Genomic DNA, 60,948 nt, shown 5'->3' with positions numbered 1-60,948 from the left:
AAAATTGTTTTTTTGGAATATCTTCGTAGCCACTCCAGAATTTTATGCAATTTGGTATGTCTTTTCACCTATGCTTTTCACCATTAAGGACATTTTTCGGTAAAAAATGTTTTTTAAGTGCAAATATTTTCAGGGCTGGTAGATCTCGATAAAAGAAACATATTTTTTTCTTTACGGTTTTTCAAACAAGTCTAAAATAGCCAAGTTATTTTACTTTGAAAATAATTAATGATTTTTGTTTAAATTTTGAGAACCACTGAATGATTTTTTCTGCAATGATTTATGTTGCAATATTACTAAATTTTACGTTTTTAACTAGAAATTTATAAAAGATCGAAAAATAACATATTTTCGAAAAAAATTGCCAAGAAAAACTCACTGGCGTGTATCTGGGGTCAAAATATACCACCCCCAAATTTTGTTTAAATAAAACATTGAATTTGTAGCAAAAAATATTTAAAGCATTTAAAAATATTTTAAGCTATGTCTTTTAACCATTTTTTATTTTAAAATACTTACATATAATATTTTGTTTTCTAATTAAGTTTTATAATGCATTCATTAATAAATATATAGAGAAATATAAAACTTACTTTGTGTGGCAGACCATTGAAACTCATTGCATTTTATTTATATTTAAGGCTGTAAAGAGAAAAATCTTAAATCGTTTGATTAATTTTTTAAGATAACAGTGTTTAAAAGTAAACACCTCTTTTGAAAACTGGTAATTTTGACCTCCCTTAAACATAAAATGTCATAAAAGTCCTAAATCACACAGAGGATACCAAATAAGATATTTTTGCCTCTCACCTTTACGAAGTGGATCAATTAAAACAGAGGATACTGATCAAGCCTATTCTCAATAGTAATCAAGAAATTTTGTAAAAATAATGTAATTCGTTGTTTCTTGTTATTTTTTATTTGAAGACTTAAACTACACTTTCTTCATTTGATAATAATTATCTACAATATAAACAGCTACAGGCTTTGAATCTTCTGTTTTTCGTTTCTTTTTAAACCGGAATATGAAATATTGTTAGTACGTGCCTGTGCATGTTGTTCTATCGCATAAAAGACAGGTAGTCTATTAAAGGACAGGACTGATCAAAGAGGAATTGTACAAATCTGGCGTGATGGGCGTGGTAAGTCCTATTGTTAAGGGTTTAAGGGCCTTTAATACACGTCACTTGACAGCTACTGGTTTCAAACAAACAGCGGCGCGTTTATTATTTTTTCTACATTTTTAACACCTTGAAGTAAAATATTTCTGAAATATTCTTTAAATGTCAATTTTTCAATTAGACTACGGTGTATTAGTTCTTCAATTTTTATTGCAATAAATAATAATCAAAGCAGTTCATCCTTTTTTTAATGATGAAGGTGTAAAAATGTACTAAAATACTATACGATAAAAAAACGGTGTCAGAGTTGGTTTAGAAATAAAGGCTGCTGTTATTTTATATCTAAATTATACATGTTGTCAAGAAATAGTATGTCTGTTACGCTCAATAGTCGAATTCGGGCAATGCCCGAAAAAAATACGCAAGTCTAGTTTTGAGCAAGGAATATTTCCCAAACCCGAAAAACCAACTAACCAGCAGGGTTGGAAAAAATCATGATTTTTTTAAGAAAATCATGATTTTTGGTCTCGGTCTAATGGATTCACAAGAAATTACTTCAAAAATCGGTCCAACATTTAAATTGATGAATATATATTTTTATATAGTTTTATAACATTTACAATTACTTTTCGATTTATTATCTGTTATATCTTTTATAGAAATATTTTTTATAGTTTTCTAGGACACATTTTTATTACTTTTAAAGCTATTTTTTGATTTATAATAAAGTTTTAATAAAATAATTTTTTTTATTTAAATCAATGATTAAAATTAAAAAAATCATTTGATTTAAATCACGATTTAAATCATGATTTAAATCATTTGATTTAAATCATGCCAACCCTGCTAACCAGTGAATTATCACCCTTCAAATAACCATGCTAACCAACTCGCCAAATAACTAAACCAATCCAACCAAAAAGAGTGAAACCAATGCAATCAAATCGCACTATAAGCAAAAATAAATAATCGAATAAAATTAATTTTTCGGGTTTGGGAAATATTCCTTGCTCAAAACTAGATTTGCGTATTTTTCTCGGGCATTGCCCGAATTTGACTATTGAGCGTAATATATCTAACTTAAATAAAACAAAAGTCCCTATAAGCGTATGTCCTAAAATGCTTCCCGAAGAAATCACAACCCTCGAAAGATTAAATAAAAATTTTACATTTGGTTTATTTTTAAGAATATTGATAAACCGTTAATGCCAAAGCGAATGGCGATAATGTAAAATTCCGTAAGAACCCTGAAAGGGTGCTTTTCATTAGGGTTGAGAGTACTATTGGTGGTACTTCTTTTATCCTTATAGATATCGTAATCCTAACCTAACCAATGTTTTTAAAAATAAACAAAATGTATTATTTTTAATTAACCTTTGAAGGGCTGTAACTTCTTCGGGAAGCATTTTAGGGCATATGTTCATAGGAACTTTTTGTTATACTTTTATCGGTAGAATCACCCACCAAAGTTAGATACACTATTTTTTTGACACCCTGTATATCATCGATAGTTATTCAAGCCAAGTTGATTCCGTTTGTTATCATATTATATCAAAAGTAGTTTTTAATCCAGGGCTCTCTAAGAAAATTATATGAATCAAAATATAAGTAAACCAAGTCAGGGAAAATTTCGACAGAATACGAGTACATCCAAAAACTACAGAAAACACAATTTGCCTGTGAATTAAAATGACAGACACAACTACTGTTCAGAATCCTGTCGTTTGACAGACTATATTATGCTACTAGAGCAGAAAAAATTAAACAATCGACATTTTTTTTATTTTCTATTATGATACTAGGTTAACCTATTTATGGATAGATACAAACAACTTAATGACTCCGTCAAGCTGTTATTTGCCTTTCCAAAAAGATGTTTTAAAGGATAAAAAAGGGTACATTTCACACCTTTTTGTTATGGGAAATATAAAAAGAAAATAAACAATTTAAAATCTTGAAATATGACAATTATGGGAAATGTTTTATTTTAATTTTCTTTAAAAAGTTTCTGTTAGATAAAATCGAGGGTAAAATATTTAATTAAAGCCAAAAATTGTTTTATGATTTTCTACTAATTATTTTTTTTTTGGTTTATTCTACTAATTTTCAGTAGATAGATATATAATAGACGTATTCAGAATATTTGAATATATTCTGTATTTGCTCCACGCCACTGCTTTCACTTTATTCCAAAGAGGTGTTGCTCAATACATCGACCAAAAAATTGCCAAATATGCGGTAAAATTGAGCTAATGGTGTCTTCGATAAGATCCGAGATTTGCTTTCTGTAAATTCCGGTATCGCACAATAGGGACTCGAGAAGCTTGACAGCAAAAGAAGATAAGATAAAAAGGACTTAAAATATGTACCTACACCTAGACTGTGCCTTTGACTGTACCCATGATACAAAATATTGTATCATGTACTGTGCCTATAGTAAGTATTCTTTATTTTATTTAGTTCCTAAAGCTGATTTGCTATAGGACTTAAATAAATCGTAATAAATATAAAGTCAAAAGTAATTACCATTACATATTTCTGTATGGACTGGTTATGTCTATCTAATCTGTATCTAATAATGAAATTTAGGATCTGGAAAGCCGACAATTTCGAATACATGCTTTTGTTTGTCAAATCACGCGAGCTAAATTAGAACCACTTTCTGACTTGGGATTGGGCTGAAATTTGGTATATTTGTGTATCTTCAGTGGCAATGGTTGGTACCACGATACCACGAAGCATAACATGAAGTAGTGTCTGGCAGTCTTGTTCAATAAACATTGTTAAAATATGTAGTAGGAGTATTTATGTTTTTCCTACATCTATTTTTTAACTTTAACGGTTTTAATAAGGATGCCTCTGTTCACAGTTTAAAGCAATGTTGCTGTGAGAAAAGTCCACAATTTGAAAGATTTTAACATTTAACAAGAAATTAATAGATACATGTTTATCTTTCAACGCGCGTCTTATTACACACATACCATAACTAAACCAAAGTGCTTGATGTTGAAAAGAAATAAATAGATAAACGGAAAACATATCTAATAAGTGATTTGATCATGGTGTCTTGCACGATTAATTATTCTTGATTGAAGCAGTCATTTTAAGCAATGAACATTTTTTTAAACAGACTTTATAATACTGCTGTCGAGTATCTATTACAGCACTTTTGATCGTGTTATTTTTTTAACAAAAAGTTTATCATCGGTGTCCAAAAATTACCAGAAATAAGTTTTTAAAAATGTTCTCCTAATTATAAAATAGGCAAAATACACAAAATTTGGTGATTCTTCACAAGATCTGGAATTTTTGGTGAAGTTGAAAGAATATGAAGGTTTTTTAAGGCTCCGTTGGAGAAATTAGCTCAAAAATTTCTGGTAACACTCTTCAAAGTGCTCAACAAACATAATAGGATTCAGTCCTTTCCTTCTTTTATATTAGAGTGGGTATGTTTAGAGCTCTTTCCTACTTCTGAAAGAACAATTCTTTGACAATTCTTTAACATATACTTTTTCATAGGCTTTTTGCACAAATATTTAATATAATTTAGGATGGATAAAATTATGATTATTACTCAAAAAATTAATTCAGCCATTTTCTATTTTACAAATTCGAAAATATTTATGAAGAAGTACACATTTCAAAATAACAAATGCATTTTGAAAAAGTATTTCAAATGCACAATAAAAATAGCATGTTGTATTTGCATTTCAAATAAAATCACATGTCTTCTAATAATCTAATATGCATGTGTATTAATTCTTATTTTGTATAACTTAATCATTTGTAATGGTGATGATAAAGCAAAGCAAGAATTTCCATTAACATACAAACTGGATAAAATGTTCTCACATTTATGTCAGCATGGGAAAAAATAATATGGCAATATTGTTATATAACTTGGTAATATTTGAGGGGTAGTTTCATCTCGTTGGAATTTGACTTTCGAAAAATCCGTTTGCCAAAAATAAGCTTTTTACGTCAAGCAGTTTAAGCAGAATCGTGGTTAATCAATTACCCAACTTTTTGGAACACCTTGTATGATTTTTTAAAAAATTTCAAAATATGTAAAACACCAAAATAAATTATGCGTATCCAAGCGTTTTCCCGAAAGACTAACCGCGCGTTTTTTAAATAAGAAATATTGTAATATTTGAGGGGCGTTTTCACCCTCTTGGAATTTGATATTCGAGAAACCCCTCCTTATCAAACCTCTACACCCCACAGTCAATCCGTTTGCCAAAAATCAGCTTTAAACGTCAAGCAGTTTAAGCAGAATCGTGATTAATCAATGACCAGATTTTTCGAAACACCCTGTATACATTTTTAAAAAATCTTAAAATATGTAAAAAACAAAATAAAATATACGTGTTTAAGCGTTTTTTCGGAAACTTGTCCGTTTTTTAAATAAAAAATATTGTAATATTTGAGGGGCGGTTTCACCCTCTTGGAACTGGAATTTCGAAAAATTCCTTCTTATCGAACCTCTACACCCTAGAATCAACCTATATGCCAAAATTGAGCTTCTTACGTTGATTGGTTTGAGCAGGATCGTGATGAATCAGTTAGTCAGTCACTTAAGGATTTTATATACAAGAGCTGGCATAGGTTAGTCTTGGGTCGAGATTTCCGTATGTAAGAAGAGTACAATACGTTTATAATGTACTGAACAAAGAGAGAACAGTAAACACGTTGCCAAACGCACGAAATAAACCGAGAAACTGCGCACATTGACGTGGAAGGGGATATAGCAGATTTGTCGCAGTCCACCGGTCGACCCAATCAGTAATCAGTACCTCTGTCAATACCTAAAGTTCTAGGGAAAGGTGTACATCGTGCGTTCAGCTTCACGATTTAATTACGTCTCGCGATACTTTGTTTACTTATTAACGAGTCGTAATTTTCCCTAGAGCTTGAAACTTTTTAAGTGCAAATTAGAAACACTTGTATTTTTGGTAAAAATAAGTGGAATTGAGTTGGTGTTCGACAGTGGTCGCGTTATTAGAACTCTGAATTCAAAATGAATCGATATCTCAAAATCTATTTAAAATTAAACGATTTATTTAAAAACTTGCTCAACATTTCTGCTATATTTTCTTTGCAGACAGTATGTGAAAATATTTATAAATAAAAAAGTTACATGATTGCTGAAAATTGCTATGTACTAAAAATAAATGAATGGATTGTTAAAAATTTTTGATTGGAAAAAACAACCTTATCGAATTTTTCTTATTTAAACATATTGTAAAAGATCCGATCTTCAAAATAAAAAAGATTCAATATCTAAAGTGGTTCTTAAGTTATGGCGTGTTATGTGTTAAAAAGTTGAGTTTTTAAATTATCGCGATTACTGACGTTTTATCGTTATAAAAAAAATAGACACCTTAACGATATCCTTATAATTCCATTTCAGATGCTCAGAAACATATCTAATGATTTTATTTAGTTCTCTTTTAGAAAAAAATGTCGTTTAAAAATAAGTGGTTTGCGATCGTGATACTTTACCTGATAGAGAAAGGCGTACCGGCAACGCCGCAACAGCACACCATCGCATTTCTCTCACTCCGACTTAATAAGATCCCTATGCGACTTACTTTCACACATGTAAGTTCCGACCCAAAAGTAACAGTTGCCAGCACGGTATTAGTATAGATTTCTTCAAAATAAATTAAATACTTAACGTTAAAAATGTGTGTTTGAACATAAAATAAAATTATCCTTTTCAAGATCATCTCTTTATCCAGAGTTATCGGGTGACACTATCCTTCGGCAGCCGAAGGATACTTCGGCTAGATTCCCGTCTTCCTCGAACTTGTCTGCACCTGCATAACCATGACGACGGTCCGGGGACTCTGCGCTATTGGGGCGTATCCTCCACCAGGACCAGACCGAGCTGGAAGAGCGGACTAGACAGAGATGGGCGAGGGTGGGTGTTCTGCGTAATTGAAATGATTGCCGTTCCCCGTGGAATTAATTACAGGACAGATGTAACGGGATATTCTGGACGGTATATAAATCAGGGACATTAATAGCTGATTTTTCACGTGTAATTACGGTTTATTAAATCTAACGATGTGATTATGAAAGTTGTTACATTGGGGGTAATAATGGGGTTGTGTGTTAGAGATAAGATTAACCATCAGGGATAGAGGGGTAGTAGCTAATTATTTTGTTTTCGTCATACTATATTGTTATATTATTATAACATAAGCAAAATCAGAATGGAAAAGATGCATATAACGTCCGCCGGACGTTATCATAACGGCCGGCGGCCGTTAAGTTTCTAAGGTAATCGTAACGTCTGTCACCTGCAACAATGACTATTTATTGTCAGTTGGACTTTTCAAAAAAATTGGGAAAATAGACCATAGCGAGATGTCGCGAGAAATTCCGTTGGAAATACAGGAGGAAGCGGCTGCGGCTACTCAAAATTTACTTCCGACTATAACCAGAGAGAGATATCAGCAGGAATATGACAATTTTTGAAGTGGCGGCAGGATAGAAGTATAAACAGCGTAAAATGAAGCGGTATTGCTGGCTTATGCTAAAAGAATGTCTGAAATGTATTCTCCTACATCACTGTGGACAAAGATATCCATGCTGAAGCTTGCGTTGAGAGTATATGAAAACATCGACATATCAAGGTAAAAAGCCATTATATTCTTCGATATTTAATCATACTCATCTAAATTATATTTGTTCATAGATTTGGTAAACTGTTCATGTTTCTGAGGCGCAAAAACGAAGGTTATTCACCAAAAAAAGCCAAAGTTCTGTCGGAGAATGACATAAATAATTTTCTACTGGATGCCGATGATTACACCTGGTTACTCGAAAAAATTGTATTGGTGCTTGGTATTCTTGGAGCTTGTAGGCGCAGCGAGCTTTGGTTACTCACAGTTGATGATTTCGAAGATTCGGAGAAAAATATTCTTGTCTCATTAAGAAATACTAAAAATAAGAAAGATAGGAAATTTCTTATTCCAAAAACGGGCCTTCCGTTTGATGCCTATGGTTTATACAAAAATACATCAACCTGCGTCCTCGTAACTTTGACAATCCAAAATTTTTCATTGGTTACAAGAAAGGCAAGTGTGTTAAGCAAATCGTCGGTATACATACCATCGGGAGCGTACCGCAGAAAATTGCAAAAATTTTTGAACTTGGAGAATCCAGAACGTTATACAGGGCATTCATTTCGTAGATCATCAGCAACCATGCTCGCCGAAAATGGTGGTGATTTACTATCGCTAAAGGAGCTGGGAGGATGGGAGTCTTCAACAGTGGCAGAAACTTACATAGAAAAATCAGTTTCCAAAGAATGAAAAATAACAAATCAACTTTTTCATGATAGCTCCAAAAATAATGTGTCTTTAGTGGATACAAATATTTGCCATTCTTCAGTAGCATCATCTTCTTCTATAAAATCTGTAAATCCTGGGAAGGATTACAGATTTCTAAGAACAACAAGTGCACTTTTAATTTCCATGTTCATTATCATGAAAAATGAATTTTAGTATAAGACATTATGTATTTTTATCCTTACTTGTGTTATTGTTCAATAAAATTTGTTATTAAATAGTAGTGTTTATTGCTCTAAAAAATCTGCAGTATGACGAAAAATCTAGAACGCAACACGGCCGATAACAAATAACGGCCTTGGCTGCTTATGATCCTCGGCTATCGCCTCGGATCACAAACTTCAGCCCGGCCGTTATTTGTTGTTTATCGGCCTTATTACGTTAATAACTATAAAGTAAACTCTCTGTTACGAAAAATAATTGAAATACTTATACTACAATAAGTGCGGCATTATGATGAAAAATACAACTTGTTGCAGCATGAGTTGAATATGATGATAATAAGTTTTTGTGAAAGCGTTTCGAAATTGACAGTTTTTGATATTTATTTGAGATTCAAAATGACATTATTTTAGGCACTAGTATCTAAAAGTGATACTTGTTTAGGCACTAGTGCCTAAAAGTAAAAAAAAATGAAACGTTAGAAACAATGAAACTATTATTTATTTATTAAGTGATTAAAGTGAATACAAGAGGCATCCAACTTTTCGTCTCTAAGAGAAATGCAAGTTGTAGGAGTCGGAATAAGTAAATTTTTTGTACTGGCAATGCTGGTAGCTTCTGCTTCTACGTGAACTGTTTTTAATTTCTTATTTGGCGTATCTTTCTGTCCCACGATTTTTTTTGGTATTTCGGTTTTCTGTTCAATTGAATTTTCAATGTAACCTTCAGCAACCGAGCTTGATCGCCAACCTCCATGTCGCTTTAAAACTGTTATGTCTGCTCCTGAATCTGCCAGCATTGCTGCAGAGCTGCGCCGGAAACAATGACCAGTGTATTTAATGGCGTTGGAGAGTCCAAGAAATTCCGCTATCTTTTTTGGCATACCCCAATGCTGTACCCTTGTACCCAGTAGAATCATTACAATTCCAACTGGCAGGGTACAGCATTGATTTTTTCGATACGTCAAGAAAAATCGCTGATGTGTCACATTGAGTGGTCGAAGTTTTGCGCAGGGGGGTGACAGTAAACCGGAAAATTGGAAACAGTTCTGGCGCGGTTCTACCCAGGCAGAAAGCATGGCCTTCTAGACTGTCCTAGACAAAAATCTGAATATTTCTATATGATTTCTGTCAATTTCTGCTACGGAACATTTTTATGCACGTCGGCCTCCTCTTCTTTGTCTTTGTGTCTGTGTGTCAGCGTCAGCTCCCGAGGCCTCTGGCAAGGTCGGGCGCCATTTAATTTTTTGCCGTTTAGATTTGATTGGAAGTTGGTTTCTGAATTTCGGCTGAAATTTATAAGTACAAAGATGTTTTTGATATATAAAGTTTCTTGTTAACACCTTAATAAAGCATATATGATATTGATTACATGAAGAAAATGATGAAATCGACCTTAATAAAAGCATATATGATATTAATTGCTATGAAGACCAAATGAAATGACGACGTTTCTGCATGTAGTAGGTATGGGCCATATTATATGTAAAACGAGGTAATATATTAACTGTTTTTATAATTTTTTAGCTTTAAACCCAAGGATCTTGGGATATTCTTTGCCAAGGATTTTTCCGTATCTCTACTTTAAAGACTGATCGGTGATTTTTTAGCAATTGAAAGCAAGTTATACAAGGTAAATTATGATTATTGAAGTATTATTAGCCTACATTAATTTTCTACAAGATGAACAGAAATGCGTAATTACATATCACATAGGTACCTATTATGTATTTTCATAGCAATAATGCTATAAATCTATGTATGTAGATTATTTTTAAAATACAAATGAGGTATTAGATATATATGTATCATATTTTTTATTCATTTTATTTTCATTCAAGTCATGTTTGATTTAATTCACAAAAGTCTTATGTACCTATATTTATGTTTTTTACATGTTTTTTTTTTGATTCCAGGTTTTGTGTGGGTTCCGGTTTCCTTTTTCCTGCTTCCAGTTATTTAGTTTTACGCCCGTGAAGTTGTGAAAACATTTATTTATCTTCAAGTTTCTGTAAGTCAATACACTGTTCTTTCTTCTTCTTCTCCTTTCTCAGCCTGGTTCCATCCAGTGTTGGATATAGGCCTCTTCTAGGTTTTTCCATGCTTCGCGATCTCTAGCCAATCTAATCCATTGTCTTCCCGCCACTGCCCTGACGTCATCGACCCATCTCTTTTTTGGTCGGCCCACACTTCTTGTTGTTCCCCTAGGTGTCCATAGGATTATTTTTTGGGGCCATCGGTCCGGATCCTGTCTTGCCACATGTCATATCCATTGCCACTTCAGACTTGCCACTCTGCCACTCTCCCCTTCCCAGGACTTTCACCTTGTCGTGGTGGGAGGGCTCAGTAACCTTCAATATCCAGGGAGCAATGCCGGCGGTAGCGTAGCTACTGGTAGGGCCACCCATGCCGGTAAGGTCTCGAAGTGATGAAGGTGAAGCTAAGGAAGTCCATAGCATGCAGCGTCTGACTCAAAGTGAGCGGCTGCAAACAGCGTCTGTATCCATCTGTATCCATACTGCCATTTACCTTCTTAGAACCATGCTAGAGTCGAAATCTAAAACAAGATTACCCCAGATGGGTAGAGCTCAAGTCTCAGAATCCCATCCCGCTACAAATTCGGGCAGCCTCACGGATTCTGGGGGAGGCAAAAAATCGACAAACTACAACAAACAAAAACGAAATACACTGTTACTTTACTAATTCACTTTAACACAGCATATCTGATATTATTTAAATATTTGATATTGATACAGTAGTTTGTGTGTTTATAGCTCTTTAATTGTGTTGATTTTATATTTACATTGTTCTAAATTCCAAATAAATATTTTTGAGTAATTTTGTTGCATTATTTACTACTAGAAAGAGTAAAAAGTATATTAACCCTCATTTAAACCTTCTGAACAGCCCGCCATTATAAACCGGAAACGGAAATAGATTTCATAAAATTGAAATTGTCATGTCTATGTCATGTCAAATGTCCCAGCCGCCATATCTGAAAATTAGTTACCCAGGCAGCCACGCTGTTTCCATAATTTAACATTGACTTGACACTTCTTCTTGTATTTATTATTTTATGGTTTTGCGTACTTACGAAATACATGTAAGAAATTGATACCATCTATTGGCCCCTCAGTTAAAAGTAAAACCTCTTGGTAAATGAGTTTTTGTATTCGGAATCTGCACACTAATAAATGACTGACAATCTTTAATGGCGTCTACCTACGGTCAAAAACGTGATTTCTTCTCTTCTACATGCTCCAAATACTCCAACGATTAAGACAACTTTAGCTAACAGGAATTCTTTGTCATCGGCTTCTTTCATAAAGCGTTAGATTTCCAATTTTGTAAATACTTTTTATTTCTTTGCCTGATATCAGGAAGCTTTTCTTTTTAGAAATGCAATAAGGTTTGTGAATTTGCTAATATCTACGTTTCTGTTCAGGTAAATCATAATGCGAAGCATCGAATATTTTCTCCATAGAGTTGATGGCTTTAAGGTAGTGGATAACTTCAGGAAATAGGCTAGCAATACCTTTTCTGTTAATACCTTTGCTGTTGACAGGTCTTATATTTGACATCTCCAATAACGCTAAACCCACAGATAAAGGAAACAAGTATAGATTGGAATGCTCGGCTTGCCGCCAAAACTTGTAATTGTTTTGGGGTGCATACGTTGTACGGGATCTGCCGCTGCTATAGCGGTTGCTAAAAACAATCGTAAACAAGAACAGAAATTATTTTTAGTATTTTTTTTTTCAAAAAGTCTCGTTAAAGAATCTTTAAAAATTATAAAATCTTTCAAAATTTAAACTGCCCTCATGGAAAAATACCGGAAAGTACTTAAAGCGTCCATTTTCAAAGTAAGTATTGCTATCTTGTGAGTTTAATTTAAATTTTGTTAACTTAAACCCGTGATAATTGTGAAAAAGTGGTATTAAGAACTTAAAAAGCTGTGTGAACTGTGAACTGCAAGAACCATCGTGGATCGTGGCATAACGTCGGTTTCCAATGTTTCATAGATATTTCATACATGTTCTTATATAAAATAAAGTTCCTTATATGCAACACACTGTATTTTATTTAAAAAATTAAAAGAAAATAATCAAGTCGAATAAATAATATTTGGCGACATAATTCCGGAAAAAGTCGAACTGCTCGGAAAGTATCAGTTTGTAGATGATCATTCGATATTGAGAAAAAAATAACCATCCTTTCCAAACCACACAAATTCTTGTAAATAAAATGTGACATCAAATTTGACAACGACAAAATCATAATTTTGCTGGTACTTTAATCTGGCTTTCCCTGGACCGTATTATAAATTTTTCAAATTTGAAGGTATATTTTTGTAAATAACATTTAAATTCCCAGGTCCATTCCGAATAAAACAAACTTCTAGGCGAATGTAACTTTAACGCCTTTTCAAAAAAGTCTAAAAAAACTTTTGCATAAAATGATCTGGATATGATGCAGTGGCGGACTAAGCCTGTCGGGGGCCCGGGGCGGCGAGCTGAATGTGGCCCCCGGTCTGTTTAGATAATGATATACTTCTAATGCACATTTTGTAAAAATTGAATGATGTATGTATAATGGTTGACAAAATTCAAGTATTTATACAGGGTGTCCCAGGCTGAGCCTGCATTAGAAGTTTCTAGAGAACTACAATATCTAGATACGAGATTTTGTGCATATCATTATCATTATTTTTTTTCAAATGGAAATCCACTTTTTTATTTCACTCGTGAAAAGGCTTTCGTTACTTTCGTTTTTACTTTGTGACTATACATGTTCCTGTATCTAAAATAAATTGTTTTTAAGTTATTTAAGATTTAGCTTTAAAGCGTATATGACAGTATATTATCGATCATCATTTCCAAGCTAACTTTGCGCTGTTTTTTTTTCGATCGCACGGTATATTATTAAAATATCAATTATTAGATATCACTAAAGAACAAAAATACGAGATATATTTATATAAATACACTTTTTAAACTTTTAAGCAGGCAGTAGTTATAATATAGGAAATTCAAATAATTAATTTTCTGACAGATATTAAATAAATTGTCTGACTGTTTGACGCTTAATGTCAAAGGAAGCTAGATAAAATCAAGAAAAATATACGTTTTCAAACTAAATCTTAAATAACTTAAAAAAGATTTATTTTAGGTATAGGAATATGCCGAATATGTCTAGTTAACGAATTGAAAAAGCTTTTTACTAGTGAAATAAAAAAAAGTGGGTTTCCATTTGAAAAAATATTTATGATAATATTTAATCGCTCATTTCCATGACAGCTACCGCCATTATTATATGACATTTCAACAATTTAATTTTTGAAATAGATAGCCACATGTCTTTTCTTTATGTCACAGGGGCTGTGATAATCAATAAATTTGACATTTAGGCTGTACAAATTTTTTTGACAGGTAGTTTTTTTCGTCCAAATATTTTAAATATTTTTTTCTTAAAAATGCTTCCAGGGAAATACCGCGACAAAATATCGCAATTTTGTAAGTCCTCCAGGATCCGAGGCGCCCCTTCGCTGTCTCAGGCCCGTGGCCCCCGTTATACTAAGGACTTCACTGCTCATCATCAGTAATGAAGCTAGAATACAAGTTATGCTGTGCATTGGTTGTAATTTAAAATGTTTATTCAGTTAAAATAAATAATGAAACCATTGAAAAATAACTTAAAAGCTAAAATAAATAAATTCAGTCTCAAAATATATAAAAAATAATAATTATTCGATATTTTAAACAAAGAAAATTACCCCTTGATTTAATTTCCTAAATAGAAAATGCCATTGGTCCCACAATTACTGGGACCTGATAATAATTGATAATTAAATAAATATCTGCTTCCATTTATACTGTTTATAGTTGGCGTATACGTATGGTTTGCATACTCCACCTACAAACTGATTTATAACAACCGAACACATATTGCATTAGCATAACATACATTAGCCTTGTTTGCCAGTTGAATAAAAAATTACTTATTAAGGTGCGTATTCATTATCCGCACGAACGAACGAACGAACGAATGTACGCTAGTGGAATGGACGGGGACCGCACGAGAAGACCGGAGGCATTTGTTGACAAACGCCTTTGATGTACCGACTCGAAACGGATGGTCGAGCGAACGAACGAACGAACGGCCGCATGCGTTCGGTCCCCGTCTAAATATACCGCACTTTCATTCGTTCGTTCGTTCGTTCGTTCGTTCGGATAATGAATACGCACCTTTAAGATTCGGAGGCCCCCTGAAAGAGGGGGCACGGGGCGGACCCCCCCTTCCGCCCCCCCCCCTCTCTTAGTCCACCACTGATATGATGGAGAGAAGAACGTGTGGAGATAATATTTGATCTTTTTAAAAATTACATGAGATTTCCTATATCCCGTGTTCCGATGCACTATACGGTATAGTAGAGATGGAATGAGTTCCATGAGTCGATTTAAAGGGTAATGAGGACACTATTAGAATTTTAGACGCAAGATGGTAAAAAATTAGCCAAATAATTTCGCAGTAAAAAATAATAGCATTCATAAATTCGCCAGATCAGTTAAGAACGAAATTTTAAAATAACATCGAAGATCTAATAGATTTTTTAAAGTATTGCTAATTTATTTAAAACCATATAAAGTATTTTTCAGAGACGTAGAAGAGAACCTTGATGGTATTTACTTTAATTGAGCTTACTTACACGAGATACGATTCCCATTTTTTAATGAACTTAAGAATTTGGGAAACATTAAAAAGTAAAAAAAAAATATTCATAATAAAATAATTACTTTTTTTCCATAGCAACTGTTAAATTTGCCTTATATCTATCAAAAATAGTAGATAAAATAAACTTTGACCGCAAGGGTAGATTAAATGATATTTTAACAGCGAGGATAGGTTAAAAACTTTATTTCTTCTCGCACGTTTTTTAATTGCTTCCATTTCTGAACGTTTTTGTATTCCTTTTCATAATTTATTCGGGATTTAAATGGAAGTAGTTTGAATATGGCGTTTGTCGCCTTAGCCTGAATATCTGTTGGTAATTTACTTATTTCGTTTTGAGCCATTTCTGGCTCCAATTCAATCAGCAATCGACACGAAAGAGAATTAAAAAATATTGACTCAAAACTGACAACTAAACAGACAGGTTTATTTATTTGTCAAATTACATAGAAACCAACGCCAACCCAGCACAATATTTTTTCGTAATAAATTCCTTCAAATAATAATTTCTGAATATTTTTTAAAACGTAACTCGCTATGGAAAAAAATATTGTTTTATACACGACGATAAAATTGCATTATCGTCTCCCGAAATCTTTTCATAGCTAATTTTTAATTTTTTATTAAAAATTTTAATGTAGGAAAAGAATGATTAAACTTTCAGGTATATGGTTGAAAATCCTCTGGATAATATTTTAAACCTCAAAACATAATTGATGGATATGGAAAATTATTTATAAACATATAATTTTACAAGAAAAGGATGTTTATAAGTGCACTTATATAACTAATTTAACCGAAAACGATACCTAAATATAATAGAAATAAATAATAACACTACTGGGGGGCCTGAGCCACTTGAAGCTCTACGAAATATTTTTTTAAAAGTTTTACATGGTTATTTAAAAAAAATACTTTTAACGAAATTTAATTTGGACAATTCTAATAACGCTGCGAAAAAAAAACAGCTAAGCATTTTAAATTGCTTTCATTCCCTTTTAAAAAAGATGTATTAAAACACCCTAAAAACCATCAAACGGTTCATCTTTTATCTCTAACCCCCCTATTTTAAACCCTCTTTTGCCGAAAGCTTCGAAAAACCACCCCTATTGGCGTGAAATTTTCTCTGTAGTCATGACGATTAACCCAGCAAGCTCGCGTATTGGTTGGAGCTTTCAAGCTCCACCCATTAGAGGGAAAACGCTCTGATTTTATGTAGATATCCGAATGCATAAGCTGGTGCAAAGCTTAAAAGATTAGTTTGACCGGTATGGGGACTAGTTGTAATTCTAATATACGAAGTGCATATTATTTTGAGTGAAAATGTGTTTATTCAGTGAATGTTTTCTTAAATGCAATCTTGCTTGGTGAAATAAAAAATTTTAATTTAAAATATGGAAATTGACGCTTCCTCAAGTACTTCAAACGATTCCCAAAATGACAATTTTTCCCAAAACAATTTAAGTTATTATTCAAACAATTTATTCTTTTCCAATAACAAACTGGACAATTACTTTTGCAGTGACAAATTTCGGAAATCTTGTGATACAAAAAAATTTCAATATTGTAGTGTAAACAACAATAATAGTGTTCTAAACAATAACAAAGTGGTAGTGTCTAGTGTACAAAAGTGTGTAGATGAAAAAAAATTGACCCTGTATAGTGAGAGTTTTAAAAAAGTGACGGAAGAAGGAAATGCGAAAAATGTTGGATTCTACACTGGAAATAATAAGGCCAAAAGTACCGAAAGTGTTGTTTTGAAAGTGGACACTTTCGGAAAAAAATCAGTTACATTTTCTCCCGATCAAGTAAGACATCTCATTTTTTATTACCTCTTTTGGTAAATTTGCTTATTATGAATCTAGATTAAGAGATAAAATGAAGAAATATACTTAATCTCCACACGTTCTTGTAATGTAATATCTAAAGATCTGAAGTTTTCTAAGAATATCTTAAAATTGATACTAGACAAAATGTTGAAACATGCAAGGGCACATACAGATGTGTAAAATTGCGTTAAAAACTGAATTCTTGTAATATTTTACAGCGAAACAAACGTTACAACAATATTTAATATCTTCGCATTTTCTTTCTTTATACCTACAACATACACTAAAACGATTTTTTTCTTAAAAAGTGTCGGGCATCTCTAGCTCCTAGAATCAAAAACTCGGGAATTGTTTAAGTGCAGACATAAAGTATGTACTGGAATGTATTTCAGGGAAATATTTTTAATTCTACAGGGTGGCTTAAAAAAGTGTGAGTGGATCGAGACTATTTTTTTTTAAATTGAACACCCTGTATATTATTGCATTTTTGGCTTCCTTTCAGATCACTTTACACAATCCTATGAGTAAATATATTCGATCGTTTCAGAAATACTAATAAATAAATAAAAAATATAGTTTTTCAGCATTTCTTAGAGACTATTAAAAATAAAAATACTAGAATTGTCCCGAAATCAAAACTATGTTAGGTATTTACTTTAGATGGTCTGTACTTACTTTGCTATAAATATCGTAATCTTAAACCATACAGGATGTTCAAGATTCTACGTCAAACTTTCTAAAATATATTATTTTCGTTTTTTTCAAATGAAGAATTAAAAAATAAAAATTTTTTGTATTTAGATAATTTCAATTTTTTTTACGGTTTAGCAGATACTCGCGGTATTATTTCATAAGGCCCTTTCAACTAGTAGTGGGAACTATCGAATGAATACTATCGAAAAATTCGATAGTTGCAATTCATTCGAATAATTCGATAGCTAGTAAAAAACATTCGTTGAAAACTATTCGAATAAAAATTATCGAATAGATGCCTCATCTGCCTTGAAATATTGTATTCTAGTAATTCGGCAGCAAAAACCATTCATTTAGAAAATTCATTCATTTATGAAATTCATTTATTCGTCAGGATCGATTATAATAAAATATTAACTGGATTTTTTAGTTGTCGCCCGGCGACGTAGGTTTCTTTCCGAGAAACCCGACAGGCGGTCGGTGGCAATGCTATGAAAGAAGCCGGCATCTTTGTTTTTTTGCGTCATAAAGATAAGGACACATTTTTTTTATTGAGGTGCTAGTATTTACACAGAAAATACATTATGAAGGGCGCTGTTGCTATATATTGGTATTAGTTGATATTAGCAAAGAATATTATTGTTTGTCTTTAGTTAGTTAGGGATAGTATGTCTATATATTTTGCATTTTTTTTATTAATATTCTGTTGTTACACTGCAATAATACTTGTTATTTTGGATGTAGGAAAATTATTTTTAATGTTTTTAAGCAAAGACTGGTTTAATAAAAATAATAATAACAGTAATAATTTGTTATACCTATTAACAACAAAATTTAAAATAATTTAATATAAAATTTTTTTTTAAGTAGTAGCAAAATATAACAATAACAAATTAGATGTCAAAATTATTTATATTAGATCCTATTTAAAAATAATATAGTCTTTAAATTTTTTGGCAACGTTGGTTTATTAAATAATAATAATTACAGAACTAATTTGTTATATTAACAACAAACTTTAAAATCATGAAATATAAACATTTATTAATTTTCTAAGCATGCCGTGTAATGGAAGGAAAATATAAATAAAGAATTAGAAATTAGAAATCAAAATTAGAAATCAAAATTATTTATATTAGGTACTTTATATTACTATATAAAAATAATATTTACTTTTACTGGCATTTACTTTAAAAAATAAATGAAATATTTCTTCGCAAAAAACTACATGTAAGAGAATTAGCATAAACAAAATACAAACATCGTTAACTTTTTTTTTTAAATTGGCACGTATAAAACTTTCAATTTAATTTTCTCACCCCATAGTTTGAGTTCGATAATAAATGGTTATCGAAACCTTAACCACATTACTTAAATATGATTATTAAGTTCAACTAATTCATATTATTAAAACATCTAAAATACAAATATGTATTTTTAAAATTAATTTTAAGTTCATCTCATCTCTCTTAAAAATTGCTACTTCTCAAAATTTCCCATTAAAAATTAGACCATATATACCATATAAAATAAAATAATTGAAAGATCGGGCTACGGAAAATTACACTACGCTACGGACACCTGCACACGCACACAATCGTCAATTAAAAAAAAACTACTATTTTAGTATTTTAAATATTTTAATAAACGCAAAAATAGCACAGTATTTATAAGGTGAAGTTATAAAAATTTGGAAGAACTAATAATGCACTGACGCACACAAAAATCAAACGAATACTAAATTTCATTTATCAAAAGCATTCGATAGTCGTGGCTCAACGATAACCATTTAGTTGCACGGCGAGGTTGTCACATATGTTTTAGTATACAAATGAATGAATGATTTTATTCGAATAAAACCATTCGATAGTTGAAATCATTCATTCAGTAACCATTCGATAGTCTAATTAATTCGATAGTTCCCATCGCTACTTTCAACGGTAAAATACGAGAGAAAAATCATTGGTGGCGTTGATAAAAATTTACTATGAAAAATGCCATGTGAAATATAAAACCGCGGACATCTGTGAAACAGTTAAAAATTTTGAAATACTCTAAATACAAAAAATGTTCATTTTTTAATTCTCCATCTAATAAAAAATAATATACAGGGTATTACATTAAAAAAAAAACAGAAAAATTATTTTAGATTTTATAAAGTTTGGCGTAGAATTTTGAACATCCTGTATGATTTAAGATTACGATATTTATAGCAAAGTAAGTATATGCCAATCATGCCATCCAAAGTAAATACCTAATATAGTTTTGATTTCAGAACAGTTTTGGTATTTTTAATATTTTTTTCTTAAGAAAGATTGAAAAAAAATGTATTTTTTGTTATTTATAGAGATCTCTGAAAATATCGAAATATATTCTATATTATATTCTATATTCTTAAGATTATGTAAAGTTATCTGAAAAGAAGCCAAAAATGCAATAATATACAGGATGTTCTATTTAAAAAAAATCATCCCGATCCACTCACACTTTTTTGAGCTTGATATCAATTTATAATCTAGGTAACAAAATATGTATAACTTACATTTCTGATAAAGGTAGAAGACATAAGTATACAGGGTGAGTTTCCTACGATGTTCTCTATGGGTATCTCGGAAACAACTGGAGATAGAGAGTCAGTTAAATGGGAAAATAATTGCAGTTTTGTGGGGTCATAAATATGCGCCTTTCAGATTTTTGAAAGAGTTCATGGCTTACTAGATATTTAAAAAAAAAAACAAATTTCGGCTATTTTAAAAATTGTCCCTAACTCCATTATAAGCTATTTTAGACAAAATGTTTTCAGATAAAAGTTGTAGATAATCATATCCCTTATGACAATGTGCCCTCCGTTTTCTTCTAAAGCCTGTCATTTTTGACATATGACACAAACATATGTTTTTTTAAATGGAAACCATAGTTGGCCATGACTTCATAAAAAGCGCAATTTTTTAAGCTTTTCAGCGATATAGGCTATAATATGTTTTCTTCGAAAAATTACAAAGTTATAGCCAATTCTTATCATTTTTAAACAATTTCACTTAGTTAGCCATGGAAACAAGTTTAATCGTCTTTGCTCTCAGAAATGTGAAGCGGTCACATCCAAATTTTGTAAATTAAAATAAGCAAAAATTGTAAATATGAATTTTTCAAATGAAGAAAAGCGTGTAGATACTCCCGCATCAATAGAGTGGTTCCAACATGACTTTTATTACGACCCCTCCCCTCATAATGAAAGAAATGTTAAAAATTATTTACATCATAATTATGCAAACTCAGGAATAGAAAGAGGTGGACCAATTACATGGGCCTCCTCGATCACCTGACTTATCCATTTTAGATTTTTTTTTGAGGTATGGTTAACAATAAGGTTTACAAAAGAATTTGTGAATCAAGAGAGGCACTCAAAGTGGCGGTACGAGAGAAGTTTAATTAAGTCCACCGGTCCTTCTATGAGAATAGGTAGTAATTCAGTTTTAAAAAGATGCAACTCTCAAAACAATGGCGGATTTTCTACAATAACTTAAAGTGTATGCAGTGATATTATTTTATAAGTTTTAGTTTGTGTAATGTAAATTGTAAGGAACCGTTTAGTAATATATTCTAACTTTTTATAAGTTTTATAAATTATAATAGAATAAGAATACCATGCAATCCAATTGAAATTAATCAAGAAAGATCAAAATTGGCTATAACTAAATGTAACTTTTCTGACATGTCTTGAAACCCGTTCTCTAACAAACGTAACATTCACCGGTTAACGTATCCTCGAAAATGTATGGTCAAAAAAAGTTGAACCAATAAATCCTACACGCTTTTCTTCATTTGAAAAATTCATTTTTACAATTTTTGCTTATTTTAATTTACAAAGTTTGGATAAAGCTTCACATTTCCGAGAGCAAGGATGATTAAATTTGTTTCCATGACTAACTAAGTGAAATTGTTTAAAAATTATAAAAATTGGCTATAACTCAGTAATTTTTCGAAGAAAACATATTTTAGCTTATATCGCTGAAAAGCTTAAAAATGGCGCTTTTTATGAAATCATGGCCAACTATGGTTTCATGTTTGTGTCATATGTCAAAAATGACAGGCTTTAGAAGAAAACGGAGGGCACAGTCTTATTAAAGATATGATTATCTACAACTTTTATCTGAAAACGTTTTGTCTAAAACAGCTTATAATGGAGTTAGGGACAATTTTTAAAATAGCCGAAATTTGTTTTTTTCGAAATATCTAGTAAGCCATGCACTTTTTCAAAAATCTGAATGGCGCATATTTATGACCCAACAAAACTGCAATTCTTTCCCCATTTAACCGACTCTATCTCCAGTAGTTTCCGAGATACCCATAGAGAACATCGTAGGAAACTCACCCTGTATAAGTAGCACAAAATCATTAAACATGTTTATAAATTTATATTATAATTTATACTTTAGATACGATTTATTTGTTTCGATTTATTTAATTTATTTGGAAGTATGTATAACCCTTGTGTATAACTTTTACCTTTCTTAATACATTTTTACTCTTTTTTATTTCGCAAGAGGTATCATATCAAGACTTTTAGAAATATACAGAGAATTAAAAATTCAAAAAATGAAATCGGTGGTGTTTGCCTTTTAAAAATAATAATACTATATTTAAATTAAAATAAAAATAAATGGTTTCCATTCCACGTTTCCCTAGAAATTTATTTATTTATACCGGGTGCGTCTTAAAAGTGGCCCATCCCTATAACTTGTTTATTTTCTTTTCAGATAAATAAATGAGATTTGGTATGTTAGTAATATGACATAAATTAGGATTGATTGACGTATTCAATTGTTTTTGGTCACTTCCTATTTCACCGGAAATGACTACAACTTTTGATTTTTAAATGGCACCCTGGGTATATTTTTACTTTATTCGGTAGAACAGAATGACATCTCTGAATAGAATGACATATCATATGTCAACTTTCGACATTTTTGGAAATTTTCGAAACACAGTTTGAATGGGTTCCACTAGCTCTATCCGTAGAGACCTCACTGACCGTTTAGCTACTTATACCGTTTCCGAGACATTTTGCGTTTTCAATTTTGGCAAAATTCAACTTTCAACGCGTTTTCGATTTTCGACGAGTTCTATTAAAAAAAACGAAGAAAAGTTATTTGTCTTTTTAATTTTAGAAAATATGACGTAGAATTTATAGCAAAGTAAGTACAAACCATCTAAAGTAAATACCTAATACAGTTTTGATATCAGGACAGTTCTTGTATTTTTAATATTTTTTTTAAGAAAAGCTGAAAAATATATAATTTTTATTCATTTATTGATATGGTCTATAAAATGAATAACTTTGAATTTTGACCGTTATTTTTTACCAACATAGCAAATATAAAATCCCTCTATCAGAAAAGTTACTGATATTCTTTAAATTGAGTGCCTGAACGAATCAGATAGGTAACTCTTTTTACTTTCGTGAAATAGAAAAGGAAAATAATAAAACAAGTGACAGTTCTTCCTCTTCTTGCAAAAATCAACACGAATTGACATAAGTAAAATGTCATCAGCTTTTGACATTTCTAAATATCAGACTAATGCCGTCTCTAATAGAGCAGCCTCGGAGCGAGATTTATGACGTCACGCTAGTTAGATACTACGGATTAATAAATATGTTGTAGAATACATGGAAAACAAAATTATTCCTCGAATTTTTGGTTTGTATTTTAAAAACGATATAGTTTACATGAAATATACATAATATACAGTTAATATCATATTTACATATTTATACAAACCATACAAATGCAGCAAATGTTTTATAATTTACAAATAATGAATAGGTACATAAGATAATGGGTAAAATGTAAAATATATTTTAAATTTGGGGTTTTGAAAATCGATCTAATTAAAAAAAACATTCAATATCTACTAATAGTGATGTATTATTATTTACATTTACAAAATTTATATGCATATTTTGCAGGTATCAATGTTCGAAAAATTATATTTGCAAATAATACAATATCATAGAAAAAGGCGTCACCGATGGCTATGAAAGAAAGATCGCTGTCATTTTATATGTAAAATTATTCTAAAATTTTTGATTTTCTTGGGATTTAGGTTCGGGAAAAACGCTGATTAAGGTTTCATTTAGTTTTTCATTTTTTTTTCATTTGGTTTCGGCTAACATTATAGCCTTCATCAGTGTTGTGTCATATGAAAAAAATAGTGTCAAATATAATCCAAAAAATTACATATAAAATATACTAAATATATATGTTACTGTAAATGTCCGAAATGCGGTAAAACCTAGGATTTACCAAAAGCAAGTGGTAGTAAAAACCAACCAACCCCACCAAATAACCACCTATCCAATGCATTAACACCCCCCAAATAACCAGGCTAACCAATGCATTAAGACCCTCCAAATAACCAGGCTAACCAATGCACTAACGCCCTCCAAATAACCGGGCTAACCTAATTAGTTAATGCTTTTGTTAAATCCTAGGTTTAGCGCGCTTATAGTAACACATATATATATATATATATATATATATATATATATATATATATATATATATATATATATATATATATATATATATATATATATATATATATATATATATATATATATTTATTAATTAATACATATTTATTAATCCGTAGTATCTAACTAGCGTGACGTCATAAATCTCGCTCTGTGGCTGTGCCATTGGAGACGGCATTGCGTCATGATGGCCGCAAGTTGCTAACTTAATAAAATTAACACTAGAAAAGCCCGCGGGAACTGTCAAATTCAAACTTATTCGTTTCACAGACTATAACTGTGAAACTATCGAAATATATTTACTCATATTTTAGGATTAGGTAAAGAGATCTGAAAGGAAGCCAAAAATGCAGTAATATACTGGGCGTTCCATTTAAAAAAAAATCATCCCAATCCAGTCACACTTTTTTGAGCCACCCTAAAAAGTTAAAATTCTTTCCTGAAATACATCCTAGTAAATACTTTAGGTTTGCACTTAATCAAAATTCCCAAGTTTTTTATTCTAGACGCTACAGATTCCAGCACTAATGCCGGACCTTGTACAGGGTGTCCCATTTTGGTTGAAATCATATGGTATCTCCGTTATTAGTGAAGATAGAAGGGTGCGGTTTGCACAAACCTGTCTCACTTTTTTGTCAAACGGAAGATGCCGTAAACAAAATTTGCATAGCCCTCTTCGTTTCCGAGCTACAGGGTCTTTTTGAAAGTTTTGCAATTTGGGTCACCTCCTGTATCTCTATTATTGTTAAAGCTATCGAGAAGGTGAAAACTGTTTATTGTAGAACTTTTTACGTAGAATACAGTGGCGTAGTCTGTTTTTCTACAAAAAAAATATTTTTGAAAATATGAACTAAAGTTATGTTTTTTTAAATGGATCACCCTGTATATTTATAAATCATATGATCTGTCTTGGCATAAGCTTCTCAAAAATACATATCACTCTATATTTATTTTCACTATTTACTGCAATATTTAAAAGTTTTTATTAAAAGATCATATTTATTAGTAGGCCATGATTGATAATAAAAGAATCTAAAGAATTATTAAAAGTATACTGCTATCTGTCTTTTGTTTTATTTTGGGAGCCGCTAATAAATTCTTTATATATTAGGGAAACTTAAGTCTCTACCGCTATTTGTAAATCTTGGAATACGTGTATACGTAAGACTAATCTATCGTATCGGAAATTTTAGATATTCCTTTAGCTAATTTACGTCAAATATACTTTCAGCAAGATGGGGAACATTCCCCCACATAACTATGGAAATATTAGAATACTGTTAAATTATTATTTTTCAAATCAATGAATTGGAACCAATGAACACATATTGATAGCCTCCTCGATTCCCGGATTTCGTCGTTCTCGATTTCTGATTTTGAGGATTTTCGAAATACGAAATATATCGTGGGCACTACAACAATTTCGAACACCTGAAAAATGCTTTAATAATTCAAGATTTAGATATTTGCAAACCCATCCCGTTATAAAAAAAGAAAAATATATTCACAGTTTCAGTGGTAACAGTTATTTCGAAAGTAAAATATATCAATCCCAGATAAATTTTAATATGTGTATGACTATTTTAGTAAATACCATTTTGATTTTTTGTTATTTATCACGGCCTACTAATAAGAAAATGATATATTTTAAATATTGCAGTAAATAGTAAAAATAAATATAGAGTGATATATATTTTTGAGAAGCTCATAGCAAAACAGATCATATGATTTATAAATATATAGGGTGTTCCGTTTGAAAAAACATAACTTTAGTTCATATTTTCAAAAATATTTTTTTGGTAGAAAAACAGACTACGCCACTGTATTCTACGTAAAAAGTTCTACAATAAGCAGTTTTCGCCTTCTCGAAACCTTTAACAATAACAGAGATACAGGGGGTGTCCCAAATTGCAAAATTTTTGAAAAAGACCCTGTAGCTCAGAAATGAAGAGGGCTATGAAAATTTTGTTTGCAGCATCTTCCGTTTGACGAAAAAGTGGGACAGGTTTGTGCAAACCGCACCCTTCTATCTTCACTAATAACGGAGATACCCTATGATTTCAACCAAAATGGGACACACTGTATAGGGTGGGTTAAATTGGACGCTTTTAAAGGGAAACACCCTTTTCTATAGGAGATAGACGAAAACTAATATCTCTGTCTGGAGCTCAATTTTTAATAAAAACATGATGGTGAAAACCGCACATCGATATCTATTACCGTTTCGGAGTTACGGGGTGTTGTTTTTTTCAAAAATGTGCATTTTTAAAAAATCGCTATAACTTTTTTGGTATGGAAAATTTTGTATTTTTGTGAAAACATTTCCAAAGCACCTTTTTACGTAGAATGTAATAGTTTGAGTTTATTTTAAAATTAATAATTTAAGAATTATCAACAGAAAATTTGATTTTTTATATGGGACACCCTGTATATCTTTAATTAATTGAAAAGAATTTAAAATTCTTTGTAATTTAAAATTATAAATTTTTTAGAACCTTTGCAAAAATATAGCATAGTTCATATTTTGCTCGATTCCTCATTGAGATATAGAGTTTTTAAAAATTCGCCCACTTTGAATAAGTAGGCTTTGAACGACGCCGGCTGTAATGAAAAAAAATTCTAGCTGTGAGCAGCAATTAAAACGAAAATAATATTTGCAATGAGAGATGCAAAATTTTATAACAATTTAAGCTATAATTAACAACATCAACCCGTTTAAACTATATCTAATAACAATAAAAATTAATAGCAAACCAAGACATGAGATTTTGCTACAGGTGTTCGACATGTCGACCGTCTTCTCTCATGGACAGAAGGGACCGTTTTTGAAGATTTCTCGCGGAATTCATTAATTCAGTGAGGGTGAAAGATACCCTCGCATAACCGCTAAGTACTTCTAATTCTTGTTTAGATTATACAGGCAAAATAAGAACCTTTATTCTTCCGCAGAGATAAAAAATCAACTAAGGATAACAGGCACTAAGTCCGGCGGCCACGACGGCCAACGGCTGGGATCTTGGTTAGCTATTCAATTATTCTCGAAATGGGTGCAAAAATTTGCTGATAACTTCAGCCTTCTGATGCGGTGTCTTCGTTCTGCAGTGCAACGCGTTCTGCATTGCTGCCTCGTCTTGATGGAAAAATATGTTTTCGAGTTCCAAACCAAATCATCAATAAAAGATTCAAAGCCTACTAGTTAAAAGTGGCGAACTTAGAAAAATTCTGTATTTCGAAGGGCACTATAACAAAATATGAAGTGTGCTATATTTTTGGAAAGGTAATTTTAAGTTCATTTCACTTAATTAAAAATATACAGGGTATCCCAAATAAAGAATCAATTTTTTCTGTTGATAACTCTTAAATTAATAGCTTTAAAAAAATATACTTAAACCATTAAATTCTACGTAAAAAAGTGCTTTGGAAATGTTTTGACAAAAATACAGAATTTTCCATAACAAAAAAGTTACAGCGATTTGTTAAAAATACACGTTTTTGAAAAACACCCCGTAACTCATAAACGGTAACAGATATCGATATGCGATTTCACCATCATGTATTTGATAAAAATTGAGCTCCAGTGAAAAAAAGGGTGTTTCCCTTTGAAAGCGTCGAATTTGACCCAGCCTGTACATCATTGTAGCAAAAAATATGTTTTAAAGAAAATGGTGCATAGAGGCAAATGGAGTCAATCTAAACAACTTTCTTTAATTCTTTTTTTGTTATGGGGGATACTAAATTGTTCTCTAGCGCGATACTCACTTTTGGGATATTTTTTTGAGAGATACCTACATAATTGACTTCTAAAACCCATTTGTTGCGAACTCTTTTTTCGGTATAACCAAACAGAATAAACCAAACCAAATCAAAAATATGAAACGATCTATGTTTTAGGTTCAATGCATGTGCGAAGCACTGCAACAAAGAGGCGATTTAGAGCGATTAGCATCCTTCCTATGGTACTTACCTTCTTCGGAGTCGCTGGACAATAACGAGAGTATATTAAGGGCCAGGGCTGCAGTGGCGTTTCATAAAGGGTTCTACCGAGAACTGTACTCGATTTTGGAATCGCACGCGTTCCATCCCAGATGGCACGGCGAGTTGCAGATTTTGTGGTACAAGTCGCATTACAAAGAGGCGGAGAAAGTGAGAGGTAGACCTTTAGGTAAGTTTCAGTTGAAATTGATTCGTTTAAATTAATAGAAAATTGTTCAACTTTCATATTAGGCCAGGGCAGTTAAGTGAAATAATGGCCTTTAGGAGAAGTTTTTGCAATCAAGCTAATTTTTTCACAGATGATAGTACTCATCAATAGTACTCTGTAAAAAAAAGTTACACCTTCTAGGAGGCTTGCTTATTCCGCAATGTTGAATTAAAGATGGCCGACACAATATTTTTTTAAATACTGTAACTTTCTTATTTTTTAACCGATTTACCTCAAACAAACTCCATATTAAGGAGGAAGAGAAGCTATTTTTATTTTTGGATAGTTTTCATATTGACAGAAATTTCTTTTATATTTTTAAGCTCTTGATACATTTTTAAATATTTTCAAAATACAAAGCTTGATCTCGGAACAAATTCGCGAAAATCTTCTACGCATTCATGCATTTACAGGATGCGACACTACTTCGTACCCATATAAAATGGGTAAAAAATGAATATTTGACTTGTTAAAAAACAGTTCTGAAATATTTGATTTGATAAAAAGTTTCAATGCACCGAATATGAATAAAGCGGATTTAAGTGAAGTTGGGCAAAATCTTATATTAAATTTTTTTCCTGTCCAAAACTGTGAAAAACTGAACGATGCTAGACTTTATTGCTATCAAAAAATCACCTCCACACGAGGTTTGGGATCTAATTTTGCCTCCCACAGAAGACTCCAGTAATCAACACGTTTTTAGAGTATATTTACAGGTACATAGCTGGAGAGGAAACGAGTTAGATCCACTTGAGTGGGGATGGTTTGCCAGTGGTAAAGAGTTTTTGCCAGTGACTTAGACCAAACCTCCAGGGCCCGAACACCTAATGGCAACTTTTTTTTTTTGCAAATGCAAAGATCTTTGCACAGCAAACTGTGTTTTTGTGCTTCTTATAATCGAAAATGCACCATTTTGTGTAAAGAATGCAATCAAGCCTGTCTAAATGCACCCAGAGTCGATTATGAAGAAGTGCAAATAGATGATGGTGACGTGTAAATACAAATGTGAAAAAGTTATTATTATGTATTTGTAGTTATTAAAAGTTATTAAAAGTTGAATTTATACTTTTCTGTTGGAATAAAAAGAATTTCAGTGTTTATTATTATCTATTATTAAGAGTAATCATTTTTTCTGTTTTTTTTTTAAATTTATTTTTATTGTTTTTTTTAATTCATATGTTTAACCTATACTATACCTATATGTTTTACATATACTACTCAACCTATCACAAACTCAAGGACTGTTTCAAAATCAGAAAAAAGAGCGCATATTCTTTAACCTTTTTTGCTACGGAGTACGATTCAAAAAAATTGAAGAAAAGCAAGTCGATTTCTTTTATTATTTTCCCTTTTTTTATTTTTGACAGAAAAACAACCTGTCAAAATGGTTTTATATTTTTATTTCATTCTTTAGTCCAAAACAAAGGTAATGATTTTTACTTAACGAAAATCGGTTAATAAATAAGAAAGTTACGATTTTTTTAATGGATAGGATCAGACGCCATCTTTAATTCAACATGGAGGAGGAAGCAAGCGCTCTAGGAGGTGTAACTTTTTTTTACAGAGTACTGTTAATGAGTACTATCATCTGTGAAAAAATCAGCTTGATTGCAAAAACTTCCCCTATTTTTGCTAACTGCGCTGGCGTATATAGTAAATTACACAAACAACAGTGTAAAAATATTTTTATTAGAAGTAAGGTATCCGTTCTATGTAAATATAAAATATCCCTTCGATTGGAGTAGGATAAGCGTGTAAACGGAATACCCTGTATATTTTGTCATTTTTAAATTCTACGATAAATTTTAAATAAATGAAAAAAATGCTTTGTTTAGTGACAGATAACCGATTCTTATGAGTTACGTTCATTAGAAAATTTAACTCCAAAATAATAATTTCTATATTAGCAGTTAAGTGGCAAGAATCCTTATATAATTTTATTATATATCTCTACTGCAAGAAATTTGTTTTCTATTTTATAATTTGGCTTGCCTGAAAAAAAGCCTTTACCATCCTTTTACTATCGATAGTTGCTCTTCGGTGGTACGAAAGTACTACCATTGCACGCAGGCCGCTATCTCCCGTTCGGGACTTAATATCTAACCGATACTTTCCGACAAGTCGGAATTAACTATCTCTGCGCTGTGGTTGTCATTTTGTGGATTTCCCAAGCTCACCTGATGATGGAGTAGGGCTCCGAAACCGGTAGTGAGAGCAGGTTGATCCGCATTATGACAAACACAGCGTAGAATTAAATTTCTATATTAGCAGTTAAGTGGCAAGAATCCTTTTATAATTTTATTATTTACTAATAACGGAGATACCGTATGATTTCAACTAAAATGGGACACCCTGTACATACATTATTTTAAAAAAACTATAATATCTATTAACTTATATATATATATGATATAATATATTAACTGCAATATATTAATTATCTAAAGTACTTAATATTGATATTCTTACAAAAATTTGATTTTTTTATTAATGCATCAAATGAAAATAAGAAAAATGAATGTGTTTCTATTTAAAAAGCGACTTTTTATAGTTTTTGTTTAAATTTATTAGCGAAATTAAGTATTGCAAATAACCTGAATATATTTAGTTCTATTTCCTTCACCAATTTTAATACAGTATCAAATTTTCAAACTTTTATTTACCGGTCGAAAAAAAAAACGGCGTCCAGTTGGCCTGGAAAATGTTTTATGTAAATTTTTAGTAACTGACTTCTAGAGATTGACCTCCCTAAAATTATCATCAAATGTCATTCCCTAGCCATCTTTGATGCCGTTATTTTTTATCATACGGTATTAATGTTAATTCAAAGAAACTTTTCTTTTTAGGCGCAGTAGATAAATATCGCCTGCGTAAAAAATACCCTCTTCCTAAAACAATTTGGGATGGCGAAGAGACCGTGTATTGTTTCAAAGAACGAAGTAGAAACGCTCTGAAAGAATGTTATGCTCGTAATAGGTAGGTAATATATCAAAACTGAACATTTATTTGTGTAATTTAGATCATTTTTAAATTATTATTATAGATATCCAACTCCAGACGAGAAAAGGGAATTGGCAAAACGAACGGGTCTCACATTAACACAGGTCTCAAATTGGTTTAAGAATCGAAGGCAAAGGGATAGAACACCACAATCTAGGCCGTAAGTATATATTGTAGAGATGAGCAACAAATCGCAAACTGCGATTTAATCGCAGTGCTTTTATTTACAATCGCAACCTGCGATTGGGTCTCATAGGAAAGTGCGATTACGATTTCTTCTATTTGCGAGCTTCAATTTAGGCAACCAATATTACTATAGTCGCGATTTGAAATTTTGTTGCGAGTTGCGATTTTGCTGCGATTGTGATTCTGTAAACTAAGACCGTGATAACCTGCTATCTGCGAGTTTGAATTTTTAGGAGTTACAATTTGCAATTTTGTTGCGAATGTAATTTTGTGGTTCATTTGAAGCTGAAGCATTTTATATACAGGGTGGTCCGAACTGTATTCCGGAAACTTCGGCAGCATATTCTGCAGATAAATATGAGTAAAACAGTTCGTATAAATGTATGTCCCTTCTTAGTTTCGAAGATACAGGGTGGAGAAGTTTCATTTTTATAAAAATAAGTAAAAAAAAAATAAAAATAAGTAAAAAAGTTCGTATAAATGTATGTCCTAAAATGCTTAGTTTCGGAGATACAGGGTGTAGAAGTTTCATTTTTATTTCGATTTTTTCCAAATAATTTCTGAAGTAACGTCAATATTTGGATGAAAATTGGTGTCCGGGAGTTTTTTGACATGAAAAATTTGATTTTGATGTCAATATGACTCCTACTTGTAGAGGGCGCCACCGAGTTTAGTTGCAATAGTGTTGCTTTATTTTTGAGAGCACTCAATTTTAAAAGAAACTGATTAAACATGTCTTTTTTTCCTTTTACTACCCTGTATTTCTCGCCACAGCTTGTTTAAAGTAATTATAAACGTGATTTTATAACAGTGACCTCTTTATGCACGGTTAAAAAGGCCGCGTTGCCTTCTGGAATGGGCGGTTGTTCTTTTCCCTTTTATTGTCGACATAGTTAATCGACGTTAACTGGAACCATGTAAAACTACGGCACTAACAATGCGTCATTGTGATTTTTATGATTATGGGGTCCACATTCATTCGAATATTTGGTTAAAGATTTCTTTCCTATATTGTTAATTTAGTAGTCAATAGAAAAATAAAAAAAATGTACAATGTACATTAATCTTAGATGGTTAAAATAACTTGACCCCGTGGCGTAGCAAGGTGATTGCGGAGGGGGCGGTACCTGCGGTATCCAGGTACCTGCGGAGCGACAAAAATTTGTTATAAAAGCGGTAGACGGATTCTGTAGGGGCCCCTAACTCACCACTCCACTGACTTAACCATCTAAGTTTCGCTCTTGGCGTAGTCCTAATTGCCAATAGGCAATAATTAAAAAACTACAAGAACAAATTAAAACACTAAATACACCCAGCAATAAAGTGGGTCTCAAAATGAATTAATTTAGCAAAAAGTGAAGTAATGTACAGGGTGTCCCATTTTAGTTGAAATCATACGGTATCTCCGCTATTAGTGAAGATAGAAAGATGCGGTTTGCACAAACTTGTACCACTTTTTTGTCAAACGAAAGATGCTGTAAACAAAATTTTCACAGCCCTCTTCGTTTCTGAGCTACAGGGTCTTTTTGAAAATTTTGCAATTTGGGACACACCCCGTATCTCTGTTATTGCGAAAGGTATCGAGAAGGTAAAAACTGTTTATTGTAGAACTTTTTACGGAGAATACAGTGGCGTAGTCTGTTATTCTACGAAAATAATATTTTCGAAGATATGAACTAAAGTTATGTTTTCTTAAATGGAACACCCTGTATATTTATAAATTATATGATTTGGCTTGCCATAAGCTTCTCAAAAATATATATCATTCTATATTTATTTTCACTATTTACTGCAATATTTAGAAGTTTTTATTAAAAAATCATATTTATTAGTAGGCCATGACTTTGGCCATGATTGATAATAAATGAAAATGAAAAATTATTAACAACATACCGGCTGTCCATCTCTTGTTTTATTTTAGGGGCCACTAATAAATTTTTTCTATAAATATTAGGAAAACTTAACTCTCTACCGCTATTTGTAAATCTTAGAAGTTATCGTACCGAAACTTTTAGATATATTTTAGCTAATTTACGTGAAATATACTTTCAGCAAGATGGGGCTTTCCCTAACAACTTTGAAAATATTAGAATTTTGTTAAATTATTATTTCTCAAATCAATGAATTGGAACCAATGCAATGGACTCATATGATGGCTTCCCTGATTCCTGGACTTGTCCGTTCTCGATTTCTGATTTTGGAGATTTTTAAAATATGAAATATTTCGTGACAATACAACAATGTCGAACACCTGGAAAATGCTTTAATAATGCAAGCTTTTAGATATATGCAAACCCATCCCGTTATAAAGAAAGAAAGATATATTCAGAGATTCAGTGGTAACAGTTCAAAAGTAAAATATATCAAGCCAAATAAAATTTTAATGTGTGTATGACTATTTTAGTAAATACCATTTTGATTTTTATGTTATTTATCACGGCCTACTAATAAAAAAATGATATATTTTAAATATTGAAGTAAATAGTGAAAATAAATATAGAGTGATATATATTTTTGAGAAGCTCATAGAAAGACGGATCATATAATTTATAAATATACAGGGTGTTCTATTTGAAAAAACATAAATTTAGTTCATATTTTCAAAAACATTTTTTCCGTAAAAAAATAGTCTACGCCACTGTATTCTACGTAAAAAGTTCTATAAGAATCAATTTTCACCTTCTCGATATCATCCACACAAACGGATATACTGGGGCTGTCCCAAATTGCAAAATTTTCGAAAAGACCCTGTAGCTCAGAAACGAAGAGGGTTATGAAAATTTTGTTTACAGCATCTTTCGTTTGACAAAAAAGTGGGACAGGTTTGTGCAAACCGCATCCTCCTATCTTTACTAATAACCGAGATACCGTATGATTTCAACTAAAATGGGACACCCTGTACAACGAACTAGTAGACAAAAAAGACATTCTAATAAAACACATAACACTGGAAATAGTAGGAGAATATACACTTGAGACAACTAAGACACAGTTCAGGATCTCTATTACCAGAAATCAACAGAAGAATTAAATTAGCATGGAGCACATATAGAAGGAACTCAATCATATTCACTTTATCTAAAGAACATATTCGACCAATGTTGACTACCAGTCAAAACATATGCATCCAAAACATGGACACGCTATTATAAGGAACTACATTATAAGGAAATTGATAAGATATTATAAGGAAACTACATTATAAGGAAATTGACTAGGAATATCCAACAAAGACCGTCAAAAATAGAGTGGATAGACCAAGGTAATACACGTCATCCACAGATTTAAATCCCTCAAGTGGCAATAGGCAGGACGCCTGGCAAGAAAGACGTACAACAGATGGACCACAAAAATTACATCATAGTACACATCAATTAAAGACCAGAGAAAAAAGAATTAACGGAATTAAGAGACCTAGAAGAAGAGCAAACCTGAGATTGACCATGATATTAGGAAAAAGAAGCAGGGATAACTCTCTGCTAAAGTAACAACCAAACAATAATAATATACCTTCTCAACGAGGGGTGTCTCACTCGGGTAAAAAATGTACACGTACTGCCAAAATTAGTTTTCACTGTCAAGCGACTGCCAATGACTACGAAGAAGATACCTTTGACTGCCATGTAATTATTATAGGCGACTGCCATAAGACTGCCAATGACTGCCAGCGACTGCCCAGAAAATGTACATGTAATTCCAATAGTGAGACACCCCTCGCTTCTCAAGGACAGTGATATTACAAAACAATAACCACTGTTTCATAGATGTGTTGATGAGGACCATACGCATGTTTGTAATGCTATAATTATTGCTGTAAATCATTAATGTCTTCTTCAAAAGTGAATATCTCCAATAAAATTAAAGCTATATAGAGGTGAATCAAAAAATATTATCAAGAAAAAATAGATCTTGATAAAGTGGTAATCAAATTCCTTTCTTAACCTCTTACAGGGATGTTTCAAAATTTGACCTAAAATATACTTTGCTTTAAAAGGTTAGAGTTTAAGAGGTTAACAAATTTAATAATTTGGCTACATATTGCTTAAAGAGTCATCAAAGTCGGTTCACTAGACACAATGTATTGAACTTTAAAATACATGAAAATTTTAGGGTGCCCGTTTTATATGCTAGGGGGGCAGTGTATTGTTATAGTATATTGTAGTATACTAGTAGTATAGCATTTCAGTCTAATAAAGAAACAGTATCAGCAACCATTACTTGTTATGAGTTTTACCGAGAGACCCTTTTTACGTAAAATACGGCGGAAATGTATATTTTTTCACTCAGTAGTGTAATACAGGTACGGCCGAAAAAATATTACTCTTCCAAACCGTTAAAAAATGTTTAATTACTACTACTACCAATAAAAAAATACCCTGTGTCCCTACAAGTAGGAGGTATACTGAAATCAAAATCGAATTTCTCATATCAAAAAATACCCAGACACCAATTTTCAACTTTAATTAAAAATTAAACTTCTACACCCTGTATATCCAAAACAAAGTATTTTAGGCCATGAGTTTATAGCAACTTTTTTACGTATTTTGATCAACAAAATATGTTGTCGAAGTTTTCCGAATACAATTTGGACCACCCTGTATACCTAGTGTTTCTCAAAAGTTGCTGACTCCTATAACTTTTTTATTTTTTTAGATAAAAAAACGAGAAATGGTACTTTAGTATAAATAAAAATTAGGATTGATTTGACGGATTAAATTGTTTTCGGTCACTTCCTGTTCCACCGGAAATTATTACAACTTTTGATTTTTAAATGACACGTTCGGTATTTTTTTATTTTGTTCGATAGGAAATGACACTCTGAACACAATGACATATAATATGTCAAGTTTTGACATTTTCGCATGCGATTCATAACGACAATTTGACTCGAAATACCAAGCGTGTGGTACCAAATTATTTAAAAAAAATGCTCCACCCTCGTTCCATTTGAAAATATTGAGATATGATTAAAAATACTATTCAAGCATTTTTAATCGGCCAGGATAAGACAGGAAAACATTAGACGATTAAATATATTTTTCCAAGCCTCCTTGATTAAGAATTAGTGTTTTTAACAGGCACTCTAGATTGAAATTTAAAATACGATTTTTTAAAGCAAAAATGTCAAAAGTTTACATATGATATATACCTAATTATTTTCAGAGTGTTATTTCCTACCGAATAAAGTAAATAATACCGAGGGCGTCATTTAAAAATCAAAAGTAAAAATCAGTCAATCGTAGTTTATGTCATATACTACTAACATACCCAATCTCATTTTTATAAAGAAAGGGTGAGCCACTTTTGAGTAACATCCAGTATGTTGCATATTTTTTAAACTAATTATTAACTTTAAATTCTCAAACAGAAAATATGCCATGGAGACTAGATTACACCCTATTTGAATCAATATACTTAATTTTTGTATACCTATATCTAATTCACATATTTTATTGTTTCAGCGAGATTATTCTAGGAAATATGGCCCTGACTCAAGGAGCCCTGAGCAATCATCACCAGAACAATTTGGACATGGCCGCATTCCAAGCTGCATCAAAATTGTTTGATCCTACTTGTTCTGTTTCAGCGTGCTATACTGATTATCAAGTGTAATAAAATACAAAGCTGTGTACCAATAATTGTAGCAGTATGAAATTTTTGTATAGCTTGTTAGAAAAATAGTAATTACTTTATCTTATTAATTTTTTAAGGCATTGGACTAATGGTCGAAACATTTTTTTAATTTATTAAAACTTAACGAAACCGATATAAATAAAGGGTACCTACACTACTTACACTTTAGTTTAAAAGTCATAAAAAATGTATATAAATGATACTTAAATTAATTACATATTAGAAAGTAATCTAATAATAAATAATTATACAGTAGGCGACTTGCGTTTTATTTGTTAAGTGTAATAATATTGCTATAAAGAGAATCTTAAATAAGTGCACACAGTTACAAGGCTGGTAGATATTCAATAAAAGAGAGATTTTTTTTTATCTTTTTTTAAATATGTATGTCCAAAATAGCAGAGTTAAAAATTAAAAAAATGTATGATTTTTTGCCTAAATTTTTAGAATCACTGGGTTTTTCTGGATCTTTGTTTCTCTAATATTTATCTACTACCTATGTTGCCATGTTGTCAAGATATGTTTTTTAATTGAAAATTAAAAAAAAATTGTTTTATTTTTGAAAAATACAAAATTTTCAATATACAGCGTTGTTCACCACATACGACGCTGAGTATTGTAGCTAAACTCTTAGATTTTTGCAAATTGTAAGTTTTGGGTTCGTTGAAGGACTATTAGAGCTACAATTTAAAAATATTTTTACAGATACAAAGTGGCCCAAATAAATAAAAAATATCAAAGTTGTATTTTTTTAAATGGAACACCCTGTATATTATTACATTTTTAGTTTCTACGATTAAAATAAAGATAAATTTGATTAAGGTTTACCGCATTTTAATCTTACCGTTTTTGAAATATTTAGGTTTTTGTCAAAATACGGTAATAATTTTAAGGCTTTATTTCTCCAGGCGTATTTAAGTTTTTAAAACCAAATATTGTACTGAAGTATTTCTATTTACTTGTTTTTGTGTTGCAATAATAAAATTATACTACCTTATACAGAGTGTCTAAAATTTATTTTAAATAATAACTAGCAATAAACGGCAATTACTTCTATAATTTAAATAGAACACCCTGTATATTTTATGGGAATCAGATGCACAATTTAATTGTCTATCAAATTGTATTATATCATTTTTTACCTATGTCCTCAGGTTTTCGTAGAAAATGCATTTTCTTATAATTTAGACCACAATTATCAATATACCTATGGAATATTGACATTTTTGATTATTTTTAAAGATTTAACAAATTTTTAAAGGTTACAGATATTAATATTGTCGATATAGTTCGTTTATGTTATTAAAAAATTAAAAAATTGTCTAAATATTTGTAAAAGAGGACCAATTAATATGATTCCAGTATTCAAACTACATTAATTGACTGTTTGCGTTGATTAATAATAATTGTTTCAAATACTAAAAAACTTAATTTTCTATGTGTATTCGACAGTGTGGTAAAAAATAACACCTTAAAAATTTTATTTCATTTTTTGACGGATGCTTATTTAACAACAGAGACGTTCATTTTCATAACTTATTATTATATTGATTTCTGATTCCAAATCCACATTTATTTAGAATAATTTATTAACTAACACAGCTAAATATGTAATTAATTAGTATTTGGGCGGAAATAATGGTGGTATATTTAATAATGGTACACTCTTTTATAAATATTTAAATAGTTTTATTTTTGTATACAAATAGGCTGGTAATATTATCGTTTTTAGCACCTGTACAGGAAAGTCTCATACCTCGGCCATATTCTTAGAGGAGACAAATATTACATTCCTAAGCTGATTCTACAAGGAAAAATAGAGGGACGGCGAGGCCCAGGAAGAAACAACATTCCTGGCTAAGAAACATACGGGATTGGTGTAACATCAGCGACGCAGCCACCATATTTCGAAGAGCCGAAAACGGCACTCTACACATTGTATGAAGAGTACAGACAATCGCCAACGTGCGGCTAAGCACAAGGCACAGGAAGAAGAAGAAGCACCTGTACATTTGTTGCTTTAAAAACAATTTAAAATGTCAATATTCCATGGGTATATTGATAAATAAGGTCTAAATTATAAGAAAAAGTATTTTCTACGAAAACTTGAAGAGATAGGTAAAAATGGTATAATACAATTTGATGGACAATTAAATTGTGCGTCTGATTCTCCTCAAATATACAGGGTGTTCCATTTAAATTAAACAAGTTATTGCCGTTGAAAGCTAGAAATTATTTAAATTAAATTTTTAGACACTCTGTATGAGGCAGTATTATTTTTATTATTGCAACACAATAACTGATCAAGAATTAAACTTCAGTAAATATTTAGTATTAAAAACTTTGATACCCTTGGAGAAATAAAGCCTTAAAATTTTTACTACAATTTCACAAAATTGAAAATATTTCAAAAACGGTCAGGTTTAAGGGTGATAAACCTTAATCAAATTTACCTTTATTTTAATCATAGAAACTAAAAATGTAATAATATACAAGGTGTTCTATTTAAAAAAATACAACTTTGATATTTTTTATTTATTTGGGACGCTCTGTATCTTGTAAAAATATTTTTAAATTGTAGGTCTAATAGTCTTTCAACAAACCCAAAACTTACAATTAGTAAAAATCTAATCGTTCAGCTACAATACTCCGTGTCGTATGTGGTGAACAACCCTGTATTTTTTTTCGCGAAAAAAACCTCATAGCTGGTTCCTGGGATCGAAACATAACTCCCCTAAAATATGTGCACTTATTTAAGACTCACTCTGTATAACTGGTATTTGAAGATGATGCCAGTACATTTTTGTCCTTTTTATACAGGGTGCCAATTTGAAAAGGAGCAATCCGGAGTATCTTTTAACACAGGTTTTAGACGTTTAGATTATTAGATAATTTGCGCAAATTGGCTTGTGCAAGCGAAATTATGCCAACAAAACATAAAATGTAACTAGAAATTATTAATTTGTATAGTTGAGTGTATAGTTGTTTGTATATTAAGAGATGTTTTTCACAAAAAGGTGTCTATAACTATTTTTTCTTGACATAATGGTGGCGCATTGCTCTGTTTACAAAAATTGGTGAATATTTATTTTTTTTTAAATTTTTAAATTGCTAAACTTTCTAAAACTATGTAAAACTTTTTGACATATTTTATTATTGACATTATTTGGCACGAGAAGTGCAAATATAAAAAATAAAAATATGAAGAAATAAGAAACTTTCCCATTGGTTGAAGACAAAACCCGTATTTTTTTAAGATTATGATAAGTAGGTCTTAATATATGATCAAATGTGACCCGTAAAGGAAGGAAATCCAAAGGACTACAACATTCCAGATTTCAGTATTTGTATTTAAGAAGATAAATAAGCTAGAAGCCAGTATTTGATTTATAATATATTTGGCTGTACTTAAACTGCCGTTAACCGGTAGCTGACTAAAATGCCGTTAATAGGTATGACGTCGTTGATGTGACGCCCTTGACGGCTTTATGAAATATAGGAATTTTATAAGGACTAACCAACGCTATCCACCCCATCAAATAACCAACTTAACCAACGCAACTAACCTCGACACTGATAAAAAATTTAAAAAACAAATATAAATTAGTAAAAACCAACCAACCTCACCAAATAACCAACTAACCAATGAATTAACACCCTCCAAATAACCACGCTAACCAACCCGCCAAATAACTAAACCAATCCAACCAAAAAAGAGTGGAAACCAATGCAATAAGATCACGCTATAAGCAAAAAAAAAAACAATTGTTGGTCAGCGTGAGATTTGAACCCGGACCATTCGCCCACGAACCGATAGCCTCAACCACGGAGCCACAGGTGCTCTTGCAATATGCTTATGGCTAGGCATTACTTTCTGCCGACATGAACGACGTCACAATATCTATTAACGGCATTTTAGTAGGCTACCGTTTAACGGCTGTTTAAGTACATCCTTTATATTTACAGTAAAACCACAGATAATATATAATCTAAAAACGTTTTGTGAACAAAACTGTTCGATTATTTTTATTATATCTATACTAATAGGCCAGTGCAAATAATTTTTGAGTTTGCAAAAATTTTTAGAAAGCTGCGACCATTGAAAATAGTTAGCCTTAGTAACCCTTATTAACATACTAAAAGTCCCCATTTGTCCGATGTGTGCGTCATCAAAAAAAATCGGCCGCCATCTTGAATTTTGGTACTTTTTGGGAAAAAATGTAAATAACTCGAAAACGGTGCGTTATAGCGAAAAACTTCAAGAGGTAAAAATTAAAGAGAATAAAAAATTCTATCAGAATCAATAAAGAATAGTTTATTATCCTAACGCAGTGACCTACAAAAAATTTTTGAAAATCGAGCAATTTTTAAAAGGAATCACCGAAATGCAAATTACTATTCTTTTAAGCTTATTAACAAATAACATGGATATTTAGCATCAATTCAACTAAAATACAGTCCTTGTGACATTTTCAAGAAATATTTACTGGTGGTTTAATAATATTTCAAAATTAACAAAAATTGTCAAAGCTATCCTTTACTAAATACATGTGTACTAATAATGTGCGAAAGCAGCCTCCACCTTGTTCCGGTCGGGTCGGGGCTATTTGCACTTAAACCAAGGTCTTTTTGTTACCATTTTGTAAACAACTTGTTTTTAAGTATACAGTGACAGTTTGAAAAATTAGACTACAGAAATACATTCATACCCCTACAAATCGAATAACAATAATTCAAATTATGACCATTTTAATAAAAATGTGTTACCAACTTGTAACCTAACTTTTCAAACTGTCATCTCTAAAAAAAAATGAAATTTACAATTTTATTCGATTTGTTCTTCATCGACCGATATTTGTTTGTTCTCGCAAGAAATACCATTACAGTTACCACACAAGCATGAACATGGCATATTGGATTTTAAACATGTACCATTGCGATTAAAAAAAATAGTACAACAAAATATGATTTAATCTGCTGGTCTATATTCTTGTGTCAGTATCACGTAATTTTTAAAAAATGCCTTTAACTTCAGAGCAAAAATCGATTATATTTACGCGATTAAGGGATGGGGTTCCCATAAGGGACATTGCAGATGCATTAGGAATAAACAAAAAAACAGTGTTGTTGGCTAAATCCAAAAAAAAATCAATATAATTCAAATATCCTTATAGACCAGGAGTACCATCTAGGACTACTAATTCTTGTACTACTTTTTTTTGATCGCAATGGTACATAGTTTATTACATCCAGATTTGCAATTACAGTAAATCATTTTCAATACAAATTCTGGTGCCACTGCGTTTAACATTGTTTTTGGAAGTAAGGTATCGGTTTTTTTACTCCATCCACATTCTGTTGCCTCTTCTCCGTTATTTAGCCAATACTGCATTTATAAATAGGTCCTATAATAATGATTTTCAGCTACGTTCAAAATTTTTACTATAAGTACCTGACGAGATGTAAGGGCTCTATATTTAAAATACCTCAAATGATCTAAATCTTTTGCTAGCCTATGTCGACCATATAATGAAAATATGAATGTATTTCCAGCTTCGACTAGCTCAGATTTTTGTGCTGCAGGATCTAAAAAAAACGTATATAATTTGTCGCAGATGAGGATGTTTTTGCAACGTTTTGAGTCGTCAGTTTACATTACATTTTATTTTTTTCTTCCAACCTGTAGCCTAATTTTTCAAACTGTCAGTGTATTTTTAAAAACAAGTTGTTTACAAAATGGTAACAATAAGACCTTGGTTTAAGTGCAAATAGCCCCGACCGGGACAAGGTGGAGACTGCTTTCGCACATTATTAGTACACATGTATTTAGTAAAGGATAGCTTTGACAATTTTTGTTAATTTTGATATATTATTAACCCACCAATGAAAAATATTTCTTGAAAATGTCACAAGGATTATATTTCAGTTGAATTGATGCTAAATATCCATGTTATTTGTTAATAAGCTTAAAAAATTATTAATTTGCATTTCGGTGATTCCTTTTAAAAATTGCTCGATTTTCAATTTTTTTTTGTACGTCATTGCGTTAGGATAATAAAATATTTTTTATTGATTCTAATAGAGTTTTTTATTCTCTTTAATTTTTACCTCTTGAAGTTTTTCGCTATAACAAACCGTTTTCGAGTTATTTAATTTTTTTCCCAAAAAGTACCCAAATTCAAGATGGTGGCCGATTTTTTTGATGACGCACACATCGGACAAATGGGGACTTTAGTATGTTATTAAGGGTTACTAAGGCTAACTATTTTCAATGGTCGCAACTTTTAAAAATTTTTGCAATTTCAACATGGCGAATGTCATAACTGCACTGGGGTATAAGTTATTGAAGCCATATATAAATAAAAAAATAAATTGCGTAAATAAATCTTCAAAAATCTTTATAAACAATAGATATTGGTACATACAGGGTGTCCCAATATTCCGTGGACATAGAACTACTACATATTTTTAGAATCAAAATAAATTCATTGGACACCATTTACCTCTATACAACAGTGCTTCGTTTGTCCCCTAGGATCAAACTTTAAAAAATACACATTTTTTCAGATACTTTAGGAACCGTTATTCTGATTTGAATGAGATTTTGGGTGTGTATGTTTTGCTAAGTGCTTTAACATTTGACTTTCACAAAAATTTAGAAAAAGTACGGGAAGAGTGAAAACTACCATTCACCCCCAAATAAATTTTAGTATAAATATTTTCCAACTCCACCGACGACAAGTTTTCTTTTCGTAAAATTGTCTCTCTAGTTTTACTACATTTTTGGCTCTTGCAAAAAATACGCCACATCGCATAGTTTTTGAGAAATTTTTTTTTGAAGAATTTATTTTTCCAAAGCAGACCTACAAAATATACAGAGTGTTTTAATATTCCATGGACATAGAACAGCTACGTATTTTTTGAATCAAAATAAATTAATTGCACATAATTTGTTTATCCGTTAGAGGGCATCAATGAAAAATAAACCCGAACGTTAATTAATTTAAAATTTATAATTTTTTTAAGGTTTTTATGAGGCTTATTGTCAAATATAATTTGTGATACTAATATAAAATTCCATATTTTGCATTACACTGTCAACTAGATTATTAAGAGCATAATAGATTTTTTCCATATTTTGTATTACACTGCCAACTAGATTATTAAGAGCATAATAGAAATAGATTTTATGCGCCTCCATAGCTTGATGCGACAAAAAAACATTTTTTGGAAGTCCGCTTCGAAAAAGTTTTTTTTTTCCTCAAAAAGTAAATGCGTTGACGTTTCTTGACCAAACCAAAACAAAAAATGTAGTAAATACTAGAAGGACCATTTTACGAAAAAAAAGCGGTTGTCGGTTGAGTTGGAAAATATTTATACTAAAATTTATGTAGGGGTGCGGGTGGTTTTCACCCTTCTTCTTTTTCTTGATTCTTGTAAGAGCCAAATGTTAAGCAAAACATACACACCCAAAATCTCATTCAAATCGGAATTACGGTTCTTAGAATACCTGAAAAAATATGTTAATTTTTTTAAAGGTTCATGCCCTCTAACGGAAAAACTAAGTACTTTTGTATAAAGGTAAATTGTGTCCAATAAACTTATTTTGATTCCAAAAATACGTAGTAGTTCTATGTCCATAGAATATTGGGACACCCTATATATTGTATTCTGATTAGTCTCTGTCTGTGGGCAATATTTCATAAAAATTATACTAATCCAAAAACACCTTCACCATTATATCAAGAAATATTAGTTTTGGATAAAAAAACATAGAGTATTTAAAAACTGCCTTCGCCATTATATCAAGAAATAAATTTACGATTTTCTATATATTATATAAATCTGACTGTCCTGACCATAGAGGTCCTGACTGATACTGACTCATCAACGCCCAGACCAAACCCTTGACCCTAGAAAGCTGAAATTTTGCACAGGGGTTCCTTTTATGATGTTTACGTAAGATAAGAAAGGATTTTTTAAAATTCATCCCCTAAGGGGGTAAAAAGGGGGGTGAAATATTACAATATTTTTTATTTAAAAAACGGTCAAGTTTCCGAAAAAACGCTTAAACACGTATATTTTATTTTCTTTTTTTACATATTTTAAGATTTTTTAAAAATATATACAGGGTGTTTCGAAAAATATCTGGTCATTGATTAATCACGATCCTGCTTAAATGCTTGACGTAAAAAGATGATTCTTGGAAAACGGATTGACTTTAGGGTGTAGAGGTTCGATAAGAAGGGATTTTCCGAAACTCGAATTCTAAGGGTGTGAAACCACCCCTCAAATATTAGAATATTTTTTATTTAAAAAACGGTTAAGTTTCCGAAAAAACGCTTAAACACGTATATTTTATTTTCTTTCTTTACATATTTTAAGATTTTTTAAAAATGTATACAGGGTGTTTCGAAAAATCTGATGATAGATTAATCACGATCCTGCTTAAAGCGCTTGACATAAAAAGCTGATTTTTGGAAAACGGATTGACTTTAGGGTGTAGAGGTTCGATAAGAAGGGATTTTTCGAAACTCGAATTCTAAGGGGGTGAAACAACCCCTTAAATATTAGAATATTTTTTATTTAAAAACCGGTGAGTTTTTCGGAAAAACTCTTAAACACGTATATTTTATTTTGTTCTTTTACATATTTTAAGATTTTTTAAAAATTTATACAGGGTGTTTCATAAAATATGGCCATTGAGTAATCACGATTCTGCTCAAACTGCTTGACGTTTAAAGCTGATTTTTGGCAAACGGATTGACTATGTGGTGTAGAGGTTCGATAAGGAGGGGTTTCTCGAATCTCAAATTCCAAGAGGGTGAAAACGCCCCTCAAATAATCTATACTAATATATAAAATTCTTAAGTGACTCACTGATTAATCACGATCCTGCTCAAACCACTCAAAGTAAGAAGCTCAATTATGGCATACAGGTTGATTCTAGGGTGTAGTGGTTCGATAAGAAGGGATTTTTCGAAATCCCAGTTCCAAGAGGGTGAAACCACCTCTCAAGTATTACCATATTTTTTATTTAAAAAACGATCAAGTTTCCGAAAAAACGCTTGAACACGTATATTTTATTTTGTTTTTTACATATTTTAAGACTTTTTAAAAATGTATACAGTGTTTCAAAAAATCTGGTCATTGATTAATCACGATCCTGCTTAAAGCGCTTGACGTAAAAAGCTAATTTTTGGAAAACAGATTGACTTTAGAGTGTAGAGGTTCGATAAGAAGGTATTTTTTGAAACTCGAATTCTAAGGGGGTGAAACCACCCCTCAAATATTAGAATATTTTTTATTTAAAAACCGGTGAGTTTTTCGGAAAAATTCTTAAACACGTATATTTTATTTTGTTGCTTTACATATTTTAAGAATTTTTAAAAATTTATACAGGGTGTTTCATAAAATATGACCATTGAGTAATCACGATTCTGCTTAAGCTGCTTGACGTTTAATGTTGATTTTGGCAAACGGATTGACTGTGGAGTGTAGAGGTTCGATAAGGAAGGGTTTCTCGAATCTCAAATAACAAGAGGGTGAAAACGCCCCTCAAATATTACAATATTTGTTATTTAAAAAACGGTTAGTCTTTCGGGAAAACACTTGGACACGTATAATTTATTTTGTTTTTTACATATTTTGAAATTTTTTAAAAAATCATACAGGGTGTTCCAAAAAGTTGGGCAATTGATTAACCACGATTCTGCTCCAGTTTGTATGTTAATGGAAATTCTTGCTTTGCTTTATCATATCACCATTACAAATGATTAATTCGACGCGAACGAAGTCGCGGGTACATGCTAGTTAACAATAAAATTGTTTCTTGATCTGATTTCGAATTGTAGATTTTTTGATATTATTCTAGCTTTTGAAACACGATGTATTATAGTAAAAATATAGTTTCATTTAACATTTTTAATTTAACAAGAAGATGATTAAATTAACTTGATACATTTTTCAACGCTTATTAGCAGAATAAACCATAGTTTTTTTTAATAATCCACTTATTTAAATTATTCTTTGTTCATTAAAATTCGTGATGATGTTGATATATACAGGGTTGTTCACCACATACGACACGGAGTATTGTAGCTAAACGATGAGATTTTTACAAATTGTAAGTTTTGGGTTCGATGAAGGACTATTAGAGGTACAATTTAAAAATAATTTTACAAGATACAGAGTGTCCCAAATAAGTAAAAAATATCAAAGTTGTATTTTTTAAATGGAACACCCTGTATATTATTACATTGTTAGTTTCTACGATTAAAATAAAGGTAAATTTGATTAAGATTTATTATACTTAAACCTTACCGTTTTTGAAATATTTTCAATTTTGTGAAATTGCAGTGAAAATTTCACACCTCTACTTTTCAACCAATAACATGCTTTAATGTTGACTAGTTACCATGGCAACTGAAAAAATTTCCGGAATTTTTTCGAGGCGCCACGAAACTTTAGTGGAAATTTTTTGACAGTTGAAAAGGTAAACATAAGATCTACAATCATAATGTGAATGAACTACAATGTCTATATATTGAAATATTACCCATTTGAGTTTTAGCATTTGATGTAACTAAGGTTGGTAATATTTTTTATTTAAGGAAATATGTTAGATATACCTACATATGAATTTCTTCGAAATTGCCATGTTCTAAAAAAAAATGACAAAACACATAATATGTCAAAAACATCAATACCTTGGCCAACTTAACAAATTGAAATTATTTTAAAATGTCATGTTGGATTAATATTTTTTTTTTCAAATTTAGGTGTGAAATTTTCTTACCGAATACCACGCAAGCTTAAATTATTCCTGAAATTTTCTTTCGGGCACGATATTTTAGAAAAATTATCCCTCGTCTTCGACTCGGATAATTTTCAAAATATTCGTGCCCTCAAAAAAATTTCCGAAAATAATTTAAGCTCTTGTGATATTATAAGTGAAAATTTAGGCTTCATTTTATCCAAGGGTATCAAAGTTTTAATACTAAATATTTACTGAAGTTTATTTACTGATCAGTTATTGTGTTGCAATAATAAAAATAATACTACCTTATACAGAGTGTCTAAAATTTATTTTAAATAATTATTAGTTAAACGGCAATAACTTGTTTAATTTAAATAAAACACCCTGTATATTTTACAAGAATCAGATGCAGAATTTAATTGTCTATCAAATTATATTATACCATTTTTTTACCTATCTCTTTAAAGTTTCCGTAGAAAATGCATTTTCTTGTAATTTAGAACTTATTTATCAATATACCCATGGACTATTGACATTTTAGATTATTTTTAAAGATGTACCAAATTTTTAAAGAGTACAGATACTAATAGGTCGATATAATTCGTTATTTCATTAAAAAAATAAAAAAAAACTGTTTAAATATTTGTCGAAGGGGACCAATTAATATGATTCCAGTATTCAAACTACATTAACTGACTGTTTGCGTTGATTAATAATAACAATTGCTCCAAATACTAAAAAACTGAATTTTGTATGGGCATTAGACAGTGTGATAAAAAGTAACACCTTAAAAATGATATTTCATTTTTTAATAAATGCTTATTTATAACAACAAAGACTTTAATTTGATAACTTATTATTATATTGATTTCTGACTCCACTGAAAAATCCACATTTATTTATAATAATTTATTAACGAACACAATTAAGTATGTCATTAATTAGTATATGGGCGGAAATAATGGTGTTATATTTAATTAATGGTATACTCTTTTATAAAGATTTAAATAGTTTTCGTTTTGCATACAAATCGGCTAGTAATATTATCGTTTTGCTAAAATATTAACATGTTATCGTTTTGCTAAAAACGATAATATTACTAGTCTGTACATTTTGTACATTTTTTGCTTTAAAAACAATCTAAAATGTCAATATTCCATGGATATATTGATAAATGAGGTCTAAATTATAAGAAAATGCATTTTCTACAAAAAACTTGAAGGGATAGGTAAAAAATAGTATAATACAATTTGATAGACAATTTAATTGTGCATCTGATTCTCCTAAAATATACAGAACATTCCATTTAAATTAAAGAAGTTATTGCCGTTTGAAGCTAATAATTATTTAAAATAAATTTTTAGACACTCTGTATAAGGTAGTATTATTTTTATTAATGCAACAATAACTGATCAATAAAAAAACTTCAGTAAATATTTAGTATTAAAAACTTTGATTCCCTTGTAGAGATGAAGAATTATAATTTTTACTGCAATTTCACAAAATTGAAAATATTTCAAAACTGGTAAGGTTTAAGTATGATAAACCTTAATCAAATTTACCATTATTTTAATCGTAGAAACTAAAAATGTAATAATATACAGGGTGTTCCATTTAAAAAATATAACTGATATTTTTTATTTATTTGGGACACTCTGTATCTTGTAAAAATATTTTTAAATTGTAGCTCTAATAGTCCTTCAACGAACCCCAAACTTACAATTTGTAAAAATCTCATCGTTTAGCTACAATACTCCGTATCGTATGTGGTGAACAACCCTGTATATAACAAAAATAATTAAAAAACAATGTTAAATAATAATGTTAAAACTAGGTACATAATTAATAACAAATTTTCTTAAACTTAACAAATTGGATAGTATTGTATCAAAATGGGATATGACTACGAGTATATAGGTATTTCTTTGAAAATTTTGATTTTTGCATAAAGACACCTGCTCCATCTGTTTAAATTATTTTCAGTATTACAGTGTTGCCACTTCATATTAAAAGTAGTAGCATCTTTGTTACTTTAAATGGAACACTCGGTATAAAAAAACAAAAAAACACAACGCTTTATTGTACAAAAAGTCAAAACAGCTTCATCGACAAAGCATTCACAAAACAAAAAAGCACAAAAACAAATATACAAATAATAAAAAAAAATGTCACAATACAAATCAATTCAAAAAAAGTATATTATTATATTTTTAGAAACTACCTCCATATTACAAAATTTTTCTATTATACTAACCTATAGCAGTCTCTAATAGTTTCTCAAAAACCACGTGATCATAAATCTTTTTGATTATATACATATTATCAAATATCAAATAATATAAAAAAAAACAAAAACTCTTCACGGTACAAAATATTTCGTTCTCGTATTGGTTCCTCATGATTCACCTGAAAAATCTTTAAACTACTGACCATAAACGGCTTAAAGTGAGTCTCCAGTCTGATGCATTGTGTTCCAGTGACCATATGGAATGCCATTAAAAATACGTTGTAACCTCTCAACCGAAACCGCTCTAGGGTACGTCTCGGAAACAACTAAAAATAATAATTAAATTATCAATATTGTACTTGTGTCTAGCCCTAGCAGGCAACTGTTAAGCTCGACCAATCACGTTAGAGTTTTTGACAAACACGAATGAATTAACACACTTCAAATAACCACGCTAACCAACCTGATTGGTCAAGCTTAATAGTTGACTGCTAGAACTAGGCACTTCTAATATTGTTATTCGAGAGCTCTCTCGGATTTTATAAAACATATACTGAGTGTTAATAAATAAAGCATATACAGAGTGTAAGTAAATTAATAATGAAATTATTTGGCACTAGTCCACAAAGTTATAGTGTGACCTCAAATCCACAAAACATCCCCCTTTAGAACTTCGTCTGTCATGTTAAGAAATGAAAGTAAATAATAAAGCGCCTCTCGTGTTTGTTCGCACTCAAAAAATTTCATTTAATGCCTGTATATATTATTAATATATTTATTAAATTTACATTTTTTTAATTGTAAGGTAATATATTACATTTAAATAGAATATATTACATAACAATTATGTCAATTACAGGATTACAAGGTTGTTTTCTAACATTTTTTAAATAAAACGAATTATAAAATTTCAATATATGTAAATTTGTCGTAGGTATGAAAAAAGTAAAATATAAAATGGACAAACGCTTGCTTACATTTCAATAAAACTTCCACTTTTTTTGCAATCCAAACGCAATATTTCTATTTCACAAATAAAAATATCCGACAACTCTAAAATCACTGAAACTTCCGCTGCTGACAACGAAAACGGAAAAATAAAACGGCACTTTTTGTTTTGAACCTGCATATCAACATTACGCGGTACCATTATGTTTTTGTTTTTGAAATAATATAAAATATCTAATTATAACTTGTAAATTTTAATATTTTAACATGATTTTAACGATTTTAACTGTTTCTGACAATAACTAACTTTTTGTTATCAAGATGACAATTTAGACGGCAACTGACATATATGTCATAATATTTGAATTTTAAATATGTATGTAATATAATTTAAATTATTATATTGCAACTTTATGGTAATAAAACATTTATACATTCACAAAATACAACAAAGTCTAATAATATAGTTTGAAAACAATGAATATTGAATTAAAATTAAAAAAGTTAAGCGCGACCCCTTGTGTCAAAATTCGATGATTAAATTTTCGCAATTTTTACACCATTTGATTACCGGTGGCGCCTCTAGTGTTTGTTCGGGCGGTTGGTCTTTTACTCCCCCTTATGGCCATTAAAGAAAAAGTTCTAAAGGGGGATGAATTGTGCTCAAATCACAAATACATGACATTAACAGGTTAATCTAGGAGTGTAATGTCATATTACTAGGTCAATTGCAACTAAATATGTTAACGAACGTCTAACAAAGGTTTTTTCGAATTTGTTTGACATTTGTAATGGGATTCGCCCTGAATTTTATTTTTTGTCTCATTAATTAGTTTTAAATTTGACCGGTTCTCTTCATAAACGTCTAACCTGTCATGGCCGTGAATCACCCTGTATACATAAGTACAGGGCACAGGTTGTCCCATTTCGTGTGTTTTATGGGGTTTCTTGTTTATGACTAGAGATACATGTGGTTTTCACATCACTATACTCCTTTTTATGAAACTAAAGATGCTACAAGAGTTGTCCTAGTCTTTTTAGTTCCTAAAATACAGGGCGAATTTTAAAATGTTGAATTTTTCGACCCCATCATATATTGGTTATCTTATAACTTATCGAGTGTGTTAACTAGTTTCGCTGGTAGCTCCTATTTTCGAAATCTGACCTTTATTTTTTTAATGCGACACCCAGTATATTATTTTTTTATTTTATTCGCCTTGTTATGGGCTTTCTGAAAATATAATATACTCTAATTATTTTCATAAATAAGGTAAAAAATCATTATTTAACTTTTGAACATAAATAACCCTAGTTTAAAAAAGTATTATTATCTTATTTAATTTAATTTAACCAGATGATATTGCGTTCCATTTTGTTATCTTAATAAACAGGACTGAAAATAAGTTGCCGAATAAATTATTCGATTGTATTAATTTAAACCCAATTTAAACCGATAGTCTAAGTTAAAAAGTTATATCGTTGATGTTGATTGAAAGAATTGGGAAGATACGCAATCTAATGGGCAAATTCGTGACATGGCTGATTTGATTTCCTCTTACGTCTCAAGTGCTGTATGGTGGAGCCACCAGTCGCTCTGCGGTCAACGGATAAAACACTTATTTTCTCTAATTCGGCCAGCGAAGGTATATCGAAGAATTTCTTTATCAGCAACAAAAATTTTTTTGTAGACCTGTGATATTATTATTACGTCTTATAAATCTGTTTTTATTTCTATATTTTTTTTCAAAATTGAAAAAAAAAGAAGACTTTAACCTCCTGTAATTACGAAACAAACAGAATCTGTGTATAAATAATAAATCTTGTTTTTACGTGAGGAATCACCCCAGGAGTTATGGCACATGTTTTTTGAAACACCCTGTAAAATGTAAAATAAAGAAAGAGTGTCCAAAAAAGTTATTTTAGATATTTCAGAAAGAATTCAAATTAACCGGCAACGGATATCTTCGATACCACACTATTCTTCAAAACTATTATAAATTTTGAAATACTTTAAATACAAAAAATACTCATTTTTTAATTCTCCATCTAATAGAAAAATAGAATACAAGGTGTTCCTTAAAAAAAAAACAAAGAAAAAATATTTTATATTTTAGAAAGTTTGGCGTAGAATATTGAACATCCTGTATGATTTACGATTACCATATTTATAGCAAAGTAAGAACAGACCATCTAAAGTAAACACCTAATATAGTTTTGATTTCAGAACAGTTCTTGTATTTATAATATTTTTTTTAAGAAGGGCTGAAAAATATATCTTTTTGATTAATTTTTAATATCTCTGAAACTCTCGAAATATATTTACTCATATCTTAAGATTATGTACAGCGATCTGAAAGGAAGGCAAAAATGCAATACTATACAGGGTGTTCCATTTAAAAAAAATCATCCAAATCCACTCACACTTTTTTGAGCCATCCTATAGAAGTTAAAATATTTTCCTGAAATACATCTTGGTACATACTTTAGGTTTGCACTTAAACAAAATTCCCCAGTTTTTTATTATATGAGCTACAGATGCCCGACGCACTATTGCCGGACAATGTATATTAATTAAATTTAAAAATGTCTTTCAAAATTCATCAACGATTATTGATGTATATCCGTCATTAAAAGTAGGTATACTCTTAAAACGAATATTAGTATGAGAAGTAATATCAATGGCGAGTATAATAATTAAAAATATTCATGCGTAGATTATTTAATCGGAGACGATCACCCCGAACTACGGTGTAATTTCTATTCCTTATTAAGGTCGCAAGTGATCGTTGTGGGTCCCCAAAGTCGGGTTCGTTTCTTTCCTGGCAGCTTTTTACCGAAGAACACGAAGAAAAAAGGAAGAAACGACTCGCACACACCGGACGGACGTCGAATACGAGCGTACCTTGCGGATGAAATTAAAGCGCGTTTAATAGGCACCTATCGCAGAATTGTTAACGGTAACGTTATTGATACAGGTGTAAAGAAAAAGCTTTTATCTACAACCGTTTAGTTATAACGTTTTTACATCACTATTTTTTTAGTATTTCAGTTACGATTCATAACACAATTAGTGGTGTTATGAATCTATAACACAACTAGTTTTTATAATAACGAAAAACAACTACAAACATCTAAATATATTAATTTTTGATACAAATTCCTACTACTAATTATTATAAATATTAATAACACATTTTTTAGACTTCTTCAAAACAATTCCTGCTGCTGATGATGATGACGATAATAATAGTGAAGGTCTAACTGAAATAGATTGGGCTGTTGATCGGTTTGGCTCGCACTCGAGCTGGTATGCTTCCTCAGCGATTCTTGATCCCAAAATGTGCTGCTCAACAATTTTCTTGTTTTCTTTTGATATATGTTAGATTAGGGACAGATAATTAGTCTTTTTACTTAAATTAAACCACTATATTCCTCAAAATACGTTTTATTCCGCTTAGAAATATGTGAACAGTTCGAAAGTCGATCTAAACTGACTAAACTTATAAGAATGATGCAACATTCGCAATATTGCTCCAGCTTTGTTTTTCGAAGAAGGGCCACGCTGCGGCGGTCTCGGAGATCAGGTGTCGTAAGCTGACGTAATTTAGAGAAGCCAGCTATCATATATCTCTCTGCCACAGCTTACAGAATAATATAGCTTGGATACTCGCCAATTTTTCCCACGCTCGAATTTAAAACGCCCCACTCTGACGATGCTTAACTGAATTAAGCGAGCGACAATCAGCCTCATTTAGTCGATGCATAACCTCCACCGGTGACGAGTAGGGCCGTATTACGGAAGATTTTAATTCGATTTTTTCTTATATTTTACCATAGGTACCGTATGATCGAAAAAAAACGGCGTCCAGTTGGCTGGGAAATGAACATCGATGACGTTTCCCATATAAATTTACATATAAAATGACAGCGATCTTCATTCCATAGCCATCGCTGACGCCGTTTTTTCTCGATCATACGGTATTTGTGCTTTTATTTCAATTTTATTTTTATTGTTGGAATGGGAAAAGGTTTTCCGGGATGTGCGGCTGCTGGTTACACAAATAATTATGGAAATAATTCAAAATATAGTCTGTTTAATTTTCAATTCAATTCAAAATTAATGTTCAATTCAAAAGTATTCACACTTTAGAGCTTTTCAAAACGATAAAGACCACTTATTTGGAGGCTTGCTAATGCCAAGGGACCATTTTTTTATTTAGTGTCCTCATTGGAGGCTATTTTTATAAGCTTTGTATGTAACTATCTATGTATGTACGTATGTTTTTGCGGGGCAAATCTTGTAAGCTAAATTATAGAACCACTTCCTTTTATTGTAGGAGATTGAAATTTGGCATGTAGGTTCAGACCCGATGACAATACATTTTTTGCAAGGCATGACCCGAATTTTTGACAGCTGTCAAAATGGCGGCATTTTTGAGGTTTTTGGTGCGGCATTTATTCTGGGTGCCGGGCCACAGCGGCACCCAAGGCAAAGAAAAAGCCGATGAGCTAGCTAGGCAAGGGCCATCGGCATGCTATCTTGGTCCAGAGCCAATACTGGGAATACCCAAATGTATGGCCCGTAGTGCACTAAAACTCTGGATCAGAGAAAAGCAGAATGTCCATTGGAGAAACAGACAGGGGCACAGGAACAGCAAGGCACCTATCCAAGGATCTGGCTCTAAAACCGCAAAAGAACAATTAATACTTTTAGGAATAAAGTGCGGGTTACAACAGGCCTCTTGACAGGACACATGACTGTCAAGTGTTACCTAAACAATCTCAAGGAAGTCTTTGTTGCAGAGATAAAGATCCTGAAAGAGCGGAGCACATAATATGTCATTGTGAGGCTCTGCATCGCAAGCGACATTTTTTATTTGGGAAAGCTAGGCTAGAACCGGAGGAACTATTCTCCAATCCTATCAAGGACCTGCATAAGCTAGTGCAGGGCACAGGGATAGGAGAATGGGTGCAGATATAGAAACGGGACAAACACAATAAGCCTCACATCAGGTCGCAGTGCTTCCGGCAGAGGACGACCGGCGGCCACTTGTTATGGAAAAAAAACGAAATTTTCAAAATTTTCCCTGAATTTAGCTATAACAATCTGGCTATCCTAACCAGTGGCGTAACAACATACTCACGGGCCTGTGTGCAAACATTTTACCGGGCCCCCTATTACATCTACAAATTTCAATACTTATACCGGGTGCGTCTAAAAAGTGGCTCACCCCTATAACTTTTTTATTTTTTCAGTTAGAAAAACGAGATTTGGTATGTTAGTATATGACATAAATTAGGATTGATTGGCGTATTCAATTGGTTTTTGGTCACTTCCTATTTCACCGGAATAGCACCCTCGGTATTTTTTACTTTATTCAATAGAAAATAACACTCTGAGTAGAATGACATATCATATGTCAACTTTTGACATTTTTGCATATGTTTTATTTGAAATTATAACTTGCGGTTCGTAACGAAAATTTGACTCGAAATACCAAATGTATGGTACCAAATTATTCGTAAAAAATACTTTTTCCAAATATGCTAATAAGCCACCCTCGTTCTATTTGAAAAAATTGAGATACGATTAAAAATACGATTTGAGCATTTTCTGACTGACCAGGGCAAGACACTAAGAACATTAAACGATCAAATCTATTTTTCCAAAGCTTCTTGATTAAGAATTAGTGTTTTTAACATAGCCATGGCACTCTAGATTGAATTTTAAAATACGATTTTTTATTAAGCGAGAATGTCAAAAGTTGGCATATGATATGTCATTCTATTCAGAATGTCATTTTCTATCGAATAAAGTAAAAAATTTCCGAGGATGCCATTTAAAAATCAAAAGTTGTAGTCATTTCTGGTGAAACATGCGAGTTTTGTAATTTTATTTTCGGAAATTTGTGCTTTTTGGGGATTTTAAAAAAAAATTTAGGTGAATTAAAATTAACATTAAAAAAAAAAAAAAAATATTGTTTTAAATTGAAGGTAGGAGATTTAGTTTTATATTAGTATGTTTTTTATTATTATTTTGAATGTTTTAGTTTAATTTTTTTTTAAATATTTTAAATAATATAACCATTTTTAAAGTAACTATATTTCTGTTACCTTTTTTAACTCCTACTGTTAAAGAGCCAGCAATGTAAACCAGTAGAAAATTACGTTATTTTGAATTTTATTCGGTATGCCGTTCGCCGTTCGTTTTATTCAGATTAAGAATAAAAAGTTTTATTACGCAAATTTGCGTTATTTTTTAATTATCTGACAATGTTATCGTGTGGATTTAACTAGATTTTTTTTACCGCGCTGAATTTTGACGGTTGGAAGTTTTGTTTTACCGTTAGTTTTGGAATTTTCTTTCTCCGGTGTGTGGATCTGTTAATGTTCTTGGAAAATTTATTGAATTTAATTATTTATGATTATTACAATAACAAATAAAGTAAAAAAATTTTAAAATGTTTTAAATATACTTTTTTTTGTTAGAATTCTAAAATTTAATTCTAAAATTGTAAAAAATCTAAATTTTCGAAATAAGTATAATGAAGTATATAAACAAGGGTATAATAGTACTATTTTTAAATAACCCTAATTTATGTATCCTTTTAAAATCGCAACTGTTAAAAGCAGCAATGTTGTAAACAGCAGAAATTAACATTTTATTTTGAAAATTTTAATTTCGTAGTTTTTTGTTTTATTAAAGAACTTTGAAATTTTCCTTTGAATTATCTGACAATATTACTTGTATTGCCTGCTGAACTTTTGGCGGTTCGAAGTTTTGTCTACGTTATTTTGAATATCAGTATGCCGATCTGTTTGGGAAATTTGTGCTTTTTTGGATTAATTAGGTGATCTTATTACCTGGATTAATAAAGAAGAATTAGTATTTTTATTATTATTATTTTTAGTTATGTTTTAATGTTTTAGGTTTATTTATTTTATAGAATTTTTTTTTTTTTTTTTTTTTTTCGTACAAATATTTTTTGCCTAATAATTTTTTTAATTTTTTTTTTTAGTTAAAAAAACGAAGATTCTGGTATGTTAGTATATGACAAATAATTGGGGATTGAATTGATGTAATTCAATTGTTTTCGGTCACTTCCTGTTTCACCGGAAATGACTACTACTTTGAATTTTAAATGGCACCACCGGTATATCTTTACTTATTCGATAGAAATGACACTCTAAATTAGAATGACATAGGCATATATCAACTTTTTGAACATTTTCGCAATATGGTTTTTGAAATTAATTGTAACATGCGGTTCAAAACGGCAATTTGACTCGAAATGCAAAGTGTGTGGTACCAAATTATTCGTAAAAAATGCTTTTTACAAAATATTGGTCAATGAGCCCACCCTTGGCTATATTTAAAAAAACTGAGAATGATTTAAAAAAAACGAAATTTGTGCATCTTTTAACTGGCTAGAACAAGACACGAAGAACATATATTAAGATGATCAAATCTATCTTTTCCAAGGTTCTTGATTAAAAATTAATGTTTTTGACACAGCCTCAGCCTTAGCACTAATAGATTGAAGATTTTTAAAATACGAATTTTTTTGTAAAAGCCAAAATGTTAAAAGTTGACATATGATATCGTCATTTCTAATTAACAGTAATCATTTTTTATCGAATAAAGTAAATATATTCAGAGGTGGCCATTTAAAAATCAAAAGCTGTAGTAATTTCCGGTAAAACAGGACGTGACCAAAAACAAATTGAATACGTTCATAAATCCTAATTTATGTCATAATAGTAACATACCAAATCTCGTTTTTTTTTTATTGAAAAATAAAAAAAGTTAATAAGGGGTTGAGCCACCTTTTGAGACAACCCGGTATATAATTAATAACGATATTTTACCTGAATTTTTATAGTTACTTTAAGTTGAAGGTAGGAGCCTTTATTATAAAATTTAATATGGAAAATAGTTTTTGGTACCTACTATCGTTCCCTTAAAGAAAATAAAATATGCCTTTTCAAAGGTTTACCATAATTTTGAATAATTTTGGGGCTTTTTCCTATTTTATTGTTACTGGCTTTATTTCCAATATTAATTAGAATTTAAAAATTAACAGGGTGAAACCTTTGGTAAAGACCAAACAACTAAAAAATATTTTTACTTAAGTTTAAGGTTTGCATTTTCTTGGCGGTATGGTATTTGGTATTCTCCAAAGTTTAAAAGTAGCAGTGATTTACAAAAAAACAATAACAGTACTTGAGTGGATATTATATTATATGTCGATTTTTGCACTTTCGTTTAAATCAAAACAAATCATTAATATACCCTTTTCGTTCGCTTTGCTTATAAGATTATTTAAAAGACTGCCATTTCAAAGATTAAAAGATCCTGTCTTACATTGATATACAAGTTTGTTTGTTTGAAAAAATTAAGAAAGTTCCTGGGCAAATTCACTTATATTGTAATATTTTAATATTCATCAAATTAAAACTACTGTAACTTAAATATATTTTTATCTACATTTTTTTTTTTTTTTTGTTTTTTATGTTACTTCTATTTTTTTAGTACTTCAGTTACGTTATGAGATTCATAACATAACTAATGGTGTTTATAAATCTATAACACAACTAGTTTTTATAATAATGAAACAAACTACGAAACCATCTAAAATATATTAATTTTTTATACAAATTTTTTTTTTTTTTTATTATAAATATTTAATAACAACATTTTTTTGTTAAGAATTAGAATGTTTAGGAGGGGAGTTAGTGCCCGCTCCCTTAAAGATCTATTGTGTGTTTCCCCTTTCTTGAGTTATAACGACGTTATAACTCATCATACAGCTCAGGGCTTTGACAAAAGCCAGTATCTTAGACGGCATCACAGAGGCCAGCTCTCCATTTTTGACATCAGCCGTACCAAAAGTTCATGGCAACGGGATGTTGTCGTCTCGGGGCACTCAGTGGTGAGGTGTTCTGGTGTTTTCCCCATATTCCCCACAAATCTGCATTCGCCGTTTTTTTTCTCGCTCAGAACTACTGAGGTTTTGGTTGAGGAGACAGTGTCCTGTTTAGAAACCCCGTGACAATCGCAAGATTTTGTTTCATAAATCAAGGAGAAACCCTTTTGATTTTTTCTCGGTCGTAAGTTCTGAAGGAACTTTTTCGAGTGTCTTAGACCGTTGGAGAACACCCCATAGCCAACGTTGCGGTTGGAGTCTTTCCCAGATTCTTCAGTTCCGATTTCAGTTGGTTTCCGCTTGGAAAACAGAACGGCTCTGGTCCAGTTAGTAGAGTATGTCGCTCCTTTTCCTTAGCTAGATCATTTTGCTTTTTTATTGCCTTAAATCCCTTGGTGAGCAGGCTAAACCCAGAGTAGGAGGACTTTATTTTCTTTGCCCAACTTGTTGAGCTTCTCTAAGGCATTCTTTGACCAACTTCGAATTGATGGTTACTGAGTTGATCAACGTTTTAGGTGCTGCATGACTATCGATTAGGATGGCAATTTCCTCGTTTTTCGATATGTTTGTCTTATCTAAGTAAATTGTTACATATCTTTCGATAGCGTAAATTTTTGATTGAAGGATACTGGGGTAG

The 60,948-nt window shown here is 31.1% G+C and overlaps 1 protein-coding gene across 1 annotated transcript; it reads left to right on the top strand.

The window, feature by feature from the left end:
- The first annotated feature begins 16,626 nt into the window (after positions 1 to 16,626).
- LOC115879878 (homeobox protein six1-like) lies at positions 16,627 to 37,611 on the top strand. The gene is made up of 5 exons (XM_030896899.1): positions 16,627 to 17,180; positions 28,321 to 28,591; positions 31,477 to 31,606; positions 31,674 to 31,790; positions 37,279 to 37,611. Exons 1-5 carry the CDS (start codon positions 16,767 to 16,769, stop codon positions 37,427 to 37,429), a joined length of 1,083 nt encoding a protein of 360 aa, XP_030752759.1. The 5' UTR covers positions 16,627 to 16,766; the 3' UTR covers positions 37,430 to 37,611.
- The last annotated feature ends 23,337 nt before the right edge of the window (positions 37,612 to 60,948 follow it).

Source organism: Sitophilus oryzae, unplaced genomic scaffold, assembly GCF_002938485.1.
Source record: "Sitophilus oryzae breed Bouriz unplaced genomic scaffold, Soryzae_2.0 scaffold_158_pilon_pilon, whole genome shotgun sequence".
Classification (NCBI taxonomy): Eukaryota; Metazoa; Arthropoda; class Insecta; order Coleoptera; family Curculionidae; genus Sitophilus; species Sitophilus oryzae.
The sequence above is the reverse complement of the archived record's forward strand: the minus strand, read 5'-3'. Positions and strand labels throughout refer to the sequence as shown.

Excerpts from the sequence above, each read along its gene's own strand:
- LOC115879878 (XM_030896899.1), top strand. The coding sequence starts at position 16,767 with ATGGAAATTGACGCTTCCTCAAGTACTTCAAACGATTCCCAAAATGAC. Across the intron at positions 17,181-28,320 it reads TTACATTTTCTCCCGATCAA|GTTCAATGCATGTGCGAAGC; the intron begins GTAAGACATCTC and ends TCTATGTTTTAG. Across the intron at positions 28,592-31,476 it reads AGTGAGAGGTAGACCTTTAG|GCGCAGTAGATAAATATCGC; the intron begins GTAAGTTTCAGT and ends TTTTCTTTTTAG.